The following is a 60,650-nucleotide window of genomic DNA, read 5'->3' as shown; positions in this document are numbered from 1 at the left end:
ATTATGGACAATTGATTCAAATGTTAAAAATTAAGGTAATATGAGTACACCATTTTGACTAAAAGCCTTCAAACTATTAAAGGCAAATCAAAACAAAACAAATAAAAAAAAAAGTCACAATTTGTTAGGCGTGTGATTTGAGTGTTCTTGATAATTACGTGGCATGTTCTTATTTGTACAAATCGTTTTCATCAAAATGAACGACTCTGCAGGTGGTCATCTCCATGCGATCCCTAATCTGAAGGTACGGAACTCACAAAACAAGGCTCATCAACGTGTCAGCATCTCCGTGGTCCATGATGTGTGCGCAACTCTAAGAACCGTTACTCGGATCCCCTTCCCCTGTAAATAAATAAATCGTTCCGGGAGGGTCCCTAAAGGGAAAAAAAGAGGATAAGTGGGGGCTCTTCTGATTCTATCTCTCTAGGGTTTGTTTCCACTCTCTCTCCCTCTCTTCCCTCTCTTTTTTCTGTTCCTTCTAAGTTTCATAACTGTTCAAATTATTTGATTTTTCTTTCCGTAATTAGTTCATTAACCTTATCTAATCTAATCCTCCGCCGATGTATGAACAGAGATTCAAAATCCCAGTAAAAAAATCATCCTTTGTTCTTGCTCTGTTTCAGCAGCCAACCCAGATTTTTCCTGCTTTTAAATTCTTGAAATTTTCTCCTTTTTTTCAGCTTGATTTTGTGTTTTTCCATCTGGGTTTTTCTGGGTTGTTCAATTTTTCTGAGATTCTTGAACTCCGGCAGATTTTTGGGTTAGTTTTTTGGTGAAGAAGATGAAGTCGAATCAAAGGCAGAGCCTTGAAGAAAGCAACGAGCTTGAACGCGGTGCCGACAGTAACAACACCGCCACCTCAGGGTCCAGCCCATCGGTGGCGAATACTCCGGAGCAAAACCTTCCGGCGACGGCGCTGATGATGAAAGAAGAGCTGGCGGACCCAGTGCAACAGTTAGACCAGCAGGGATCTCTGTCCATGGGGATTGTTCCGGTGCCCGTTTCTACGGCACCGAAACCGGCAAGGAGGTCGTCGAAGGACCGCCACACGAAGGTGGAGGGCCGGGGCCGGAGGATCCGAATGCCCGCCACGTGTGCGGCCAGGATTTTTCAACTGACCCGGGAACTCGGCCACAAGTCCGACGGTGAAACCATTAGGTGGCTGCTGGAGCACGCCGAGCCTGCTATCATTCAAGCCACCGGCTCAGGCACCATCCCCGCTATCGCCGTTTCAGTCGGCGGCACTCTAAAGATACCAACAACTTCGCCAGCGAGACCCAACGGTGAAGTTACTGAAATACCTAAGAAGAGAAAGAAGATGAGAGGGTCCCTGGGTGAGTTCGATGACGTGCACGACCAGTCTAGCGGGTTGGCCCCCATAGCACCAATGATTTACGGCGGTGGTGGCGGTGGCTTGGTGCCTATGTGGCAAATTGGAGGAACCGGCGCGGCTGGGCCTGTCTTCATGTTTCCGAACTCCGGGACGATTCAGAACCAGCCTCAGCTCTGGGCTATTCCGACGGCGGATTCCACGGCGCCGATTTTCAATTTTCAACCCAGAGCCATGTCCAATTTCGTCTCGGCCTTTCCAGCGGGGGTTCAAGTTGGCAGCGTTGGCGGTGGAGATGGGCAGTTGCAGGCCTCTTCGTGTTCGATTTCGAGCGGCGCAGCCACGGGTGGTGGTGGGAGCTGCTCTTCTAGTTTGGGACACAGTTTGGACTCGGCCCCGGGGACTAGTGCTGCTGCATCCGCCGCCACTGCTCCACCGAGCGCCTCCACTCAGATGCTGAAGGATTTTTCGTTGGAGGTTTATGATAAGAGGGAGCTTCAGTTAATGGGGCAGGCTGCAAATTCACAAACGCCATGCTCAGAATCTTGATTTGGAGTTTTTAGTCAACTAATTTCTAGTTGGGGTATTTTTTTTTCAGACTATTAGAGGGTTTAGGCCCTTTTAGCAATGCACCAAAGAAGCCATTCTGTTTTTGTTTAGACCCAACGGTCCTTCTTGGCTTTTGCTTCTACTTTTGGCCTTACGGTTCAAGTTGCATTTCTGATCAAATTAAATGGAGATTGTTCAATAATTTTTATGTAACAAGCAAATTGACGATTACTGTAAAAGAAGAGACTTTTACGAGTGTATCTGAATACGGTTCAGTATACCGAATATTATAAAACAAGTAAAGAGATGGTTTTTTTGTAAAATTATTTTTTACCACTCATATAATAACTACTCCGTTGTGGCTGATGGACCTTATTCACAATGAGTCTGTGATGGAAGTTTAAGTTTATGTTGCATGTGAGGCCTCTTTTTTCTTTGTCGAGTATTTATTGTTTACACGCGTGAACTAGAATAGAAGAGTTTGCCCACCCATAAATAAATACTAGCCTTGTTAGATCGTACATTTTTCTTGGTACATTCAGATAATAAGTAGGAGTATAAACTGAAATATCCTGGTGCTACAAAAATAGTTATTAAATTGTCTAAGTATGATTTGGATATTATTAATGAAGTTCTTATTTATCCTAAAAAAATATCTATTGTAAAAGAAAATAGTTGCATGTGGTTTGAGTTGTATACGTGCAAGTACGATGGGACCACACTAAAAAGTTGAGGTGGGGCGTGGATCAAGCCGAGTGGTTCAGTGTGGGCCATGAAGTGGGGTCATAGGATAGGGCCACGTGTCCATATGAATGCGGATCCTTCTCGTTCTGTTCTGTTCTAACGCCGACTCGTGGTGAAAATTTTTTAATTGTGACGCGAATACAAGTGATACATCATTTGTCCTAATAGAAGTTGTGGGAAAATTTATTTTTTAAGTTATTAATTTTATAGCATATATATCCCACAATTTATATAATAACATGTAATGTACTATTTTGTATACTAATCACACTGAAAAATCTCTCCCTCGTGATGGTCCCTTCCCATCGTTCTAGGAGTCCAGGCTGTCCCGTCCTTTTTCATTTTTTCATTTCAAAAATTTTAAATTTCAATTAAGAAGAAGGAATATAGTAATGTAAATGAGGTAATAAACGAAATTTTTTTAGTATGGCGAGAACATAAATTTTAAACAAATAAAAAAATATATATATGTTACTAAGATGTTAAAAATAAGTATTTAAAATATCAAAAGCTTATTGGGTTTAAAAAAATACATAGTTTTCTCTTTGGAGTGTATTTGGACTATTTATGGGATTAAACAAGCGTGCGTTTGACATCGTTGGAAAACTTAAGTAAATAGACACATATAGTATGTTATTGGGAATATAAGAACGAATACTCAAAAATTCAAAACTTATTGGGTATAAAAAATACACAGTTTTTCCTTTTTGTATTTTATTTGGACTTTTTTCTACATTCATAGTATCAAATAAGTATGTATTTGGTATCCTAAGAATTTTTAACCAATTGAATTATGTCGCTTAATATATCATATTCCGGCTTACTGAAAAATCTCTTCTAACAAACAAGGGCTAAACCCTTGCATATTAGGCTCTTCTGGTTGTAATATTGTTGGGCTCCTCACCCAATTTATTGGACGAGGTAGACGGGTTGGGTCAGTGCACATCTAAAAGGCCGATTTAAATTTTACCAAACGGGCTCATAAACGTATCAAGTCCATAGCATGCATGATGTATGTGCGCCTGGAAAAGCCTAGAACATGTGTACTCAAAAGGCACTGGTTGGATTTGGAGATTCCATTATTCAAAAGGCTTTTTCAAAATTTTATTTTATTTTTAAAGTGATATGAAATGAGACTTCTCACTTGTAATATGAGAGAAATACTAGTTGATCGTAATTTTTATGATTTGTAATCGATTTTTCAAGGGTAGACTCGTTTTAGCACTCCTACCATAATCCCTTTATCATACCAACCACTCATTTTCGAGCACTTATCACGCTCCTTTGAAGGTGAATGATTAATGTCAGAGTTTTATGTGTAGATAATATTAAGATGAGTTTACTTTTTAAAAGGTGATTAAGTGATCAATTATAACGAAATTAACATCACATATGATATTTGATCAAAACAAAACTAATAGGAGAAATACATGAAAAAAATTGAAAGTGAGGAAAATCACCACCTTAAAACAATATAGACGAAACAGTGAGTTTGGAATAATACATTTACAATTTTTCTTCAAAAGGCCCAAAAAGCCAACGGTATGAAATACATATGATTATGATTGAATTGAAGAAATGTAATTTGTCAATTTAATAAATAAGAAGTCGAATTATTTAAAAGTCGGAGTATCGATAACAAATCCCATGAAGTAACCTAAAAAGCCAAGGGGAAAACACCACAGTGAGGCGACGTCTACATGGTTCGAATAAGTAGTCGTTTAGACTCCAACAAACTGGTGCCAAATTTAAAGCAAAACAATGAAAGCGGCACTCTGTCGCAAAGCAGGGTCGGCCGATCCCAACTCCGGCGTTTCAAACTCTCTAAAACTACAATAAAGTTGGATACTTCATAGAGTTTATGTCACTCCGCAAATGCCCAGTTCTCCTTCTTCCTTTTTTCCAGTTCTGAAATCGCGCTCTCAAGTCCCTCCTTCACAAAGTCTTAAGCTTGGATATCGGTTTCTGGTTCCGATGGAGCTTCCCGTACTTATCAAAACAAACTTTGTTTAGCTGATTGGATTAGACTATGAATTCTACGAAATGGGTTCTCTTAGATTTGATCAATAAATGCAGTGGCTTCCGGAGTTTCAAGCAAATCCATGCACAGATTTTAGCTTCTGGGCTAGCTTCCAATGACTTGGTTGCAAGCAGCGTCGTTGGATTTCTTGGAAAATCAGTTACTTCTGTTGATTACGCTTGTGATTTTTTGAAACAAGTTGATTGGCGCGATAGCTCGTTTCCGTTCAACTTGTTGATCTCCGGCTGTGCGAGCGGAGACGCGCCGCCGGCGGCCTATTTGGCATTTAGAAGGATAGTGAGAGATGGGTTTTCACCGGATATGTTTACCGTCTCGGCGGTTATGAAATCTTGTGTGAAGTTTTCGGGGAAGGGAGAGGGCAGGCAGGTTCATGGGGTGGTTGTGAAGATGGGTTTTCAATGTGATGTTTATGTGCAGAACTCACTTGTACATTTCTATAGCGTTTGTGGGGATTGTGGTAGTGCGGGCAAGGTGTTTGATGAGATGCCTGAGAGAGATGTGGTGTCTTGGACTGGCTTGATATCCGGGCATGTGAAGTCGGGATTGTTTGATGAGGCTATGTCTTTGTTTTCGAGGATGGATGTGAAGCCGAATGTGGCAACTTTTGTTAGTGTGCTTGTGGCTTGCGGGCGGATGGGGTATTTGAGTGTGGGGAAGGTGATTCATGGATTGATCCTTAAGCGCTCGTTGGGGACGGATTTGGTGGTAGGCAATGCTGTCTTGAATATGTATGTAAAGTGTGAGAGTTTATGCGATGCAAAGAAATTTTTTGATGAGCTTCCTGAAGGGGATATTGTATCTTGGACGAGCATGATAAGTGGATTGGTGCAGTGTAAACGTGCAAGAGAGTCATTAGAGTTGTTCTGCGATATGCAAAGTTTAGGCATCGAGCCTGATAAAATTATACTTGCTAGTGTGCTTTCGGCTTGTGCCAGTCTTGGGGCTCTTGATTATGGAAGATGGGTGCATGAGTATATTGATCGTAAGGGTATCCAGTGGGATGTCCATATTGGAACATCTCTGATTGACATGTATGCGAAGTGTGGCTGTATACAGATGTCATTGCAAACTTTCGATGAATTGCGTTGTGGGAATGTCTCTACATGGAACGCATTGTTAGGTGGTTTAGCAATGCACGGACATGGGCACGAAGCGCTGAAAAAATTTGAAGAAATGACTCGGTCTGGACCTAGACCGAATGCAGTGACATTTCTTGCCATTTTGACTGCCTGCTGCCATGCTGGTTTGGTTGATGCAGGCCGTCGGTACTTTTATCAGATGATAAGCCAACCTTACAATCTTTCCCCAAAGTTAGAACACTATGGATGCATGGTTGATCTGCTCTGTAGGGCTGGACTCCTGGGTGAAGCTCAGGAGTTGATAAACACGATGCCCATGCAACCAGATGTGCTGATATGGGGAGCTCTCCTGAGTGCTTGCAAGGCCGTAGGTGACGTTGAGCTCTCTCAAGAAATATTAGACCGTCTCCTGAAACTTAAGTCGCAAGATAGTGGGGCTTACGTGCTTCTATCAAACATATATGCCACAAATAGAAGATGGGGGGATGTAACAAGGGTAAGGAAGTTGATGAAGAAGAAAGGAATACAGAAGTCCCCCGGATCAAGTGTTATAGAGGTCGATGGTAAGGCTCATGAATTTGTAGTTGGAGATACCAGCCACCCTCGAAAGGACGATATCCATATACTATTGGATATCCTTGCTAAACAAGTCTATCTTGAAGGGATTTTTCCCATCCATTCCTGATAAGATAGGTATTTACTATCATTTTTCTCTTTCTTTATGTTATAAACTCTGATACTTTAGGAAGTGACCTAGAGCGGGTATTCGATGATATGAAGAATATTCCTGTATAAACTTGAAATTTTGCTAGGATTATATTTAGGAAGCAAAATATGAGACTACATAACAAGCCAAGTATGAAAGGTTCTGAAAATCCTTTGAAATGGAAAGGTTCTGAAACTCTTTCTGTGAAAGAATGAAACATTTGTTTTCCACTGACAATTAAAACTCCATATGTACAGAATCTTGTCTGCAATGATGTTTAATATCCTACACTTCAGAACCAATTAGAATAAACAAATGTATAGATATAGATACAGATATAGATTTTTCTTATACTTCAACTGTTTTCTGATTAAGAGCTGTATATCTCCATCTCTCCTTCTCCACAAAGTCTGCATCCAGGAACTGTGCAACAAAAGTCCAAAGCCTGTATACATCTTCAAAGTTGGCCAAGAATCCGAGTGCAGCTGTAACCACGGTAATTCCTAGATCAGGTTTCGTCTTGGACTTGTTAGCATCCGTTCCCTTCGCTCCGCTTTCTCTTTTCTCCAGGATTCTCCCTTTCTCTTCAGCATACTTATCCGAGAACCAGATGTGGTGTAAGAATCCATAGCTAAGAGAAATATTGTTCCTGTCGGCAAGTTTCTGTACGAGAACAGGCTCGACCTTCTCTCCTTTCCAATCATATACATTGAATGCCAGAGCTGGTCCCCTATCGAATTTGATCTTTGGCCCATAGATTTTTACCAAAGGAATTCCCTCGCTGTTAGGATGCTTAAGCTTTCTCAATGAGCTCACCAGCCAATTGATCAGGTACCTTGCCCTGTTAGTGATCACCATTAGCCCCAGTGAATCCACTTGATCCAGTCCCCTGCATACAACCTCTAGCTTCCCATTACCGCTGCTTCTGGAATTCTCGTCCTTCATTATATTGGCATGTATTTCTGTTCCCTCGAACTCTGAAGATATTTCGATTTCTCCCCAGTTTGCAGCTTCTTCAGCTCTCTCAGACCGTTCTTGCTTCAGTCTTCTTGTCTGTGTTGACTGATTGGATATCAGACCGGAGAAAGAACTTGCCGTGCCTAATGCATCTAGCTGCATGCCAAGTCTGGATATCTGCTCAAGCTCTGTGTCGGTACCGGAAGAATCCCCTGCTATTTGAAGCAATTGCTTTGCCGGGACAAGATTTACAATTCCTGTGCTCGTGGAAACTTCTAGGACCGAAACAGCAGATTTCTTGACAAAGAGGCACGCAAAGCCTGAAGGGTTTTCCCCACAAATCTTGTAGAAGGAAGAAATGAGGAAATCGGGTTGAAAGAGAGAGAGGCCGAAGCTGTCCATATCTTTTGGTCCTAATGCACAAGCATCAACCAAGACGTGCCACCCGTTCTCCTGCGCCATGGTCATCCATATGTAAGGATACCTGGAGCCTGTAATCCTAGAATGTACCGGAAACACAAAAAGCCCCCTTTTCTTCTTCTTCTTCCTCTTGCTTACAACCGTCTTCCTCAACTTGGCCGACTGAATCCTCAGCCGGGGCCATGAAAACTCCGCCGACATGACTTTGGCTCCTCTCTTTTCGGAGCTGTTAATCATCCCTTCCACTGCCTCACTCTCGTAATCATACACCGTCAGCAGCTTCCTACAAGTCTTGAACGGGTAAGATTCCGCCACAAGTTTAAAAGCCGATGTTCTGTTGGCAGTGAAAACCATGCTGTAATCATTTTCTGATATGTTAAGAAAATCCATAATCCTGTTTGTCATTGCAGATTCCAGCTCTGATTCCCGGCCGCCATGAAGCAGCTGCGTCTTCAAACTCCCCGTCTTGTACGACAAACTAAAGAAGGGGAAATCCGAACTTACTTGAGAAGAGGATTCGTGATTGTGCAGCTGAGAAGAGGAGAAGAGGCCGATGCCAATGTAATCAAGGCAGGTATGGTTTGACCGTGAGAGATGGTAGTACTCTTTAGCTCGTATCCGATCAACTTCCGCGGTCTCATGGTATTTGGGATAAACATTGGTGAAGTCAGTGAAGGACTCGTGCAAAGACGGGAGAGACTCGTGGTTGGTGAACACCGTGTTTGGGAATATAGATGATGAAGTCGCGGCTGCAAAGTCGCGGCGACAAGCTGCAGAAGTGCTTCCGGAATTGGACATGGGGCGGTGGTGATGCGCTGACAGCTTCTGCAAAGGGGTGGGGCAGCAGCCACTGAGGCATACTTCTGTGACCTCTTTCCAGCAAAGTGTCTGCATCTCTCTCCCTCTCTCTCTCTCTCAACAATTTTGATAAAGTGTGTTTTGCTCCTGTGGTTTCTGTTTTTTGTTCTGATTTAGTCATCTGCTATTGTTTGTATTTATAAGAAGTGTTTTTTCGTTGGAAAAAAAGTACAGAAGTTTACTTTGTCTTACATGTTTTAGTTTGAACAGGTCATTACACTTTAAAAACTCTGCTTAACCAGGTGGCTTAGTTGACATTTTCTCTAGTTAATTTCATGCTTAACCAGTTAAACCTTCTTATTAGTTTCGCCGTTCTTGATTCTTGAACTAGCATGTACTCCGTCACAACGTTCAATTGATTTAGACAATTCATTTTCTTTTTGATACATTGAAGGGATTAAAACCTGTATTAATTCTAACCCGTTACTCAACTTTTGGTGGTCACCACTTAAACTAACCCTAAGGGATTTGATCTCAACCAGTCACTTTTTTTTCTGTTACATTGGATTGAATTGAATGATGAACCTATCTTAATTCTAATATGTTACCCAACTTTTACTCACCACTTTGACTAACCCTAACGACTTTATCTGCACCCATCATTTTGTCAACAAGGCGTGCATAAGATCATTATGACCCAAGGGATTTGGTCTCAACTGGTCACTTTTTTTTTGTTACACTTGACTGAATCGAATACTTAACCTATCTTAATTCTAATTTGTTACTCAACTTTCACTCATCACTTCAACTAACCCTAACGACTTCATATGAACCCGTCATTTAGTCAACAAGGCGTGCATCGGTATGATCATGATGAACAGTAGTAATCATTTATCAGTGCATTATAACGAGCCCTCTAAACGTGCATTATGGTGAGCCTTCTAGAAGTGTAATGTATGTCTTTTTGTGAAAGGCGGACTCGGGCAGAGAAGCAAGAGGCAAAAGTGGAAGACAAAAGGGCTGTTTTTACCTTTGTGGCCGGCATCATCGGTGTGCCCAACATTGCTTCTGTAATCTCTATGAATTCTTCCAACTTGCTTAAGCCTTAAGTTTGAATAATTCTTTTAACTTTCATGGATTGTGCCGATGCCCAAATTTTGGAGAGAGGATCCTCGCCGGATCGTTTTTGTAAGAAGTTCGAGATTATTTAATTACATTCGTTTATCGTACATTGTATATCGTGTAGTCAGTTTTTGTTAGGTATTGTTTATATTCAATTTTAAATAAAAAATTTACAATAATTTCTGACTACACAATGTATAAGAAACGACATTTCTAACCCTACAGTGTATGAGAAACGAATGTGATTAGAAAATCTTCAGAATCCTTCACAAAGATCCTCCTGGCAAATTTTGCATGCCGCAGACTCGGATGTGATTGCATGCCAATTTATTTATTATTTCTTAAAGGCTCCAACTGTCTCAATTTGCTTCTTTCTGTTGACTGTTGCCAGAAATGCAATAGCCGTCTTAATTTTGAAGGTCCAACTGTTTCTTCCTCTTAAAAATTATAATAATTTTTAACTGTTAGATGAAATTTTAAAGTTCTGGATCTTTTGATCCGATGACCTTAGTAGAAAAGATTCTATCTTAATTTTTGAAAATAATTGGGGATAAACTTTACATTTAAAAGCTGTTCACTTCAATGTCTTCATCAATTGTGAAGGGTATGATTTTTCTAATTAATAATTTTTTTTTTGGACTTTTTAACCAAAATAGTTTATCACATTGACCTAACTCTTCACTTTGATCTTCGAGATTTAAAATTGATATAAGTGGTTCTTGAGATTGTCCACAGTTAATCATTTTAGTTATTTTGTTAAAAAATCTTCATTAAATTGAAAAAACTACTAGTTCAAGGAAAGGGTTTGATTGACAAAAATACCCTCATTTTAAATGAAAATTCTCAAGAAAACAAAAAAATGATTGCTGGTGACAATCTCGAGACCATTTTTTTCGATTTTAAATTTCATAGACCAAAATGAAAAGTTATACTAGTTCGGGGATCATTTTGGATAATTTTTTTTTTTTCTTTTTTATATGTTATCGATAGTTTGAAATATTGTAATCGGGATTTGAGCTCAAATGCAACTGGACGAGCACATTGTCATGATCAACTAATCTGAAATACATGTGCAACTAATAAATAATTTGATATTGTTTGTGAATGTGGATAGAAATGAGGAATGAGGACCCTTCACGGATCCTCTTTGTGAGGATTATAGGTATCTTCAAATTATATTCGTTAATCGTACATTATGTGATTAGAAATTATTGTAAATTTTTTTATTATTTAAAATTAAATATAAACAATACCTGACGAAAACTGATCACACAATGTATGATGAACATATTTGATCGGAGGATCCTCACAAAAAGGATTCGGTGAGGATCGTCTCTGTATCCCTTTCCACCTAGTTTGGAAATCTGATCGTTAAAATTTGATCCAACGGCTACAATTATTATACTTTTAAAGAGTTGTCTGTCTGTAGCTATTGAATCAAATTTTAACAATTCAGATCCTGAACTAGGTGGAAAGGGATCCAGAGAGGATCCCTTTCCCCTCTCTTGGGAATGAGGATAAAAAAAATAGAACTTTAACGAAAAGCTTCCGGTACTGTTTACTTTAACGAAAAACCATAATTTTACATTAAAAAATCAATCATGATACTATTTACTTTAATCTTTATTTTATCATTATCGTTAAAAGTTAAAGTTTTTAAATCATTTTCATTAGTATTTTTATAAAAAAAATGTTTTTATAGGAAAGAGATAATATTGGTGTCAGCAATCAACATCATTGTTTCAAGCCACTCTATCTCTATCTAATATCAGCGGTCTAAAATTGAATGGGTACAATGCCACTAATTTTCCAAAAACATCATTTTCAAGCAAGAAATGATTAGAAAAAACTGACATCTACATAAAGTTGAGAGAGAGAGAGAAGGTTATTTCATTTCATCATAAGCCTCATTCAGAATTCTTTTTATTTTTACATATCGTGCAACAAAAGAGATTGTCTATAATGAAACTCAAACTTAGATCTTAATCTACCGAAAAAAATGATTCTTACTAACTCAACAAACTTTAGTTGGCAATTAAGTTAATTTTCTCAATAATGGTTGGAATATTAGATATAATTTTAATTATGGGCTAAAAACTGGAGCATATGAGCCAAGGTATGTCCTTAATACATACAAAGTGAGGAGAAATCCCTAAGAGTAACTCCAGCGTGGGAGCCCTCCCCTCAGGCTATTCACTATTCAATCCACCTAGTGAACAGTGACTGTCCTTAATGAACAGTAACTGCCTTTTGCATTGCCACCGTTGCACTTGAATAGCCCTGGCAATAGGCAATAAAATAATAGTATTTTTTTATTTAAAAAATAATAGTATTTTTTTCACAAAACTTGTCTTAACCGTTGCATCTCCACCGTTCATTTCATTTGCTGTTGCTGCCTTTGTCTCTGTCAAAGCGGGTCGACGGAACCCTTTTGTCCTCCCCCACCGGCTTCCTCCGCCAAGCATGCATCAAATCTCACCCCAATTCCTCCCACCCTTTGCAGTGCCGAGCTCTGGAGCTCTGCTTCAATGTGGCTCTAGAGCGGTTGCCCACTGCCCAAAACATGAGTCCCGACATGGAGCCCCCCATCTCTAATGCTCTCATGGCCGCCTTGAAGCGAGCTCAGGCTCACCAACACCGCGGCAGCCCCGAACAGTAGCAGCAACCTTTGTGGCCCTCAAAAAGTGTGGAGACGTCGTCCTGACGTCAGCCCACATCATATTGCCTTCGGACGCTCGAGCCGACACGAATCGACGGACCTGGTGCTCGAGCCTGCTCGGGCTCCCTCGCCAACCAATGCTAGACTTCCTCCCTCGGGCAATCCAACCCTGTTCCGGAGCCCGTCTCTCGAGCAGGAGCTCCCTGGAGCTGCTCTAAATTATAAAAAACAGGAAGTCAACAAAGAGAAAATCAGTAGATTGCAGTTGCACTGTCCTTGATTGATGTCTTGGAATGCTGAAAAAGCAAAAGAGAAAAAGATAAAAGTTAAAGATAAAGAAACAACAACCTTTCGATTGATCACATCACACGGTTCACACCCCACACCTGTGTTTGTGTTTGTATTTGTGTGTGTCTCTAGTTTAAGTTAAGCATGCAAGATTTTACTAAATCTCACTTGTTGACTCTGTCAAAAACAAAATCTCATATGTATTTTTTTTTTTTTTTTTGTTCAAAAAAATCTCATATGTAAACAGAAAAAATCATGTGCTTTGAGTAGTTTGTAAGTCTCAAAAGAAACAATATTCACACTCTTTCGACCATAGGAAATATAATTTTATACGAAAATAGTGAATATTGTTGATCTCAATTTCAAGTTTAGATAGTTTATTATCAGGATTTACAAATCAATTAGTTAAGAACATTCATTATTGTATTTGAAATAAATTTTAATTTCTATCTCTTCTTCAGTATTATTTGTGTGTGTGTGTGTATATATATATATATATATATATATATATATATAATCAACGAGTCTAGGTAGCTTGCTAATGCTCAACATTGGGCCACAAGGTATATAAGTATCACTCTAATATTCATTGCTTCTATACATATATAAACATATAAATACGGTTTTAATATATTCGTTGCTTCTAACGTATATAAAAATAAAGTAAGAACATTAATATATTTAGAAAGAAAGCTTTATCCAATTACTATTTGAAATGTTATAAGGATCGTTGGGTAGTTTGCTAATGCATACATACATATGCTAAATGTGATCAAGAATATAATAGCCTTTATTTAATGGGCTTCCTAATAATTAAAGTATATGGTATATGGTTTTCATCCAATTTTAATATCATACGTCTTTCAATTCTTTTAATTTTTCACATTTTGGTTTTCTTTTTTTTTTGAAACTGAAAATAGTTATCAAACATAATTTTAGTTTACAGTTTAAAAAAAAATCATAATTGAAAACTGAAAACGAAATTGCTACAGCCCCTTAATTTTTATTACAAGTTAATGTTCACGCATTTGGATTTATATTAGTCTATACTATCACCCTGAATTAGGGCAGACGGTTGAGATCATGTGGTTTTCTTGACCTTCTAATTTGAGCTTTCATTTTTGATAGCTACACGCCTTAATGTTCATTCATGAAGCTATTGCTTACACTTAACGAATAAGATTTTCTCTAGTCGAACCGAAGCTCGAATTTAGAATCTGTGTTCAATTACTCGTCATCTGCATATAGCTTCTATCAACAAATAAAAAAAATTAAGCTCAAACTCATCCAAGCCCATTTGTTATTGCTTGGAACCTATGATTTATGGACTTTAATTCGAATTTTTGAGGGGCAATATTCTCTCTTTACTTTCCCTTGGCTAAATATCCAAAATGATCCATGAGATTTGCATAATCAATAGAAATGGTCCATGAGATTCAAAATTTAAATGGTCTTTGAGATTGTCTACCATCCATGCCATCTATGATTTTGGTCATTCCGTTAAAAACTCTTTGGATAATTTTTAAAGCTTCGTAATTCAATCGATTCTTAACCAAATTCGACCCATAATATATCAAAATGAAGATAGGAAAGTGTAGAATAAGACTATACATATTTGGAAGCCCAATGGTTGCCGTAGATGGCAAAAAAAAGTCTGAAAAGTGACTGGTTCGCGAGAAAACTGAAAAACTCGCAGGAAACTGAGTATACTTTAAACGTTCATAACTTCTTCAATAGTCAACGAAATTGAGTGATTCAAAAATGAAAATCATAATTCTCGATGAGACGAAGATAATGGTACTTTTCCTGACGGCTAAATCGCTGTGGTTTGGCTGGAAAATGGCTCGAAAGTAGCTAACTAGAACTTTCGAGCCGTTTTCCGGCCAAACCAAGGCGAGTTAGCCGTCGAGAAAGGCACCATTATCTTCGTCTCATTGAGAAGTGTGATTTTTGTTTTTGAATCACTCAATTTCGTTGATTATTGAAGAAGTTATGAACGTTTAAAGTTTACCCAGTTTCCGATGAGTTTTCCCTCGAACTAGTCACCTTTCAGGCTATTTTCCTGCATCTCCGGCAACCATTGGGCTTCCAAATAGGTATAATCTTGTTCTACACTTTCCTATCTTCATTTTGATATATTATAGATCGAATTTGGTTAAGAATCAATTGAATTACGAAGTTTTAATAGTCCAAAAAGTTTTTAACAGAATGATCAAAATAACAAATGGTGGACAATCTCATAAACCATTTCTAGTGATTTTGAATTTCAATGACCATTTCTATTAATTATGCAAATCTCAGGGAACATTTTGGATATTTAGCCTTTTTCCCTTTGGTCTTATGAGGGCCTGACTCATACAAGACAGCTCCATAGGCCGAATATGAACAGTCGGACAGCCTAATCATAAGATTTTAGAGCAAAGGGTCTTAACCTCTCTTTGCCATGTGATATCCCATACAGAAAAGCAGTTTTTTTGTTCTTTTGTTTTAAGGTCAGAAGTGGAAGAAAGCAGCTGCAAAAACGTCTGTCATGTTCTTCACGAGTTCTCTTCTACCAGTTCTTATCTGCAGACTGCAGTGAACATTTATGTATCAATCAATACAGCTTCTACATGATCATTACAGAGAAGTAGGGTTTTGAAAAGATTACAGGACATTAAAAAATTCAGTACATATTTGAAAAATTGTGAAAAGAACGACCGTAAAGTCTTCGAGAACGACATTTTCAGAAAGATGGAATGGAAGTGGAACATAATATCACAGCTGACAGCCCCATATAACGCTTCCAGGAGTGGGGGTATCCGGCTATGACCAAATATCACCCTAAACTATCAGTTAATTTACCTTCTTTCCTTAAACAACCTTACTTTACCAAAAAAAAGAAGCCAAAATTCATTCACTTTGAAAAAGTGTCTTCGTTTGTCTAGTAGTACACCTACCTTGGTGCATGTCAGAGTAGCTGTAGAAATCTTTTCTACAAAACTGTTTCAGTAGGAAATGTTCATTGCTTGTTTGTATGGCTTCCACCCACAATAATCACACTATTTCAGTACGCATGTGCTCTTGCATTGTGCAAAACCCACATGGTAAAAGCAACTTTGCGTGCTTAGTCACAACTCACAAGGTAAAACATTAGGTGCATAAAGAAGGAATGTGATATCCACACACTCATTTTTACTTATCACACATCTTTTTAATTTTCGATTGTCGGATCAGATGAATTGAAGAAGATAAAATGATAGAAATTAACAAGAGGTGTGTGAGAAATAGAAAGAAGTGTGTGGATAGCACATTAGCCTGTAAAACTTAAGTACGCTGAGGGTTTCACTTCAATTGCATACCCATCAATACTGGGATGCATGTATTTATAATAATCCAAAGTTACAGCATGGGTTTGAAAAACCTAGATACAAGGAAGTTTTGAAAGTTTAAAAATACAAACAGAAAGCTATCTGCGCAGCTTAGATTACAACAGGTATTTAAAAAAAACAAATCCTATAAACTAGGAATGGCTGAAAGGATAAGAGTTTGAACTAAATCAACTCCTCAAGGTGCGGTGATAACATTCACGTTGACTTCGTCTAACAAGCACACCCCCATAAATAGATGTATCAACTATATATTTTAAGAGAATTACGATATTCATTAGTATTATGAAAAAAATGTAAAAATGAGGATATGGCTATTATACCTTATAGCATCGTATGTATTTCATCTCCGCAGCATGATCAGGCTGCAAAATTCATTAAGCTAAAGCAATCGCAGGGCAACTCTCCTTTGGCAGGTCAATGAAAGTGATTGTAGTTTCATCATTCACCAGTGCCTGCCAAGAGGGAGGAGCCCTATGACTGATTTGCTTATTTGACAAGTACTTCTTCTATCACAGATGCTTCTGGGTTTTCAACAACGGCACTGCCGGCTCGAGTTATATAAGTTCTTTGATTTGGGGTCAAAGACTCTTAACTCAGAGAGATGGAATAAAAGCAGTGAGAAGAAACAGCATATCCAATGGATTATGCTTTGGGAACATCCATCAGGGCTGCTTTTTCTGGATTTTTATTTGGGTTGGGGGTCACTCCCTGCTGCAAGAATTTCTCTACCTTTTCAGAGCCTTGAAAACGCCATATGTTTTCATGTGAGATTCTTCCACTCTCTGAGTCCATGCAATGAAGTTGAAAGCAGGAAAAAAGTAGATGAAAAGAGATGCCTTTATCCTCCCCAATTTCTTATATATAGCATATCCTCATCTTATTCCTCTACTGTCTTTTTGTTTTAAGCGCTGTTTTTTCATGTTTTATGTGTGATTACATTGGAGGGTTTCGAGCACTGGGCCTAACCGACATTTACATTGGAAGGTTTCGAGCCCTGGACCTAACCGGCATTTGCAATATATATTATTAGCATTTTGTGTCTTGAAGACAAATAACCCTCACCTTTATGTTGAAATTAGATCCAAATTTATTTGACTTTAGTAGTTTGCTACACCTGTGTTCATTTCAGTCTTACTCGTGCCAGTATGTATCTAACTCTTTCTAACCAAGCCATGATTAAGCGCAAGCCAGTCTTTATTTGGTAATAACTTTTCAAATCTTCCTTTTACCAGTCAGTTGTCAAAATGATCACAACTAAAGAAAACAAGCCTAGCTAGCACTAGAAAAAACAACTTTCTTGCAACGGTCCTACATTTATGGTCATGTACTACTCACATGAATCGTGATGTAGCAAATGTGCGATGCCAGTTTCATGCAAAGGATGAAGGAAAAGTTTTCTCGTAGATGACAGACTATATGAAGTATGAGCAGCCCTTTGGATCATCAAGTTCTAGCTGTTGTGTCATCCGCAACTCCTTGTTTCTTCCTATCTAGTCTCTTAAAACAGAATCGGAAATGCTTGCCTTTTGGTCTTAGTGAACTGAATAATCACATGATGTTCCAATCTAATTGGAAATTATATATTTTGGTAGGAAAATAGAATATGACAACAAAAATATAGATTATTAACTCTTAAGGTTCCAATCTATACAATATTCAATCAAATATCTCAGAGACATCTATTCCAATAATCATTAATCGACTTTATCTTTGGGCAACAAAAGTGATCACATCAATTTTTATTTTTCGATCCACGGAGTAATCTGTCATGCAGAATCCTTTGTCCCATGTACCTGCACCAGATACAATGCAAACATAAAAAAAATGCAGGTTTTATTAATTTTATATAACATTTTATTGAATAACAAGACTATCACACATGTATATATACTTACCTTCCAAGCATCATAACAGTAGCTTGAGGATTAGTACCCGGGGTGCGATAAAACGTCGAGCCATCAACAACCCGAAGAGAATCAATACCAAGAACCCTATATCCTTTATCAACAACCCTTCGAACTTGACAACCTCCATGATAGTGCCATATGGTCATCACAGTGTCTATGCAGAATTGTTCCAAAGAAAATGTAGCGTTGGTATGCTTTCGCCTTCCGTTAACTGGTAAAGTCAACATCAGGTTAATGAGAGCTTCAACCGGCATGTTTTTGTAACGGAACTTTGAGTAGGCTTTGGAGTTCACAACATCGATTATGGTCCTCATGCCTTCAATGCACTTCCTTAAGTCTTCTGGTTCTTTGAAGTAGTTAAAGGTGACAAATGGATTGTCATCAGGGTTTGTGTTCCTCAGCGCAAGATGGCCTGTGGAGAGTGGACCCATGATTTTTTCAAGTATGACTCCGGCTCTGAGAGTTTTATTGACAATTCCGTTTACAGTATCAGCTGCCCAAGCCATGATTTTTGGTGAAGCTCTAAAAGGATGGTGCTCAGGCTGCAAATGTGAAACCAAATTTGAAATTGTGAATTGGTTCGTTTTTGTTATATCTCTATCTATTAAATAATCCACGTATCGGGAAATATGTACGCACAGAATCTTTGCAAACATTTTATAAGAAAAATAGAGCTAAAGTATACTAAAGGGATATTAATCTGTAAAAACTATGATTTGAAGCCTGCTTATACGAGAGATTTTTCTGTGTGACTGGAATACGGAGTGGTACACCGTGTATTTCTATACAAATGATGGGATATGTGTGTCAAAAAGTTAATAACTTAAAAAATATAATTTCTAACTACTTATATAAAAATACGTGATGTACCACCAGTGTTCCGGTCACAATGTAAATTTTCTCCTGTTTGTACTATGTTTAGTTATGATCGGTTCTATCTATGTGTCTATAGTTACCAAACTCGTAAGAGCATCTTTAACAGCTCCCACAAATGTAACTTTTCAAATACAAGTTTGTTGCATTATGTGGCAATTTGAAGATTAAACTTTGCTACTTCACAATTTTGTTCTCCAACAGGCTCTATAAATTTTAATATTATAATATCTAATACGAAACAAGGTGGTCTCACGTTGTTTTGTTGTTGTTGAATTAATTAATGGAATATCGTGAGATAGTACACATTATTGTAATAGAAAAAAAATGTTTGAAGATTTGGTTAGAAACTCTCTAAACCTAGAGAGTGTAGTACAAATCCTAAATTTGAAGAATGAGTTAGCAACTCTCTTGGAGCAAGGAAATCCTATATGGCTCTACACATTTAGTTAAAGTGAATTAAGCAACTGTCATGGTGATGCTCTAACCCTACCTATGGTAATTGGGCCTGATGTTGCACAATAATGTAGTTAAAAGCTGAGCCCAAAAATGCATAGGCTGGCAAGACAAGAGAACAGAAGTAAGAAATGGAAACCTGACTCAAGAAGTGCTTAAAGTGATTGGAAAGCCTATGAGCCAAAGGAATGGGAAGGGTCAATCCGCTAGCTCCTTCAATGTAGCTTTCAAACTTTGTGATGCCCACAACTTGAACCAGGGAGACCTCAACTGGTTGAGGTGAGGGAATGAGCAGAAGATTCATTGGATTATCCGCCATTCCCTGGCCGACCATGGGTTGGTCTGCTACCACCTTGATGCCGTGAGCTCGGAGATGGAAGGCGGGCCCCACGCCACTCAGCATCAACAGTTGAGGGCTCCCAATCGCACCGGCTGATAAGATGATTTCATTCTTCTTGGAGTTCATTTTTAGGTATGCATAGTGCCTAATACCGTGTGCATCTCTATAAATCACACCATAAGCTTGCGGTCTTAGTCTTCCTGCATAAAAAAAGTAGTCACACCATGAGCTAACTACTAAATAAAAAAACTATATTTTGCAATTTTCTTGTATAAATATATGATTTTTCTAACATTATTGGTCAATAAACGCTTACCAGGAATGTGTCTAAACAAGATTTTTTGCACACGTGCATTCAAATAAACATTGATCTTTCTAGGGTCTGCATACTGAAGCAAATCTGCAGCTGTGTGTCTATGTCCATCTGCATCAAAAATACTCCCACCAACTTTAGTCCCATACAAATGCTCATAGGTAAACCCATTGTGAGGCAAGACTCCCACTTCAAGCAAACCATCTCTGAAAGCAGTCTCCCACTGCAAAATCTCCGGTTCAAAAGCCACCACTTTCTCAACCCATTCATACGACTGATTGACCATTCTCTGGTTCCAACCTACTTCCTTGATGTAATGTGTGCTGGCACGCGTGTAAAACCCAGCGTTCACTGCTGAGCCGCCACCCAGCACGCGTGCCCGGATGTTATAGACGCCATCCTCGGAGGTGAACTGCTGGGCTGGGGATGTGGGAGAGATGTCCAAAAGAGTGGGGGCAAATTTGTCAATGTTGATTATGTTCGGATTGCCATAAGGCGAGCCGCCTCTTTCCAGGACTAAAACGGTGGCACCGTGAGAGAGAGTGGCCGCTAGCGGACACCCTGCGGTGCCTCCGCCAATGACTATGTAGTCATAGTGAACCACTGCTGGGGCTGATATTGCTTCTCTAACAAATGTATAGTCCGGAGCTGCACACAGATTTATAATGGAAAAGAAAAAATAATTAAAATGCTCATTCATTTATTTAATTTGCAACAACTTATGCGTACAATATTCATACCTTTATCGGAATAACAAATGGGAAGCAACAAGAGAATTCCAGCAAGAAGATAAGCTCCAAAAAATGTAGTACACATTGTGACCTCTAATATAATTAACTTTCCCCAGAGATAATAAAATTAATTTTGCAACATATATATGACGATCTGGGTGTGTTCTTGATTTTAATTACCAAAAACCACACTAGCTACTCACCCTTAAATAAGCCTAAATCCTTAAGGCCCAGTGCCCTAGCAAACGTTCTTTGTGCACAAAAAGAACGACCTAAAGATGTAGATACATTTTTAGTTGAACAACATAAATTTTCACCCACTCATGTAAAGAATCAATGCTCTTCATACGCACCATTTCCATTTTGATCACTAGCTTAAACCCTAATTAGTCGCTTCCTTGTACACGAAGCACAGTCGTCGAAGTTACAAAATCTCAGATTCATGGCCCCATGCATGCAGAACATTAAGTATTACTGAAATTTGAGGAATATATAAAGTCGTCACGTAAAATCGAAATGTTTATTAATGGTACGAATTTTGGATCCTATATATTGTCTAATATATATTCAACTGCGTGCACCGACCGAGTACTTGTTTTTTTATGCCTTGATCGAAAGTTTTTGGTAGCTAGGTCTAATTAAGTGAAATTAACTTTTTTGAAGTAGCTCAACTGCACGGAGAGGTATTGGTTGAATCTAGTTAATTCCAAGATTATCAATGGAGGTCCTTTTGCGTAGTCAATTACCTGAGGACCTGACTTGGTTTCATTTCCAGATGTAAATTCTACTTCTGGATTAAAAAGTGAACAAAGAAGCATTATTTTCCTTTCTCTAGGAGGAAATTTTGTTGGATAGTTCATTCAGTTGTAAATATATGACTAATTGCAATTTTTTTTTCTTTTCGGAAACTGGAAATGTATTAACCATGGCAAGAGATGCCAAAGAGTACAACGAAAGCCAAACAACAGACAAACAACCAAAAAACAGACAGGAAGTACAAGGGGGTAGAAAACCCGACACTCGAAGTCAAGCTCAAAGTGTCCCCCCTCGCACCCCGAGCACAAAATTAAGGCAGGCAAGGTAAACCATCATTATTCAGGACATGCACTTGCGAAGATGAGGATCGATCAACCCAAAACACATCACATATCTCCACACATCTACACGACACCAAATGATCAACAGCCAAATTGGCTGATCTTGGAATCCAAGACCAACGAAAGTGCAATGTTAGAATGAATCAATATTATCCTACTCATAGTCAACAATAACTCCGGCACATTCATTACATGGCCTTAGGACGATGCATATCGAGATTATACAAAAAGTTTATTTTATTTTATTTTTTTTTAAAGTTTATTCCAGAATAAAAAAGGGCTAACAAACCGAACCACACATTAAAACGATTGGACGGAATCTAGCCCCCAATTATCCTATATGCACTAGGAGTACAAACAGCTAAAAAGAATTAACGTAACGTAAAGGATTTGCATATAATCCCTAAATGTTTGGCTTAGAGCTTGTTTTGACGTGATAATATGGGCATGCCACTTTCTATGTTGAGTGTTATCTCACATTAAGAAAAGAAGGGACATTAAATGTGCTTATAAATAATTGTGGTATTTCTTATATTGTCAATTAGTTTTATAGTGAAATTTTAAATTTTTTTTATGGTATCAAAGCAAATTGTCTTGCATATTAAACCCAACGGCTACACGTGCTCCACGTTACCCTGTTTGTGTTGTCCATGTGTTAAGCTTGAAAATTTGTTACACGTGTGGAGGGATGTTGAGAGTGTTAATCCACATAGGGAAAAAAAATTCATTTTGCATGTCCTTATAAGTTTTTTTTTTTTTTTTTTTTAAAAACCTCAACGATACGATGGGATTTTATGGATATCGAAAAAAAGGGTACACCTAGTCAGGGGAGAAATAAACCTAACCCCTCAAAATACAAGAAAAATGATAAAAAAAATACATGAAAAGAAGGGGGGGACATCCTTACCCTTCTAGAAACAAAAACAATAAAGATACAAGAAAAAGAGGAGGGGGGACATAAAACCTAACCCCTCTAAAGCCGAACCTAAAAGTCTAAACCTGCAAAACAAAACAAGCAACATCACAAGGTTAAGAAAAAAAAAAAAGTGAGACAATATAAGTAATTAAATTACTTTACATATTACAATTAGTTTTATAATAAAAACTCAACTTTTTATATGTTAAAAAAAAAAAAAATCACCTGTTCAAAAAAAGAAGAAAAGGTCACCTTATGAAGAAGCTCATAGGAGACGTTCTCCTTGAAAATGACTAGAGATAATAAAATCACCAATCAATAAATCCATGACAGCACTCAAGCTAAAGGTTGAGCTCAAATTGATTGGTTTCAAAGCTACCCCAGATCATATTATAAACCCAGGGCCCAGTGTTGTTCAGAAATGTCCACTTATGTGATCTGTTTTTTTGGGAAAGGGATGCTTTCTAGATCCCTTCCTCCTAATTTACCAAATCAGGAAATTCTTATCATTGAAAGTTATAATAATTTCAACTGTTGGATCAAATTTCAATGACACGAATTCCCTGATTTGGTGGATTAGAAGGAAGAGATCCAGAGATGATCCCTTTCCTGTTTTTTGGGACAATATGTTTGTTTATTTAGAGCTTCCCATCACATTGGGACCTGGATCCTCTTCGAGGCAAACCCTCGGGATCCTGCTAAGCGAGAAACACCGACGGTTGAATTTCGATCCAACGGCTACAAACAGGAGAGTCCCTTTTAAAGTTATAATAATTATAGCCGTTGGATCAAAATCCAACAGCCCATGTTTGTCGCTCAGCAGGATCCCGATAATTTGCCTCGGAGAGGATCCAGTTCCATCGCATCGAACCTTTTTGAAACAGAAGTACTTCTCGGTAAAATAACTTGTTAGGAGCTTTAAAACTACAAATATATTTTGTAATTTATTATTATTGTTTAGTAATATTTATTTTTTTCCCTTTAGAATATAAATGTATCATCAAATAAAACACTCTTAACTACGTAAAAACATTTTGAACTATTCTAAAAACACTTATGCATAAAGCCTATAACTTCAGGGGAAGTTTGGGTTGAGATCATAACAAACTTATTTTCTCATATTTTTTATTTGATTTGCTTGTTTATTAGTGTATACATTTGGTTATGGTGTGTTGTATTTTTGCTTAAGCCAAGTCAACTTTATCCATACTGTACTTGGATGTTTCAAGTGCACAGCACGTCGCTGGTTTTGTTGAGATTAGGTCATCAAACATGTAACATGATGACCTACCAAAACTAGATAAGATGATTACTGCAAAATCATCCACATTCCACACCCCGATCACCCAAATGAAACGAATTATAGGGTATGCAATATACCCACGAAACAATCCACATTTACATACGATAACGTATGCTCAATAGTAAAGAGGGAAGCAATTAGCAAGCAACCGAAGAATATATTTTGCATTATGCATGTAACTGTTATTTCTTTTTCTTCTCTTTTTTTTTTCTAAAAAATTTTGAAGAAAAGAATTAGGTGATATTAACTCGTCAACACTGCGAGACACTAACTCTCTCCTGAAGAAGAAAAGACCGTTGCACCTAAAAAGCCCCCTCACGGACCCCCTTTACTAGATTTTTATTAGAAGTATGAAGAAAAAGAAAAAGTAAACCAAGCGGTCGACTAGCCAATACCCACTAAGAACAACTAACAAAAATGACATGTTCTTGAATTGTTGAACGCTTTGCTAAAGGTATACCTAAGAGATAAACAAGATACGAAAAAGACGTCTAATCGACAGCCAACAAGCGTTTCTCTGCTACGACGCCCAAAGTAAAGTGTGACGAACAAAGCAGTCAAGCGAGGAAGAGTTAACTTAACTGGTATTTTTTTTTTTCCATAATTATTTCTTTGATGTTTATTACTTTATTTGCAGTTGCCTCTTTTGAATAACTGTGCTTGAAAGTCTCTTATCTATTCTGTGGCGAGCGGCTTGATCTAGCTGGTAGTTTCCAAAGGTATAACTGCTTTGTAGTAAAGATGGTCAACTCTACTATCTAAATGTTGAGGTTTCCATCCATATAACCCAACTAATTTAACGCATTCATGAATAGTATCCATCGTTTTAATCTCTAATTACATAATTAAAAGAGATTCTATAGAAAGAAAATGAAGGAAACATTTTTGCAAAGTGAAATAATCCTGCAATCTGTTCGACGAACATGTCAATTCACAGTTAAGGTTGGTCGGATCTATGGCATGCATGTTGAAGCATATCTGACATCTAATGAAGTTAAATATCTTTTTAGACCAGTATCGCTTGTATCTAGACATGGTATACCAAAATAAAAAAATTTGGTTACCAATGTAGAGTTGCATTAACATGTGGCACAATAAGGAGCCGTCCTATATGAGCTAGGGAGTGTGTTGAAGCATGTTTCACATCGAAAACCTTATGAAATAAAATCCTCTTATAGTGAATGGTTCTATTAGTAATTAAGACCTTATTATCCTTCAAAAGAAACATTATTGATTTGGATTAGTAATGAAGGGTGTATCTTAAATTTTGTCCATGCAAACCAAAATACAGTTATGGCTCTATTTCAAAATCCAAAAACATACTGCAATGTAATTATAAACACGTAAAAATATTTTGTTATTTTTAAAAAGGACGCACCTAGTCAGGTAGAGAAAAAAGCTTATGGTTGCTATTGAGAGTGTTAATTCTTCAAGGAAAAAAAAAAAAAAAAAAATTTACATGTACTTATAAGTAAGTTGATATTAGAACTTTGCTCTCATCTTTCCCAACTGCATGCCATATCTTTTTCGGCGTTACCTTACTCACCAAACAATTTTAAAATCTTTTAATTGTTTAAATTATTATTTTCTTATTCATAAAATTTGTTCTTTCTTCACCGCAAGTACTCAAGGACCTGTCGTCCCAATCAGAAATAGCCAAAGACACAGGAACTAACAGGAAGAAAACAAAAGGTCGTCAATTGATGCATATTAATAATTAAAATTAATCCAATATTTTGAACAAAAAAAATTAATCCAATTTTATGACATAAGATTTCTTTATTAATGCAAAGAACAAAAGTACTAAATGTAAACAGTTTCAATTTCCTTGATATTTTTTCTTATACAGGATACATATTACACGGGCTATCTGGGCTCATAGGAAACCTGTGAGAGTAAAAAATCTCAGAGCCTCTAACACTTAGCCGTAAATGAAAAAAAAAAAAGAAAAAAAAAGAAAAAAAAAAGAGTATTGGGTGCTTGTTTATCTGAATTTTAAGAAGAAATTGAAAAATCTGACATAAAATTTAAACTATCCTAAGAAATGATATCTATGATTTTCTATATATGTTACAACTTACAAGCTACTACTATGCTGCCTGATGATCAAATTGAAAGCTTTGATTTAAATTGATGATATATCTATGCAGCTGATCGTTTGGTAGGAGTGATCTTGATGACTAGTCCAGGGAAAACATCATCCGGGTCATGGATATGAGGGTTCCGCTCCACGATATACGGGTCGTCGCACTTGTCACTGATGGTGTGGAGGGTTTCACCTTCTCCGACGACATAAATTTCATCACACGGCCGGTTGATCATGAAGTAATTGAAGTGTTTCCCTCGAACCGAGTTGTTGTTGTCCGGCGTAGAGTTGTTCTCTCTGATGGAAGCAAACAAGATCAAGGCTAATAGGGCTGTGGCGCAGTACCATGAGGCTGCGTCTGCCGCTTCTTCTGGTGCCATATAAATTAGGGTTTAGATAGAAGTGAAAAAGATGAGATATGAGGTGATGTGTTTTTTATGGAGCAGAAAGAGGTCTGAGTATTTGTATTTATAGGTATATGGGGGAGATGTGTGTGTTTATATGCCAGGAAGAAAGACAGGTTTTTGGTTGGTTGTTTGCGTTGGGAGGATGTCGGGTTCAACGTGGACTTGGATACAGTCATCACCTTCCTTGGCTACTACTGATTGAATTAATGAAAACGACATGATTGGTTTCTGAGGTTTTATTCATTTGGATTCTAATTTTTTAACTTTTTTTTTTTAATTTGAGAAAGAACCTTCCATTTGGTTAGGGCAATTAGAATAGATTTTTAGAGGGGCTGCAACTAAGGCGGTGAACAAGAAATATATATATATATATATATATATATGGGGTGAGTCATGAGTGTGGATGCTAGATAACGGATTTGGATCCTCTTCGGTCTCCGGATCCCCTCCCTGGGGATCCCAAGATCAAGATATAAGGACCGTTTACTAAAAATCGTGCGGCTATAATTAAATTTTTTTTTTTACGTAAAATGATATTGTTTTACTTTTAAAATATAAAAAACATTTAATTGTGGCCGCACGATCTTTGATGAACGGTTCTTGTGCCTTGATCCCCGGGATCCCCAGGGAGGGGATCTGGAGAGGATCCAAATCCCTAGATAATGCTGCAAATATAAGGTGCTAAGATTTTAAAGAGAGGGATCAACGGTTCACAATTAAATATATTGATATTTTTTCTTAATTTTATCTTATTTAATTGTCAATTGTCTAATTAGAATCTTATATTATTCAATAGAAGTAGCTGTGAAATAATATTTCTATATACAAAGGGAAAATTTTATACATAAAGCCTAGCTAATTAAAAAAATCGTATTATGGGAGTTTTTGTAATTGAAATTTTTAATTTAATAATTAAAAGAATTTAAAGAAAGGTAGTGGCGGAAAATGTGGGGTGGCAAATAGTGTGGAAGAAAAAGGCAAATGGCGTGAGGAAACGGAGCCCTTTCCCACCCACCACCTAGAAAAAACCCGTAACTATCAAGTCATTAAGCAACTAACCTAAAAAGAAAGCTTCAAATTTAATGCTTTACAATGACTAGGGAGTAGGGAGCCCTTGACATTTTTGCACCAAATGGGTCTTTGAGACTTTTGGACTTAGCCTCCTTGCGTGTTCCAAATTCTTGGCGTATTGGACCAGCTGACAAAGTCGCCTCCTCAAGGAAAAAACTTGCGAAACGATGTCTTGATTATGTCATTTATATGACATTTTTCATAAAAACATAAGATTTTGTATATTTTGTTTCATTCAAGATTAATATCACGTAATCTTCACTTGATTCTAGAGTTGTCCTATTCAGATAGCATTGTTGAACATATTCTCCTCTCTTCCATGGTACAATTAGGAATGAGCAACACAATAGCCAAACTCTAGCATCTTTCTTTTTCTTTCGTTTTATTAGAGGGTGTGAACCGGTGAACCTATTTAAAACCTTCATTCCCGATTTCCCGAACCCCCAACTAAACCAAGAGAGGAAAGGTTTGACATTTTGGAGGGTTAGTTTTAGGGTGGATCATCAATCAATGTGAGGAAAGTCGGGAGTTTTTCATGGGATCATAATATGCATGCATACATGCATTTAATCGATCGGCTGAGAGTCCTTCAGGTCGGTAGAGAATTGAGATGTGTGACCAATGGAGATGGATAGCTATTAGCTACTGGCTGTTAATTTTTGGATCCAAATTCAAAGCCCTAGCTTTGCATCAAAAGTTTACTTTCACAGTTAGAAAATGGGTACGATTAATTATGTAAGTTTGGCGATTAATTATGTAAACCCAGGAAAGCTAGCGGCTGGTAGTGTAAATATTCAGCCACAAAAGTTATGAATGGTTTATTTGTTTGGTAAAGTGGTGATCCCCATTCTATTTGAATTTGAGATTTAAGTACAATATTTACATGTATTGAATACAATCATCATTTCAACTGTAAGATGATAATTATATAAAATACAAATATTCACTTAAATATTTATGACCGGTAGATAGTGATTATACTAAAACATGTAAGTATTGTAGTCAATTCAGCCAAATTGAGTAGCAAATTCAATGGTTGGTAAAATATAAATTTGATTTTTACGTTTTTCCTCTTCTCTCGACTCAATTGACAGGATCAAGATTAATAGTGAAGGCTAGTGAGCTATTGAGGCCCTTAGTCCTACCAAACTTCAGCAACATAGCAGTTCAATACAAAAACAGGGAACTTAAAGAAAAAAAAAATGATTTCCCCGCTCATTTTCTTTCTCATGACTTTTGTGTGCATAAGTAAAAGAAGAGTGAGAAAACCATTGCATATTTTCATTGAATCAATAGACAATTACATCAACGGTACATTCTCAATTTAGGTATGAAATTCAAACAATGAAGAGGAAAACGAGCTAAAAAATGGGCAGTATATATCCAGGACCATTCCAAGCTTTCAATTACTTAAATAGCGACTCTAAACCAACAAAGCTCTCATGTAAGGGAAACGTCTATTGTACGGAACCTTACTCTTGTTTTGCAAAGAGACTGTTTTTATGACTTGAACCTGTAGCCTTACGGTCCCAAATGAAAACATTGTTGCTATTTAATTAGAAGTGAATTCAAGTGTGATTTCTTTAGTAAAATTACAGAGTATCAAGTATCAACAAGTTGCATTTGGACATAGCTGACTTTTGAGGGAATGCAAGTAAGGCAGAAGTCTCCTGTATAGAAAACAGGGTAGCTTATCCTCCCACGCAACATGGATATATAACTTTGTATATTCATGGTGGCCGTCCAACTTGACAATCAACCAACCCATTGGACGATTCTCTAGAAATTGGTACGTCAAAAGGGATCCGGATCCCTTTCCCTTCAAAAATTTCCGCCTCGATCTCAATAAACAAGCTGAATTATATAACCACCAAATATTAGTTTTGTTTTATCCATAAAAAAAGGATATGTTAATTTCTATTGTGCACATAAAAATCATAAGATCATTCAGACAGTATATATCATTAGCCAAAACAGATTAGTACATTTGGAACACAAAATTAAAGTTTTTTAGCACTACGATAACAATTTCATTATAATATTATATTGATATAAATATTAAATAAGATGTTCTGAATAACAGTTATGATGTTCTCAAACTTCAACAAAACATAAAAGGCAAACTTGATCAAATTAATTGTCATCGTAGTAGATTTAGGGCGATGAGAAATGCTAAGGAGGTTTTCTCAAAGTGAGGCTCTTTATGAATTCTCCGCCTCCTCATGTTTTTGACACAATTCATGTGCCAACATTATAAAAATGTAACAAAAAACATAAGGTGGCAGAGAGTCCATGGCGACTCCTACGTTGAGAGTCTTCTTAGCATTTCTCTTAGGACGATACGTACCCTTATTTGGATTTGGTGCCTTTCCCTAAAGAGAAATGTTTTTGGCACAATGTGTCGCTCTATGAATTCTCTGTCACCTCACAGTTTAACGTTAATTCTCGTGCCAACATTATAAAATATCGTGCAAAAAACATGAGGTGCCGAAGAGTCCATAGAGAGTCTGACTTTAAAAAAATCCTTTTAGCATTTCTCTTCCCTAATCTGGTGTCACCATCCACAATTATTCAGTAAATATATCTTAGACATGACATGGTTATCCAATTGCAATCAAGTAAGTGATGGGAAGCAATATAAAGACATTTTTATCAAAACCATATTTTTACACTAAAAAATCAATCATTGTACTATTCACTTTACCTTTTATTTTATCCTTATTATTAAAATTCAAAAATTTCAAATCATTTTCATTAATTTTTCTTTATATCAATTGCTGGCCATAGTCCTAATGTCAATTATCCTCTAAACATATTTCAACCACATTTGAGCACTAAAACAATATTGTGAAGTGACATCTCGGTATTAATCATTTCTGTCTTCCACGACGTATGACAAATTTTCAATTGGTGTTTAATTGCCATCGTTGTGGCTACCTAAATGGGTGACTGCTAGATTATATTTGTCACATCACAAGCCGCAGGGTCATGAACAAACCAGCGGCCTTAAAATTTGAGAATTGATGGGGACATTCTTTCAAAAATAAAACTTTTTATCAACTTATTTATTTGACATAATGTTTTTGTAACGTTGGCACATAAATTGACGTTAAATTGTGAGATGGTAGAAAGTTTATGATAAATTTCATTTTGAGAGAGTTTTCTTAACATTCCTCTAAAAACTTTGGTCCATTATATATAATGTGGTTTATGGAAGATGATAAAAGATGGAAGTAAGAAATTTTGTGTGATGCACGATGTTTATAATTTTGAGGAGATCGTAATTATAAGTTTCTTTAACAAATAATTCATTTTCCAGTTTGACAAAGTTCATAATGGTAGTTCATCGTTCTGAAACCGAGGAAGACATAGAGGCATTTCAGTATCTCTGTGGCCACTATCGTGTGATTCACTAACATTAGAAATCAAACCCATAACGTGCTATATGAAATACGAGTCTGAAATTTGTCAATCACTAGTCACCCCATGGTGGTCCATTTATTTCTTCATTCAACAAAGTGGACTAGTATTGTGTATATGACGCTATGTCTAGTCTAAGTCGCATAGAAAGGGGCACCAACATAGCACTCTTATCAGTATTCAGTAGACATGTATTATGATACTTTCTGTTTCGTTTTTTTTATTGAAACAATATATATTGTTGATAATGTATTGATAACATGTACGTACAGTTTTTACATTATCATGATGTAAAGAGCATATCGACTTTGTGTTTCATAACTCAGATATTTCGGCCCTATCAAGTTGGTGGCAGCAAAGAGGTCCATGGCATGAAACAAGCACTAGCCCATGATTTATAGTAGGGGATCTTGCTGGACCAAGTATGGACCCAAATATGTTAATTAATTGTTAATCGTTCAATATATTAAGCCCAAGCTTAAACAAGATGGAAACAGCACTGGCGGCAAGGTCGAACAACTTCGACTTTTGCATCTAATCCGATTCAAATTTGACCAAAACCAACGCCGATCCTCATGAAACTCGCAGCACCCATTACGCGCCACTTCACCACCTCTACGGCGGTTCAAAAATCAGAGCGAGCGGCCACCAGACCAATCACCTTGTGCTCAATCAAAGAGCTTCACGCACACCTTATCAGAACCCACCTCCACAAAGACCCGTCATCTTCCATCTCCGAGGTTATCAGAATTTACGCGTTATCTCCGCCGTATTTAAACAAAGCCCATTTAGTATTCATCAAATTGAGCGACCCACATTCTTGGTTTGGAATTATATGATCCGTGGATTGTCACAGAGTGAGAAACCAGGTGAAGCAATTAACCTGTATAATCGTATGTACCTTCAAGAATTGGCCGGGAATCATGTGACTTTTATATTCATTTTCAAGGCTTGTGCTCGAGCTTCTGATATTGGAAATGGGAAAAGGGTCCATGGCCATGCGTTCAAACTTGGGTTCGAGTCGTATCTTTTTGTATCCAATGCATTAATTCACGTGTATGCGTATTGTGGTGGTTTGGGTTTTGCGCAGAAACTGTTTGATGGAATGTGTGAGAGAGATTTAGTCTCTTGGAATTCTTTGATATGTGGATATAGTCAGTGCAATAGGTTTGAGGTTTTGGGTCTATTTGAGGCAATGCAGGCAGCGAATGTGAGGGCTGATGCGGTGACGATGGTGAAAGTTATTTTGGCATGTAATTACTTTGGGTGAATGGAAATTTGCTGATTCTGTGGTTAAGTATATTGAAGAAAATCATGTTAGGATTAATGTTTACTTGGGAAACACTATGATAGATGTGTATGGAAGGCGTGATTTGGCGAATTTGGCTTCGGAAGTATTTGATCGGATGGGTGAAAGAAATATAGTTTCTTGGAATGCCATGATCACAGGATATGCGAAAGTGGGAAACTTGGTTGACGCAAGAAAGCTTTTCAATGAGATGCCGAAGAGGAATGTGGTGTCTTGGACTTCCATGATCACTTGTTACTCTCAAGCTAACCAACATTCTGAGGCGGTGAGTCTTTTTCAAGAAATGATGGCAGCTAATGTGAGACCGGATGAAATAGCCGTGGCTAGTGTGCTTTCTGCTTGTGCCCATGTCGGTTCACTTGATGTGGGAGAGGCTGTCCACCACTACATAAAAACGCATGGTGTGAAAGTAGATGTTTATGTCGGAAACGCTTTGATAGATATGTATTGCAAATGTGGGGTGGTTGAGAAGGCAATGGAGCTGTTCCAATGGATGGAAAAGAAAGACTCTGTCTCATGGACTTCGGTAATTTCAGGCCTTGCTGTCAACGGTTTTGCAGATTCTGCACTCGATTGTTTCTCGTGGATGTTGAGAGAAGGTGTTCAACCAACTCATTGTAGGGATTTTGTTAGCTTGTGCTCATGTGGGATTGGTAGAGAAAGGATTGGAATATTTTGAAAGCGTGGAAAAGATTCATGGACTGATGCCAGAATTGAAACACCATGGATGTGTTGTGGATCTTTTGAGTCGCTCTGGCAAACTAGACAAAGCATATGAGTTTGTACAAACTATGCCGATGGTACCAGGTGTTGTAGTATGGAGGATATTGCTGAGTGCATCCAAGATTCACGGGAATGTGGCCCTAGCTGAGATTGTCACAGCCAAGCTTGTAGAACTGGATCCTTCCAACAGCGGGAATTACATTCTCTCATCGAGTACTTACATAGGTTCAGATAGATGGGACGATGCTATGAAAATGAGAGAATTGATGGGTGAGAGAAAAGTGCAGAAGCCATTTGGTCGTAGTTCCATCAATATAGATGGCATATCTTCGAACAACCCTCAAGAGTCGGGACTGATCACTTGAATGCATATGATTATTAGCATTATCAATTATGTGCTCAGCATCGGATTGACACGGTTGGTCTTGGAACAGAAGAGAGGCAAGAAACCATTGTGTACCATTTACACCTTCATCAGATCTCGGCTCCACAGAATAGTAGCAGCTATGCGGAAACGACGGCATGACTGACAGCTTATGTCGTGCGAAGGACATAAGAATAGATGCGTAGTCATATGCGAACACCCTTCACCTGTGGTATTCATTAGTGGGTGTTTGCTTACGTCCATACATTCATATTATAACACCTAGATTGGTAATATTGTGTGGTGATAAAATAAAAAACGTCGCCAGATAAGTTAGCCTTAATTACAACCAATCTAGAGATTTTCAAGGCATACGGCTTGTCGTACGTGCTCATATTGTTCCATATGGTTGTAAATATCAAGGCTCTAAAAAACGCTAGACGCTAGTCGGGCAGCGGACTGACACCTAGCACCTAGGCTGCTAGGTGGTGTCTAGATGGGTGCCTAGGCGGCTTAGGCTGATTTAGGTAAATTTCTTGTATATCTTGTAAATAAGTATATACTAATACTTACCAAAAATTATATTTATATGAAATCCCTAAATAAGATAGTAAAATAATAATAAAATGCATATCTAACAAGTCCAAAAATCCATAGCACTTGATGTTATGAACTGATAGCCTGACAATCAATGTTTTTTTAATGAGAAAGAAATTAATAGCACTTGATGTTATGGATGGACTGACAGCCTTTTTTCTTTAAGAAAAGTCAAGACTAGCTGTCCAAACTTGAATGGACAAAAAAAAAAATAATAACAATAAAAAAAATAAATTAAATAGCTTAGAAGTTATCACGTGGGTTTGGAAGGAAGAGAGAAACTAATTTTCTCTCATCTTCTTCCTCTTCGCGAACACATACCAGAAGCATGAAGTCCAGAAAAACTAGAAACATTCATCCTTTCTCAAGTTCGAACACAGAAAAAATTGAAATTCCCAGACCGCCTAGGCCACCCAAGGGCCACTCAGGCCGCCTCAGTGCTTGCCTAAACCCTGTCCCGATTTTGCATTAATCCCGGCGGTTGGCCACCACCCAATACCCATGCCGATTTTTAGAAAACTGGTAAATATTATAAACAGAAATTAATTTGTCAATTTAAAAGCTTGCTATGTTAGATGACAGGCCTTTAACACTATTATAAAAATCCTCTCCTAGGGCCGCCTAGGCTCCTACTAGGCGCTAGAGGGTTGACCATCGTCTCGATTAATTTATAGGCTTTTGAAAATTAAGAAATGACGCATAGACTGGCCTAAGCGTCCGCCTAGGTTGAGACTCTCACTTAAATTCCATTTTGTATTTTATTTTTTCAATAAATTGTAAGACATTTGTTATACATGGATGAACACTCATTATATGCTTGTTCCCATGTTTTCAATATTTTTTTTTATTAACTCCCATATTTTCAATATGTTCTATAATCTATATGTCACATCCCGGCCCGGGGCGGATCACTTCCCGGGCCCGCTCCACCACCGTAGCACGATATTGTCTGCTTTGGGCTTACCATTCCCTCACGGTTTTGTTTTTGGGAACTCACGAGCAACTTCCCAGTGGGTCACCCATCATGGGATTGCTCTAGCCCCCTTCTCGCTTAACTTCGGAGTTCCAACGGAACCCGAAGCCAGTGAGCTCCCAAAAGGCCTCGTGCTAGGTAGGGATTGAAATATACATATAAGGATCACTCCCCTGGGCGATGTGAGATGTCACATATATGTCATTCCACATTGCAATTTAAGTATCCTAGTACAATTATGTACTTTTTTTAAGTATAAGAAGATATTTATTTTCATGTTATATAATAAACTAATTATAATTATAAAAAATCACCTATGTCCCACCTAGATGCCTAGGCGCTAAATCATTTCCTGCCGCCTGACTAGCGTCTTTGAGAACCTTAGCCTTTATCGATGAAGTTGCATGTGAATCTTTCTTCACCCTTATACCTTTTGTTCTTTTCTTTTTATAAGTCAATGTCCATTTCATATCACAAAACTACAAGAACCATAATTTATTAATGATCCAGAAACTTTGCGTACTTCCTATCGTATCATAAATTGTCGTATACCTTTTCTTAGACAACTATGATAAACCAACAAGAACAATAAGCTATCAAAAATTGAGCCAAACAATGTATATCAAGGTAACATAAATTCTACAAGACATACACAACATAACAATGAACAAACCTCGCATAAGGTGTTGAAAATAAGCCAACTATATATGTCACGCCGATGCACTACGTCTACCAACTAATTATTAAACTATATAGTACGAATCATTAAAAACATTTGACTAATTAAGAAAAGGCAATAAAACGGGCATTATCTCATAAGCATGCATTCTTGTTTCCACTCACAGTAGGGCATTTGAAATATTATTATTTAGGGTTTGGCATCATGAGAAACAGTTGGTGCCGACTCGTATCTGACTAGACACTGGCGTGGCATACATTTTCCCTCATTATTGTTATTTCTGGAATCCAATTATTGACCGTACTATGACAGTTTTGCAGATTTAAATCTCCCAATCTTCGGGGACCATCGTGTGGGTGGGATTCGACGGTCTCAGAATATCATCCCACATATTATTCACGTGAATATTAGTCAGTGCGAGGTGTGCCACGAAACCTAGGCTGGCAATAGAAGGACTTATGTGGTGATTGTGAAGAATGATTTGTATGAAACGAGAATGTAAAACTAGTTGTATCTTAAATCATGCATGCAACGCCATATAGATGACATGCAACGCCATGTAGGATACTCAAATCACAAAGCGTATTATTTTTTTGGGATGTTATGTGAAAAATTTAAAATAAATGATTTATAGGATGCTACGATGACATTTCTAAAGAGAAGGAATTATAGAAAACAGAAATATAGAGGTCATTCTCGTGTTGAGTTTGTTGAACAAACGATATTATCTACACTAAGAGAGAGGGGATGGGCTTAGCCTCACAATGGGCTAATAATAATGTAGTTTAAATTTGCTTTTGTCGAGAATCGAACCACTAAGAGAGAGGGGATGGGCTTAGCCTCACAATGGGCTAATAATAATGTAGTTTAAATTTGCTTTTGTCGAGAATCGAACCTAAGACCTCTCATTTACAAGTGAAGAGGAATACCATCAGACCGTAGTACTAAGTGGCTCTCGTGTTGAGTTTGTGACACTATTGAATCTTTCGCATTTCAGACATTCTAGCTGGCTAGGGTTTCAACCGTACCTAAGCAACTCCCCCTTATAAACCTGGCAGCAGAGAGAAAACATCGATCGATGTATTGGATATAATGAAAAAGTTCATTTTCTTGTTTGTAATTAAAGAGTTGATATTGGATAATTTGGTGATACTATCACTAGTTAATGAAAAATCAGGATTATTAGGATAATTAGGTCAAATTAGGTGAAATATTCAAATTTGGGGTCATACAAAAATGAGGTATTTGATTTGTATCCTTTTTTAATTAGAAGAACGATAACGGTATTATTCATAACGTTAAGAAAGCATGCAATCTTTAAGAAAGACATCATAGTGTAATTCTGGGATTAATTGGTGAATCGGCATGTTTTTTCTCATTGGATAGTTTTTGGATAACCATTATATTTAATCAATAAAATTCTCCTTTTTTGTTCCAAAAATTAATAGGAGGACTATATTCCGATTGTCCTAAATGATCTCACGTAACAAATCATCCCATATTTGAGGTAATTACTTCAAATATGTTTCTTGTTTTGGTTGCATCATCCAAATCATCTTTCAAAGCTATTAGATTAATAATCAAATTAAGTTCGATGGGGGAACAACATGCAGGACAATACGGACGGGAGCTTACGTGAATCTGACTCTGCATTTCGTGGAATACACTCACCAGAGTTCTGAATATCCGTTGAGGAAAATCATGCATGCATATTGTGCTTGCCTTAATTCAGTTACTTCCAAAAAGGCACAATTTTATCGTCGTATTTGTGTAATCTGGAAAAATTAGTTAAGCTTATTTTTAGCTACACCATTTGGCACATGATTTAATATCATTTTGTTCTATGTAACTCAAAAGTCATCACTTTACTATCTAAAGCTCAAAATTCGCTTCACTTTGCCCTCTGAAACTTGATTTTGATGTCAGTTTGCCCCCTGAAACTTGAAATCGTCTCTATGAAACTCAAAATTCACTCCACATTGCCTTAGATCTGTTAGTTTCTTATGTGGGTTGGATTTGGGTGAGCTTGGCTAATCAATTATTTTATTTTATTTTCCTCATCTCTTCAATTTCTTTTAAATTTAATATTCTCTGATTGTTGAATGGTGGTACGTAATGGAGATTTATAATCAAATTTATTGCACATGTGACATAATCTTATTGGGTGTTGGATCTCATGTATGTTTTAGGAGGCAACCCATAAGTTTTAGGGAGAAGAGAGAGTCTACAAATCAAATTGAAACGAATTTTGAGTTTCAATGAGTAAAGTAGTAACTTTTAAGTTACACGGGGCAAAGTGAGATTAAAATGGAATTCCAGGGGGCAAAGCTAAAAATAAGCCAATTAGTTACTACTTCGTGGTATTTGTGGGAAATTTTTCTGTGTAACTGTGACATAATTTTGTGCAGCAATAGTTACATTGGTATTGTGTATGAATAATACCATGTGACTGTAATACACGAAATTTCTTGTATTTGAGGCATAGGAAAGGAAACTATGATCCCAAATTTCGTTGCCCATAAATGAGGAATATATGAAAACTGTGATGTAATAGTCTAACAATGGTGATCACATTTTGCCAAACTATAATATCCGTGGGGTTCTAGCTTTTAATTTACGGGATTGTTAGCAACTTTTGTACTAACCTTTGTAATTGGATTATTTCACTGTACCTGTCATTTTCTTATGGAAAAACAAAATGTTAATGTGTTTGAGTCTTTGACAAGGAATTAATGATGAAAAATAAAAAATATAATCTCAAATACATTCTTTCTTTTTGTGTAAAAAAAAAAATACACATGTTATGTGAAAAATGAAAAGATTCAAATACAAAAGTTGCTAGCATCTCTTCAATTTACATCTTATATTGAGACAACTTTCAAAGTCACAAATGTAACGGTATCTCAAGTTTATATAGTGTTATTATGTCGTTTGCAGTATCCACGTAAGGGTTCAAAATTCATGTCCGGGAGAAACTAAGGTCCAAAATCCCAATACGGATGAAAATTCCCCAAGAAATAGACGGATATAACCAAAAAGTGTGATTGTAACGGATTTGCTTTTATTTATGGCAAATTTGTACATTCGATGAGGACGAATCACCTACGTATAAATCCAAAGTAGATAATACTTTGATTTTGGATTATTCTCGATAGTGGATATAAATATATGCATAATTAGAATATACCGTAAATGTATTTATTAGGTGCTCTATAATTTCTATATTGCAACTTGACACGAAATCTTATTTTGTAATTCCATAGGCTCGCTTGCTTTCAACCCTAGTATAAATATTACACCAAGAACCGCTCTGTTCCCACGCAAAAAAGAAACCTACACCGTGTCTGCCTTCTTTTATTTTGGGTGCAATCTTACTCTGTATATTTCAATCACACAAAAAAGCAAGCAAAAAATGGGTAAGGGAGGCAAAGCTGCTGAGCCAGAAAACATGGGTGCTTGGCTTCTTGGTGTTAACAACATCAAGATCCAACCTTTCAAGCTTCCCAGTGTTGGTATGCACCTTCCCTAAATCTTTTAGTTTCATCGTAGTTTTCTTTCAGTTTTTAGTTCAGTCGAGATATTTATGATCACAACGACTTACATCTCGCACCATTTTCTTGGGATTTCTTAATTTAGGGGCCCATGATGTTCGAGTTCGGATCAAGGCTGTCGGCATTTGTGGAAGTGATGTTCACTACCTCAAGGTTCATCTCCCTTCCATGTCCTTTCCCCTGTTTTTAATATCTAGGGATTTTTAAAATTTTATTTTTGTTGGTTTTAGATGGCATTGTTCATTCCTGAAATAAGAATGAAACCAAAGTTGGAACGTTGATAATTTTCTCTGTTATATCCAACAGATCGGTACCTAATCACTGTGTTTTTTTTTTTTTTTTTTTTTTGGTTTTTTTTTCAGACCATGAAGTGTGCAGATTTTGAAGTTAAAGAGCCAATGGTAATTGGCCATGAGTGTGCTGGGATAATTGAGGAAATCGGGACCGAGGTGATGCATCTCGCTCTGGGCGATCGTGTGGCAGTAGAACCTGGAATCAGCTGCGCACGGTGCCAGCAGTGCAAAGGTGGAAGGTACAATCTTTGCCCGGACATGAAGTTTTTCGCCACCCCTCCGGTTCATGGTTCCTTGGCAAATCAGGTAAAAATATACACAATAATAAAATTTTATAGGCTTTGCGCCAGATTGATATTGTATTATCACATGCATTAATTAGGCTTGTGTAATAACCGTTTCGTTTAACAGATTGTGCATCCTGCGGATCTGTGCTTTAAGCTCCCGGAGAATGTGAATTTGGAGGAAGGGGCAATGTGTGAGCCCTTGAGTGTTGGGGTTCATGCTTGCCGGAGAGCCAATGTGGGACCGGAATCAACTGTCCTGATCATCGGAGCCGGCCCCATCGGTCTGGTTTCGGTGCTGGCTGCCCGTGCATTTGGGTCACCAAGAATTGTCATTGTGGATATGGATGACCAGCGTCTAGCCATGGCGAAGTCTCTCGGTGCTAATGACGCTGTCAAAGTTTCGACAAAAATGGAGGATTTGGATGATGAAATTGCCCAGATTAAGACAGCCATGAAATCCAACGTGGATGTGAGCTTCGATTGTGTCGGTTTTAACAAAACCATGTCAACAGCTCTTGGTGCTACCCGTCCCGGCGGCAAAGTTTGCCTTGTCGGAATGGGACACGGCACGATGACAGTCCCACTTACTCCAGCTGCTGCCAGGTACAAAGCGATTTCATTTCCTGTCCTTTTTTTCTAGCTTTCTCGATAAAATCGAATCGACCCCTCTCTTGTCCTACATCAATAACTTAAGTTTTTAGGCATTGTGGATCAAAAGTGTAACTGCAAGTATGAGCTTAGTAGATAATTAGGGGTTTCTCGCCTTATCTGATATTAGAGTTTTGTCTTTTGAACACAGGGAGGTTGATGTTGTTGGAATTTTCCGGTACAAGAACACATGGCCGCTTTGCCTCGAGTTTTTGAGAAGTGGGAAGATCGACGTGAAGCCGCTCATTACGCACCGGTTCGGGTTTAACCAAAAGGAGGTGGAAGAAGCATTTGAAACCAGTGCCCGTGGGGGAAATGCCATTAAAGTCATGTTTATTTTGTGAAAGATGAGTCACGAGTTGGTGAATTTCGGACCCCTGAGAGGACAAGTTGTGATGGCTTGGAATATCGGAAGTTCATAAATCTCTGATGAGAAATGGAGATGCAAAACTTGTTGATGTACAGAGACCATATACCTTCATTAAACCTCAGCTCCATTAGTGTTTTCTTATTATTATTTTTTTTTTTTGTGATTTTACTTTTTACACGAGTCCTTCAATACCTATGAACTATATATGTAAGATGATGCCTAAAGGTTCTTAACTACGAGGCTTTTTTTTTTTTTTTGACACAAATGGTTTTATTTAACACAAGGCTCATGGTTGTGGTGTAGGGCTTCTCCCATTTCTTTGAACCCTTTATGTTCTACAAAAATAGCCACATACTCATGGCCACATTGTTGTTAACATATAAATATCATTTAACTCGTCAAGGAATATGAGGAATTCAAAACTTTGGACTTACTTTCAGCATTAGGAAGAAGAGAACCATCAAGCTAAGAGTTTGTCGGTGCCTCGCATTTTAGTTGATGATAAACCTCATTCGTAAATGGAGGATTATGGGGTAACCAAATGTGACTTATGTACGAGTTAGGTTAACCAAAATGCAATCTATATTAGCATTCAAATACACTTGGCCGCATTGATTTTAATTGATAAACATAAACGAACTTGTCCATTTAAAATTGTAGTATTTTTATCAACAAAAAAGGACGAGTTCAAGTTCTAGACCTCTTCTAATATTACGAATAAAAGTATCACTAGATTGAGAGTTAGATGGTACTTCGTGTTTTATTTTTTTGGTCAAGTGGCTTTCATACATAGATGCATCGTGAGGAGGATTACGAGAGATACTTATAACGCGAGGAGGATTATGAGAGGTACCAATAACGTGACCTATGTACAAGTTAGGTAAAGAAAAGGTAATATATGATGTAGAAAGAAAAAAAATTGAAAGGGACCCTTAAATAATATCTCCCAGCTAGGATGTGTTGCAGATCCAGGAGGATCCTCGCCGGATCTTGTGAGGATCCTCTAATCACATCCGTTCATTGTATATCATCCGGTAAGAAATCATTGTAAATTTTTTTATTTAAATTTGAATATAAACAGTACCTGACAAAAACTGACTGCATGATGTACAATAAACGGATGTGATTGGAAGATTTCTGAAATTCTCACAAAGAGAATCCGGCGAGAATGCTCTCTCGTTGCAGACATGCTCAAACTTCTAACTTCCAACTTCCAAGCAAGAAAAGTGACAAACCATGTAAATATTATAATGCGGGACTTTCCCTAGTTGTTGTAGATCATAAAATTGACTACTCACCATCCTCCATCTTCAAAACATGGTGTGGACATGACATCTAAGTCTTTCCCAAGCCTGAGGTAGGGACCCAAATATTTTTAGCAAATGTGGTCACATGTCTTTTCAAGCATTGTAAGTGTTTTTTTTAATTTTTCGGTTAGTAAAAATATACTCGGTCTCTTGCATTGGTAGAACTGTATAGATATCATCAATGCATTTCTTGGTCAGATGACACTCGATATTCATCAAGCTGCAAAACAGAACCATTTCATCTGTAAGCTTCCAAATGACATGGATTAGCTGTGTACTTTGAACCAACGCCACTTTGGGAAAAATTGAAGAAAATTTCATCATCACAACTCCGTTTCTTAATTCAAACACATCCATTCACATGTATATTTTGTTTGAGCAGGTCATTGCAAGGGACTCCAAGCATTTTATCAGTCATCCCAGCTATCCCATGTAATCTCAGAAATTCAAGAGATCATGTGCAATGCAACCCTCAACCCTGCGTAATTAATGGCTACTACCCAACGCAGAGTGACACGTACACACCATGTCATATATGTGTGTGACCGAACACGATAGGAAAACAGCATCAATAGTCATTGACACAAGATGAGGTGAATAAAGCATTTAGCCACCGATACTTGTGTTCGTGCATGGTGCATGTTACTTAGATAATGCTTCAAAATCTCCGAGTGTTGAAGAGAACCTCGATACTAGCTCTTTACGAGTTCATGATGCTTCTCTTCAATGGTTTGTGCAAACTCAAGATTTATCTACTCCAAATGCCGGAGCAATGAAGGGGCAGCTAGCCTGTAAGGCGATTCCCGGCATAATGTATATTGATCTCTCAATCCAAAAGCAGCCAGAGGGAAGGGTAGGAGATAGATAGTTCCAATGACCCATGGGATATCCAGCAAGAGAGAGATAAAGGTCTCCAATGAAATAGGAGGATTCTCTCCCTTCCAATCTCTCCTCTTCCCTTCCCTCCTTTTCTATTTAAACGGTTACAATTAAACCATGTTATCATCTTGTATTGATTTTTTAGAGAGAAAGAAAGATAAAAAAAAAACTGTGAGAGAAGGAGTGAGAAGAAGATAAGAATAGAAGATGGGAGAATCCTACTCTCTCTTAATTTGAATCAGTCTTGCCCTCACTATATTTTCATAACCTTAGGAAAATGTAATTTCTCTGCTCCAAGTCAGCTGCTTCCACTTGTTTTTGTCTTCCACTTTGATCAAAGAGTATGAGTTTTATAAGTTGCAACTTGCAAGTGACTTTGTCCCTTTCGTTTATATATATATATATATATTTGCTCTACATCATCAATACATTGACATCATAAAACTACAATATGCCTAGTCATTTTCTTATCAAATAAATAATTTCATAAAACAAACTCCAACGTTACATTAAAGTCGTCTGCAAGACCAAAACACACACTAAGAGTTCAACAACACAAAACTATTGGGAAAGACAACCACATCAACTAAACAACACTAGCGCATAACCAAAACTAATTTTAATCACTAACCAAGCCCAAGAAACCCAAAACCTTAAAACAACCCATAAATATCTAAAGCAAATTGCCGCCAACAAACCAAGGACAATTAGTTGAGCCTGGTGCAATGGTGCAAAAAAGTCTGCCCAACAACCCTAGTCATTGGCCATCCAGAAATTAAACCTAAACGTTACCTTATCTTAAACTGTCATTATGTTTTTCACATTACCAAACGTCAATGAGAAGAGAGGGTCTTTTATACGGCACCCGGAATCTGGTGTTTGTAAGAGAGGGTGAACCAAAAATGGGCCAAAATTAGCATGAAAAATTAGGAAGGATGGAGTAGGTGAGTGTTGTTTGTGTATGGAGCGACACATATATACACGTGGTCCTGTTACTGAACCTCATAATTTCTCTAATGAAAAAGCCATTTGAATCACCAATTAAAGTTCTTTAAAAAGAAAAGGCTAACAAGAGTAGCATATTCCACCTTGTATAAATTGCACCATTCAAGTTATTGCTTAAGACTTTTGACTTCAATTTCTCATAATGATGCAGTAAGTCTCATCCGTATAGGAACCATTAAATATATTTAGGGGGTGTAGTCAAACTCGGATTTGAGAGGATTTTAAAAGACTTTAAGATCCTAGTGTAATCAATTAAAAGATTTTAAAGGATTTTAGAATCCATTAAAATCTAGGTGTTGTCAATTAAAAGATTTTAGAATCCATTCAAATCTAGGTGTAGTCAATTAAAATATTTTAAAATCCATTAAAATCTAAGTGTATTAAAAAAAAACTCAAGATTTTGTAGGATTTCAATAAGTTGTGAATTTTGTGGGATTTGAGAGCTATAACCAAGACTAAAAAGAATCCAACCTCACCCCCTAGGATTTCAAATCCTTCCACCACAATCCATTCAAATTCTTTAAAATTCATATGAATTTTGTAGGAGTCTTTAATCCTCTTAAATCCTATAAAATCTATCATTTTTAAAATCCTTTAAAATCTTAGTTTGACTACACCCTATATAAATTAAATATTCCACCTTATATAAATTGCACCATTCAAGTTATTGCTTGAGACTTTTGACTTCAATTTCTCATAATGATGCAGTAAGTCTCATGCGTATAGGAACCATCAAATATATTTAATTGAGTTTAAGAACATTTTAAATATTTTTGGGGTAGATCAAAAGTCCAATTCAGACTAGAGTTTTATTGTGTTATATTCCTTACAAATATATGTACTTAACCTTTGAGAAAGGAGACTTGAATGAATTAAAATATCATTTGCTTAGTGCAATCGAAGTGAGTTGTTTCTTCTTCTAAAATCAAGTGTGAGACTTGATCGTGTCGAGTGAATCCATAATTAGCAACGTGAGTGAATTTCGTTGCCCTTAGTTGGGTGATTCCCAAGTATCCATCCCCTGTTCTTTCTATTTTCCTCGGTCCTTTGGTTCTTTCCTGCGCCACATAAGTACTTTTTTCTATACAAATGGATCACTTTCGCTACATCTTGAGAAACTTATCTCACACTGTTTTAATTAGGGAAAATAGGATCAAAGGCTAATGGAAGATGGTGAGCGCACTCCTTCGGCAAATCTAACCCCACATAACATATGCCTTGAAATAAAATAAAAAATAATTAATTGATAACAAAATCACAATAACCCGTAGTAATTCTTTTATCAAAATAAATAAAGATAAACTTCAACATGACATCAAAGTTATTTACAAGATGAATACACACCAACCAAAAGGACAACATCACACTCACAACAGGCAACAACCTCATCGACCACTAAATATCAAACATAACCAAGCTCAAAGAACCCAAAACCCTAAAACAACTGATAAAGCTAAAGCAAAACAACTATGGCCACCATTTGAAAAGTGTGCCGGCATCAAACTCGCTGCATCTAACTGAGAAGGTTTTGTGTAACATCGGGAATCATTCAGTCCAATAACCCTAGTCAGATTTAGATCTGGTGATCATTTCGTGTTTATCGTGTTTGTGTTGTTTTCGTGATATACCTGATATCTAAACAGAACGTGTCATGTCAAATAATCTGTTAAAATGAACTGGTAATATCACCCGACCCAAACTCAGCTTGTTAAAATTAACAAGTATTATGACCTGACCAGTTACTTGTTAAAGAAAATATATTTTGCTTCAATAAATAATCAAATGAAAAACGTTATACTAAATTAGTAGTTACATACCACACTGTTACTAAATTATATCTACATACCCTAAATCTTAAAATCCTAAACCCTAAACTCTAAAATCCAAACGAAGATGTAACCATCGTCAAAGTGTAAAGAATGCGATCACGAACGTTGACAAAAAAAAAAAATTCACATTTTTCGCACTTTTAAATTAATTTTTATGAATGTTTTGATGTGCTTTGGTATTTTGTAGGAAAAATCAAATTATATTAAAAAAATTCATCATGAGCGGTCAAAGTTGACCATCCATGACTGTTAATCATCATTGACCGACGCTTGATTGTTGACCACTCATCATCGTTGATTAACGGGATGATCCAATGATGACTCGATTATTTAATGTGTTGATTCTAAATCCGATATTTTCATGTCGAATTAATGGGTCGTGAAACAAATTCTTAGGTCTAGTCAAATTATAGTCATCGGCAATTCCCTAATTAAGCACATTCCAAAAGAAAAAAGAAAAAAAAAACTAATATATGAATATCTACATATTAAGGTATATTCCACCTTAATTATAAAATTGCTCTATTCCAGGTTACTATTTAGACTCAGAGTTGCCCTTAAACACCTTCGACTAAACAAAGAGTAATGTTAGAAATATTCGATTTGGAGATTAAATTTTAGAAATTAAAAGACATGGAAGTTGATTATTGATTTATTATTTAAGCGTTGATAGACGTGCTCATTTCTGTTAGACACATTATTTAGTTTGCAATTTTAGTCTCCAAATTTAATCTCCTTAACATTACTCATAAACAAATAGATTACTCTGGCTACTTCACTAGAAATTTCATCCAAAACTAATTTAATATAGGGAGGATCCCCTCCTGAGCTTAGGAGGCTGAGCCTCCTGAGCAAATCATACGAGCTGTTGAATTTTGATCCAACGGCTACAATTATTATAACTTTTAGAAGAACTTCCTGTTAGTAACCGTTGAATCAAAATTCAACAGTCTATATGATTTGCTCAGGAGACTCAGCCACTTAAGCTCGGCTACAATTATTATAACTTTTAGAAGGACTTCCTGTTTGTAACCGTTGAATCAAAATTCAACCGTCTATATGACTTGCTTAGGAGGCTCAGCCTCTTAAGCTCAAGAGGGGATCCACTCCCTTTAATATATTTCCACTCTGTTAAAATAAGATCAAACCCCAATGGAAGATGGTGAGCACACTCCTAGGGCAAACCTAACCCACATCTATCATTAGCCACGGAAATAAAGAAAAAAACTTGCATAAACGAGGATCGTTCGTTTCATGCATGTTGGATAATGCATGATTACAAACAGTTGTTTCCTACGCGTAGCTGACTGTATATCGGCGTGGAGTCATCATCCCTGTCCTATTGCTGTTACTGTTCGCTGGAGGAGTTCGGGATTCGGGAGGTATCCAATTATTGACCGTTCTCCTACAACTACTACTGCTACTTTTGACTTGACATGCTGCATATGTTAAAAATCTTTGGGGACCAGTTGCAAATTCAGCGGTTGCAAAAATATATCACACATATTTTTGACGTGGAAACTAGTCACTTGATGTATGATGCTTGCCAGAAAACATATAGGCTGGCAACCACAGAGACAGACAGAGTGACCATCTAATTTAACCTAGCAAACTTTGAGAGTCCATCTTTTTTTTTTTTTTTTTTAATTAAATTCTATTTTTGTCGGTAATTTATGTGAAATAATTAACATTAGATAATTAGGATTAGGATGTAATTTTCTTTGCCGGTAATCAGACATTTACAAACCCAAGAACAAGAAGATAAATCTAAGCAATAGTTGATTTGGGACAGTACCTCATTCACTTAGGGATTTTCAAGTATCAACCAGAACATAGTATGTGGCGAGATTCTTAGTTGTTGAATCCTTAACTGTTAAATATTTGGATGCACATTCAATCGTTTATTTTCATCGTCTACGATATGTGGGGGTCTATTATAAAATTTTCGCACCCAATGCATCCACCTCATAGGTAAATCTATTTGACCTCCTAGATGTGATTGGGGTATGCTCACACTAAAAATTTTGTTTCTTAATCATCATCTAAACCTCATTTGAATTTAAAGTCTTAGATTGAAGACCAAGATAAATTGTTTTTTTTTTTTTTAAACATTTTATATAACTGTATCTAAATCAAAACGCCCCTTTTAATTTTCTTATGCGGCAAGTAATCCGAAGTTCTCGTAATTTTTGAAGGTTTCCTATTCATATGAAATTCAAATGTAAAGATTATTAGGGCAAGTATTTGATAATCAACTATTGAATAAGGATTTGCTTTTTGGGTAAAAAAGTAAATGAGATTTTATCCGATATGTACCGAGGCAGGTAATTACATCAAATGTGTTTCTTTTTGAGTTGCAAAGAGCCCCAATCCTAATTTATCCTTTAAACCTACCCAACTACAAATGGAAATTAAATAATTAAGATGTGGGACCACAACGGACGGTTGCTACGTGAATCTGACTCTGCATGTCGTGGAATCGATTCAGCAAATGCATAATATCCATTCATGCCGGCCCACTCCTACACTTTTCGTATCTTGTGACTTCGATTCGGCTGTTTCCGAGAAGCTCGTAAATATCAATCCCCAAATATTTATGCAGTTTGAAAAAGAAATTGTTATTAACAATTTAAAATTTTCATTTTACATTTTAAAATTTTTATATTTGAAAAGAAAATTACATTTATGCAGAATGTAGAATAAGATTTTTAAAATGTCAATAACATTTCTTTTAAAAAAAGAGAAATGCTAATAAAACTCTTTCAAAAGTAAGAATTTTCATGAACTTTTTGTATCTCATATATTTTATAATATTTTATAATGTTTTTGTATCTCATACATTTTGTTATGTATAATATTAGTAGATCAGTTTTATAATATTTGTAAAGTATGTGATATGCCATAAATAATAAAAAGTATGTTAATTCTCATTTAATATTTCATCATCATCAAATACGTTATATAATTTATAATATATAATATAAATAATGTCATCATATGCAAAATACTCATTTTCTTGTAAATAAAAAGTTCTGCAATTATACAAATAACAATTGGATTTTTCTTTTTACATTTTAGAGGACTTATTTCTTCCGTGTCAAAATATAATTTACAAAAATAATTAACGGCTCAGATCCTTGTTAAATGGTAATGGATACTTCTCCTTTTCCGTAAAGTAATTGGATAATACAGTTTGGTTTTGGATTATCCTAATTAGACATGGCTGTACAAGGGCAACTTGACCAAATCACACTCCTCCAAACTCATATAAATACCATCCCGCATCCACTCTATTTTCCATCAACAAATCAAACAAGTCCGTGTATTCCGTGTATTCTGTGTCATCTGTGTCCATTTTATTTGGAGAAGAAGAAGTTTGTGTCCTTTAAACACAGATAAACACCCTAGAAAAAACCAGAGAAGAGTAAAAAATGGGCAAGGGAGGCCAGTCCTGCAATGGCATGATTAGAGATGTCAAACCTGTTGAGCAGGAAAACATGGCTGCTTGGCTCGTTGATGTTAACACCATCAAGATCCTACCTTTCAAGCTCCCCACTATTGGTAATAATCTCTCTCCCTTTTAATTTCGTTGTTGTTCTGTTCGGTTTTCAGTTTTCAGTTCTATATTTTTTCGGTTTTCTTGGATGTATAGCTAACTTGTTTTTCCCCTATTTTGTTGGGATTTATTTATTTTAGGACCGAATGATGTTCAAATTCGAATTAAGGCTGTCGGCATTTGCGGAAGTGATGTCCACTACCTCAAGACCATGAAATGTGCGGATTTTGAGGTTAAAGAGCCGATGGTGATCGGACATGAGTGTGCTGGGATCATAGACAAAGTTGGGAGCGAGGTGAAGCATCTGGTGCCCGGTGACCGAGTGGCGGTTGAGCCCGGCATCAGCTGCGCACATTGCCAGCAGTGCAAAGGAGGCCGCTACAATCTCTGTCCCGACATGAAGTTTTTCGCCACCCCACCGGTTCACGGTGCCTTGGCTAATCAGATTGTGCACCCTGCAGATCTGTGCTTTAAATTGCCGGAAAATGTGAGCTTGGAGGAAGGGGCAATGTGTGAGCCCTTGAGTGTTGGGGTTCACGCTTGTCGGCGAGCCAATGTTGGTCCTGAAACAACTGTTCTGATCATCGGCGCAGGGCCTATTGGTCTGGTCTCAGTTTTGGCCGCTCGTGCTTTCGGGGCACCAAGAATTGTTATAGTGGATATGGATGACAAGCGTCTAGCGATGGCGAAGTCTCTCGGGGCTGATGACACCGTCAAAGTTTCAACAAAAATGGAGGATTTAGATGATGAAGTTGCCGAAATTAAAAAAGCCATGATCTCCGAAGTGGATGTGACCTTCGATTGTGTGGGTTTCAACAAAACCATGTCGACCGGCCTCAATGCTACTCGTCCCGGCGGAAAAGTCTGCGTTGTCGGAATGGGACACGGGCTGATGACAGTGCCTCTCACCCCTGCTGCTGCTAGGGAGGTTGACGTTGTTGGAGTTTTCAGATACAAGAACACATGGCCGCTTTGCCTCGAGTTTTTGAGGAGTGGGAAGATCGACGTGAAACCGCTTATCACGCACCGTTTTGGATTCACAGAGAAGGAGGTGGAAGAAGCGTTTGCAACCAGTGCTCGTGGGGGTAATGCCATCAAAGTAATGTTCAAATTGTAAAGTCAATGACAAGTTTTGTTTATCAAATTCTTCGTAGAATGTAGAGGGCGGGTGAGGGTGGGCGGCGGTGGGGCTCGGGATGGGGATTTTGGGGGTGGGGGGTGGTTTGTGGCCGGTTGGGGTGGGGAGATATTATTATTTAGGTCATCACAATAAGCACGTTCCATTCCAATGTATGGTTTTTTAAGTAATGACAGTATTACTTTTCGTGGGCTTCTCGTTCTGTTTGTTTTGTATATGAGGACTCCTTACCTATTTACTAATAATTCATTTGAATGTTCCTTTAAAATGATTAAAAGCGTTTTTAAAGAAAATATTTTTGGATGCCAAAAGCACTATATAAGTGCTTTCGGCAAGAAGCATTAGTTATGAGCTTCTTTCAGGAAGTACTTTAAATGTTTTTTCAGGATTTACTTGCATTTTTATTAAGGATTGATTTCAAAAATATTTTCACCAAAAATATTTTTAGTTGTTTTAAAAATACATCTAAATGAGCTCTAACTCAACCTTTGAAATAGAGTGCTTTAGATCCATTTTAGTGTCCTATTTTTTCATCCACGATATAATCCGACCGACCATAAATAGTGGAAAAAATTAAAATGTTATTTTGCCACCCATTATTACCAAAAGCGAGATATGCCATGGTTGGTCCCCAATAATTGTGGGTATTGAACGAAAATGCCACAGTTGTTAAGCCAACGCCTCAATATTCGTCGCTATAGCTTAACTTTTAAATAGTTTTGTGGAACGGTAGGAAAAGAAAAATACCCCCATTCTTAAAGCATTCTTACCTAACAGGCTAACTCCTTTGCTAAACCTAATACTCTTGAGCAGTTTTTTCTACCTTGCGCATTACCCACATGCGCATACGTTGCTCATCAACTTCTAAAACTCGATCACGACCACTTGTTTTCATTTAAAAAAAAATGAAGGGCCAAGATTTAATTAAGTGACCTAATGCTCAATTTCTGCGCATGTAGGTGATGCGCAGGAGAGAAATTGTACTCATTAAAGCATATTTTTGTTAGGCTTTTAGGGTTGCCAAAGGAAGAGATCTAAGACTCTAAGTTGCAGTTCATGTTCGACAAAAAAAATCTATGGATGGAATTATGCAACAATAAGAATATAAGATGGTGTTAGGAATGTGCAACTGGACAAAATGAAATATCTTAAAGCAAAAAGGCTTGACATGGACTCAAAATTTAAGTGCAAAAGAGCTATTTTATTAGTGGAGGGGATTTTTAATATGTGACATGGCACAACTAGAACAAAAATAAAACCTCGTCAAGAGAAGAATGATGGCGGGATTTAGACCGGAATTACTCGTAAAGCGGCATAGACCACTTAAAAGTGAAGATTTAGGACAATTTTGAACAAAGTTTTTGGGAGGACTAAAGTATAGGCTAATTTTGTTGTAAACATAATCAAACTCAAGTGTAAGCTAGTGAATCTACTTGATTGTGACCACACACATAGTGAAATTTTCAATATCCTCTCTAGACCTGAAATGAGTGGATAACCGTAGCTTACCACCATTTATCTTATTTTTTTAACAAAAAAAAATAATACAATATAGAGTAAGCTTATTGACCTGTTCAAGTGACTTTACTCACATCTACTATAAACCCTTCATTCAACACATATGACCAGTTGTTGCTGAGGCGGGTTTGAGTGTGTATTGCCGTGGCATTCGTTATCCGACTGTTATTATAACTAGGGTTCGAATTGTTGACCGTCCAACGGCCCTCTGACGTTCATACTCCACTTCGAAGAAACTTCGTCACTGATCTTTGATGCGCCTGAAAACTAGCTAGGGTTGGCAACACAAAGCCCCAAAGGACGGTTAATCTGACGGTTATTATTTAATGAGTTTTCTTTGGTCCTTGGGATGTTCACTTTGCAACATTTATGAGTAATTTAGTCGTCTGACAATTTAGTTTGCCGACCAAAAAAATTGATAAATAGATCATCCATTTTTATTTGATAAACTTCATATTTATACCATTTGCTAAAATAAATAAGACTAACTTGCATTTTTAAATGGTGGTCAGGATAAGGCTGAAATGTTTCTGTGAGTCTTTTCAGCCTCCAGAATAATGGGTTGCTATGACGAAACCACCAACTAATCCATTTAAAAAAAAAATATATATTTTTTAAAATAGTAAATTATGTTGATTGATTTTAATCAATGCGTCCTAAATTCAAACACTACCATCTTCTCAAAGTCTAAATGAATTTAGTGGCCAAAATAAATAAAAGAGTTATTTGATGGATCCCACATATCAAATGAGTTTTTTTTTTCTTCTCAACATCAAATGAGGTAATTACTCCAATTATGTTTGTTTCTTGCGACCCTAATCTTAGTTTATGATCAGAATTGCCAAACTATCTACCCAAAAATTGATTCGACGTGTCCCCACTATATGGGTAAAGAGTATGTTTGCTACATCAATCTGACTCTGCATGTCGTGGAATCCATTCAACAGTCCCTAATATCCGTTGATTATTTGTTTAGGTGCGCCCCTACACCGATGGTTAAGTTTCAACTTAGTCTCTCAAATATTACGAGTTTGAGACTTCATTATGACCAATAATTGTGTGACAATTTATATTTATTAGTATTATCATATAAAAAAATATAACGCAAGAGAGACTTTGTTTTATAGATTATATTTAAATGAGTAATGCAAGATAAATTAAATTTGTAGATTAAATGATATGTCGCTAATAAAAAAATGAAACTTTCATAAAAATGGCTTGGCCTAAATTTATTTTAACAAAAAAAACCATGTTATAGCTTTTTTAATGAAAAAGACTTAAATTTTAATGAAAAACCCTTAAACTTTAATATAAAAGATAAAAAAATAACTTAGATTTTAATAAAAAAGACATAATTTTAATATTAAAAAATATTTAAAATAAAAACTGACGCACGGGACCTGCGCATCTCACACATACTGTTTATGAAACTTACTATAATGTTTATCAAACTTAACGATACTACATTATTTCTGAAACTTACTACATTGTTTATGAAATTTACTACACTATTTATGAAATTTACTATATTGTTTATGAAACTTAACGGTACCACACTATTTATGATATTTAACAGTACTACACTGTTTATGAAATTTACTACACTACTTGTGAAACTTAACGATACGACACTGTTTATGAAACTTAACGCGCACTAGGCACACATGTTTTTATTTTATGTTTTTTTTTTCTTTTTGTCCTTATCATTAAATAATGTTATTAGATGGTTTTTGGTTAAAATGCAAAGTTTTGAAGCCATTTGCATTAATTTTCCTAAAAAATAAGCATGTTAATCAACACTTAAATAATAATCCAATCATCAACTTCCAAGTCATTTAGTTTACACAATTTAATCTACAAATTTAGTCTCCTATCATTACCCCATTTAAATTATCTCTTTAATAATCGTAAGGCTCATAATACAAATAAGTTTCTACCTCCAACAAAGAGATGGAGCATTTTCCAAACAAACTCGTAAAATCTAAGTTTAAAATTTTATTTGTGGTTTCAAAATTACAAATTGGTTAGGCTTCTGAGATTGAGAACCGCATCTCAGCCAATTACGTGCGATATTCCAGATGTAGACCAAAGTTTCGTTCTAAAGGAGATACCACTCCCAATTTCAACAAGACACACTTATATCCAAATGTGTGATTGTAACCAATGAGGGTCATGTTTCATAAACAAATTACCTATCCATTCTACAAACGATGTTGTTAAGGGGTTAAATTATTAAATGTTAGGGAGGGAAATCGGGGGGAAACGAAACCACACTAGAATGCATAGGCATTATTGATTTTCACCGCTGCAAAGCATCATATGCGATTATCATATTATTATGTGTTATTAATTTATGTATTATAAATATTAGTAGATTATATTGCTAATATGAGTGTACAGCAGGGATTAACAAGTATACACACATGTCATAACAATAATTTATATATAACAACGTGACAATGAAACTGGACAATTCAAAATATGTATAAATAAATCAAGTTGCCTAGTTTTATACAGCTGTGACAACCACAACCAGGTGACCTTGTACCTTCACAGGCATCCTAGATTAATATAAATACCACCCAGTAGCAGCGCTATTTCCATCAAGAAATCAAAGTAGTCTGTGCATTCCGTTTATTCTGTGGCTTCTGTGTCTTTTTTATTTGGAGAAGAAGTAGTCTGTGTCTTTAAAACACACAAAACACTTCAGAAAAAAACAGATAGTAGTAAAAAAATGGGTAAGGGAGGCCAATCCTGCAATGGCGTGGTTAGAGAAGCCAAACCAGTTAAGCAGGAAAACATGGCTGCTTGGCTTGTTGATGTTAACACCATCAAGATCATGCCCTTCAAGCTCCCCACTATCGGTATTAATCTGTCTCCTTTTTTGAATTTAATCGTTGTTCCGTTCAATTTTCAGTTTTTAATTTTCTGTGTTGTCTGTTGTATTAGCTAACATGTTGCTTCCCTATTTTGTTGGGATTTCTTTATTTTAGGACCGAATGACGTTCGAATTCGGATAAAGGCTGTCGGCATTTGCGGAAGTGATGTCCACTACCTCAAGACCATGAAATGTGCGGATTTTGAGGTTAAAGAGCCAATGGTGATCGGACACGAGTGTGCTGGGATCGTAGACAAAGTTGGGAGCGAGGTGAAGCATCTGGTGCGTGGTGATCGCGTGGCGGTTGAGCCCGGAATCAGCTGTGCACGGTGCCAGCAGTGCAAAGGAGGCCGCTACAATCTATGCCCCGACATGAAGTTTTTCGCCACCCCACCTGTTCATGGTTCATTGGCGAATCAGATTGTGCACCCCGCGGATTTGTGCTTCAAATTGCCGGAAAATGTGAGCTTGGAGGAAGGGGCAATGTGTGAGCCCTTGAGTGTTGGGGTTCATGCTTGTCGGCGAGCCAATGTTGGTCCCGAAACAACTGTTCTGATCATCGGAGCAGGGCCTATTGGTCTGGTTTCAGTTTTGGCTGCTCGTGCTTTCGGGGCACCGAGAATTGTCATTGTCGATATGGACGACAAGCGTTTAGCCATGGCAAAGTCTCTCGGCGCTGATGGCACCGTCAAAGTTTCAACGAAAATGGAGGATTTAGATGGCGAAGTTGCCAATATTAAAGAAGCCATGGAATCCGAGGTGGATGTGACCTTTGATTGTGTGGGTTTCAATAAAACCATGTCCACAGGTCTCAACGCCACTCGTCCCGGCGGCAAAGTTTGCCTTGTCGGAATGGGACACGGCATGATGACAGTGCCTCTCACTCCTGCTGCTGCTAGAGAGGTTGATGTTGTTGGGGTTTTCCGATACAAGAACACATGGCCGCTTTGCCTCGAATTTTTGAGAAGTGGGAAGATCGATGTGAAGCCACTTATTACACACCGGTATGGATTTACAGAGAAGGAGGTGGAAGAAGCCTTTGCAACAAGTGCTCGTGGGGGCAACGCCATCAAAGTCATGTTTAATTTGTAAAGACAGCTACATGTTTTGGTTAACGAATTCTTATTAGAATGTAGAGAAAGGGAGGGGGGGATTATTTACATGTCATAACTCAATAACCAAAGTTCCATGTTTTTTTTTTAATCTGTTACGACGAAGCTTAATAGAAACCGCTTACTCATTTACCAAGAGCGAGAAATTCCAGGGTTATTGCCCAAGAAGGGTGGCTATTGAACCAAAATGCCACGGTTGGTGAGCCACGGTCACAATATTCGTTGCTATAGCCCGAATTATTAATAGAACGGTAGGAAAGAGTAAGAAAAGAAGGGTTTGTTTGGTAGTCTACTTTAATTCAACTTTTTAAATTCAGAAATAATTTTCAAGTTTTAGGCCTTAAAAACTTGTTTAGTAGGACTATTTTAAAAAACTGAACTCAAAACTAACTAAAAAATATAATATACTCTCTAAAAACATAAAAAGTGAGTTTTTAGAGTTTTTAAGCTTAAACTCATTCATTTCTTTTCTCTCCTTCTTCTTCTCTCACTTCAAATCTATCTCTCTCACTCTCTCTCTTTTTTTTTCTTTCTCTCTCCTCTATTTTTTTTTTACCTTTTTCGTCTTTCTTCCAATCCGCTCTCTTCATTGTCTTGGTTCTTTCTCTCACTCTTCTTCCTCTCTATCTCGTCCTATCCTCTCTCCTTTTTCTCTTTCCTTTAATCATCTCTTACTTTCTTTCCTTCTCTCTCCTCTTTCTCCCTCTCATGCGACCTCCTCTTTTTAGATCTCTTTGTTTAGTTTAAGTCATAAGATGAAATGTTTTGAGAAATGATAAAAAATTTCAAATAGGATACCAAACAAGACCGAAAATTCTTCAAGGTTTTGATTGAATAATATGAAAGACAATGCCATATCACCAAGAAAAAAAAAATGTTTTTATAGTTTACCTAAAACCAAGACTTGCTAGGAATCCTATGTGAAACTTGTGAGGAAAATAACAAAACTACATAATATCCTCAAAAATGAAAATCCAAATTTGACATAGCAAACAAAGGAATTTAACCTATGAAACCCATAGATCACAAATTATCAGTGAGTTTGACACATGACACCATTTTCAAAGAGAAAAACATATTACGAGCCCAAATCCGAGTTGAGAGCCCAAACCTATGTTGTGTGGACCTTGATGTTCGATTTAGGCTTGTCAAGTTGATCTTCGATGTTGGAACTAAATTCTCGCACATCTGTGGACGAAGACAGTCTTCAGTCGAAATGACCCATGAACTCTGTTGAAAGGTGAATGGGGTTGGCTATGCGTGTGATTGATTCCATGTCGGATTGCCTACATATCTCTGGGATTGGAGAATCAAATCACTGGTATTGTTGAAGAAATGAGTATCTATGATGTGTACGACATCAAAATACATCATTGACGAAGGTGCCTTGGCTTAGGTGTGTAAGAGATGTTTTTCCATGTCTACGCGTAGACGAAGGTGAGTACTACGCGTAGTCGAAGGTGAGTAAGAGATGTCTTTCCATGTCTACGCTTGAAAGAATATGTGCGGAAAGAATGTGTGTTGTAGCTATTAGATGATCAAAGCGAAGTCCCAAATAAATACACAGGGTAAGATATTTATGAGATATTGAGAGAGCAATCCCTATTTAACAGGAGAATATCTAGGATAAGATATTCAATTTTCCGAATATTATGATTACATTGCCTAATCCTTAAGATAGCCTTATTTGACTTGAATTAGGGTTTCCTTACTTGGGCGACAAGTAATATCTTTAATGGGCTTAGAGCTAATGGAGTCATGAAGGGTTACCTTTGGCTTGTGGTAGTCTGATCCGGAATACCTGTGTAGCTCTAATCTTACTCTGAGGCCTTACACGTCATTCTAACCACCCCTATGTCATGAGCCTAGAAAAATCATGGTCCCACATTCGAGTTATTCTGCCATCTATCGTATCCAATATCATGTCGTTCGAAATCAAACCCTTTTTTTCTCTATCTGTGCTCTTAGCATCAGTTTAGATGCACTGCTATTGCTATATGGGAATCACAAATCATTATTTAGTGCAAGCACTAAGTAAGCAATTTTACATCTCCCTATGATCGAGTAATTAAACTACCTCTCTTACTCTTCCTCAACAGGATCTAGGCTTCGCTTGTCCTGATCCTTAAGTGGGTTACTCTCGATTTTCGTCGTAGTATTTTTAGTTAACATTCATTTTTAGTTGTTACAAATTTTTTGAAAACGCAGAAGATGATTAATTTTAATGAAAACTACAATTGCTTATTTTTAGTTATTAAATTTTGAATTTGAGTTTTAATTTTTTAATGTCTTTTAAAACTCAAAATAATTAACAAACCAAACAACCTCAGATATACAAAAAAATTGATTAGTAAAATCTTCTTCGATTCTCGTGGTATTCCTCTTTACTTGGAAGTGAGAGGTCTTATGTTCGAATCTTGTGAATGGCGAATTTGATACCAAATTAGATTGCTCATTGTATGGTTTAGCCAAACTTCTCATTCCTTTAATGTAAAAATATCGATGTATTAAAAAAAAATCTTCTTCAATTCAATTTTTACCGTAAGTACATTGAATCAGGGATCGATTTGAGGAGAAAGACGGAACGCGAGACAGAAGCGGTGGCTGGTGTGGTGGCTTAGGGTGCCGTATGGTGGGCGGGGGAGCCTCATTAGCGACAGTTGTTGCCCTGGCGTATGTTATTATGATTTCTGGGATACAATTGTTGACCGCCTCTATGACTTTCATGCTGGACTTGAATTGATAAACTTCACATGCTGATGCTGCACTTCAAAGAAACTTCGTCATCTTTCATGCGCCAGAAAATTAGGGCTGTAAACAGAAGAACCCAGCCGACCGTTTATTTTGTTTTCTGGTATATTATCCGACGGTTATTAGTTTAAGAGTTGGTTGGTTGGGTGTTGACATTGCCATTGCAAAAGTTTGGGAGAAATATTTTAGTAATTTGACTATATTGATTTTATTAATCAGTCTTTTGCCGACAAAAAATTAGATAAATAAATTCTACATTTATTTCATTGGCTAAAACAAATATTATTTTGTTTTGGGAATTGTTATTGGTATTCCAAAAATCTCATTCTACACTCCAAACTTTCTTTATTGGGAAAGAAAAATACATTTGTGAGGAGCGTAGAATGAGATTTTTGGAGTGCCAATAACACTTCCCTTTGTTTTTTAATCACAATGGTTAATGAGACTAACATAATTTATGTGTGTTCATTGAGATTGAAAATCGATAGAAGTGGTAATTGAGTTTGTCCACCATCTATTATTTTGGTCATTATGTGAAAAGTCTCTGTGAAATTGAGAGTGTTTTTGTCTAATCAACCCTTTCACTTGTTTTTTCATTTAACATAAATTTTTTACGAAATGACAAAATGATTGGTAGTCTACAAACCGAAGTGCAATTTCTATCGATTTTCAATCTCGATGACCAAAGCGAGGAGTTATGTCAATCTCAATGACCATTTTGATTAAAAAAAAATTAACAGTTTTCTAATTTGATATTATCTGCACTGAGAGTGGGAGATTTAGCTACACCTCACAATGGACTAGTCATATTTTGATATTCTACACAAACAAGTGAGAGAGTGTACTTAACCTCATAATAAGTTAATCTTAATAATTCAGCGAAATTTAACATAACACCTATTTCTTACAAATGAAAACAAATACAAATAAACTGTAGTTCTAAGCAGTGGCTGGTGCAAATATTTGTGATAACCTAATCAACAAATAAGACTTTCCTTCCAAGGAAGAAAAAAGGAATATTCGATCTGATTCCATATCAAGATTCATGGGGGTAATTACGTGAAATATGTTTCCAGATGGGGTTCCAACGCTAATCTTAATTAAGCTCGAAATTACTCAACTACCTACCCCAACTTGAATCGACGTGGGACCCAACTGATGGATAAAGAGGACGAATTCCACGTCAATCTGACTCTGCATGCCGTGGAATCGATTCAGCAGTCCCCTCACATCCGTTGATTTTAATTGTAGGTGGTCCCTACACCAACACCATCGCGCATCTTGCACTCCACTTAATATTCGGCTGTTTAGTAGTTGACATTATGTTTAAACGATGAAAATTGTTATTAGCACTTCAAAAATTTTATTTTACATTTTAAATTTTTTATATTAGAAAAGAAAAATACACTGATAAGGAGTGTATAATGAGATTTTTAGAATGTCAATAACACTTCCCTAAATAATACTCCTCTTCATTCGTGGTCATAATTGTAAAAGTGGAGTTTTAAATTGGACTTGCATAGAAGATTAGGCGAATATAATAATAGATTTATTTTATAAATAAAAAAAATTGACTGCTTTCAAGTTCCTACAAGCTAGGCGAAAATTTATCTCTAATGTTTTTTTTGTGGTTGAAGAAATATAAACTGGTTAGGCTCCCAAAATCGAGAAGAACGTCCATGGCACATAGTAACGGCTATTGTTTAAAATATCGATATATCGATGTCAGTTGTCTTTGATAGAAATTATGGTAATTTGCCATGCGGTGAGTGTATCAACTCATTCATATTTAGTTGAAATTAGAGAAAATTTTCTTAAAAAGTTCAAAAGTTTGAAATCTGTAATGGATTCCGGCAAATTTTCTGTACTGAATCATATATATCGATGATATATAGTGAG

The 60,650-nt window shown here is 36.9% G+C and overlaps 7 protein-coding genes and 1 pseudogene across 7 annotated transcripts; 6 read left to right on the top strand and 2 right to left on the bottom strand.

The window, feature by feature from the left end:
• Window positions 1-392: 392 nt before the first annotated feature.
• On the top strand, window positions 393-2,234 carry LOC137720973 (transcription factor TCP19-like). The gene has a single exon (XM_068460100.1). The coding sequence runs from the start codon at window positions 782-784 to the stop codon at window positions 1,877-1,879; it is 1,098 nt and encodes a 365-aa protein (XP_068316201.1). The 5' UTR covers window positions 393-781; the 3' UTR covers window positions 1,880-2,234.
• Window positions 2,235-4,288: 2,054 nt separating this feature from the next.
• On the top strand, window positions 4,289-6,459 carry LOC137720865 (pentatricopeptide repeat-containing protein At4g38010-like). Its single transcript, XM_068459977.1, has one exon. The coding sequence runs from the start codon at window positions 4,653-4,655 to the stop codon at window positions 6,426-6,428; it is 1,776 nt and encodes a 591-aa protein (XP_068316078.1). The 5' UTR covers window positions 4,289-4,652; the 3' UTR covers window positions 6,429-6,459.
• A 218-nt stretch (window positions 6,460-6,677) lies between these two features.
• Window positions 6,678-8,989, bottom strand: LOC137720864 (uncharacterized). The gene has a single exon (XM_068459976.1). The coding sequence runs from the start codon at window positions 8,718-8,720 to the stop codon at window positions 6,798-6,800; it is 1,923 nt and encodes a 640-aa protein (XP_068316077.1). The 5' UTR covers window positions 8,721-8,989; the 3' UTR covers window positions 6,678-6,797.
• Window positions 8,990-17,668: 8,679 nt separating this feature from the next.
• LOC137719402 (protein HOTHEAD-like) lies at window positions 17,669-20,888 on the bottom strand. Its single transcript, XM_068458442.1, has 5 exons — window positions 20,694-20,888; window positions 19,957-20,601; window positions 19,440-19,840; window positions 17,960-18,513; window positions 17,669-17,857 (listed from the first exon to the last, which is right to left on the bottom strand). The coding sequence occupies exons 1-5, from the start codon at window positions 20,767-20,769 to the stop codon at window positions 17,797-17,799; spliced, it is 1,737 nt and encodes a 578-aa protein (XP_068314543.1). The 5' UTR covers window positions 20,770-20,888; the 3' UTR covers window positions 17,669-17,796.
• Window positions 20,889-31,470: 10,582 nt separating this feature from the next.
• LOC137719394 (pentatricopeptide repeat-containing protein At2g22410, mitochondrial-like) lies at window positions 31,471-33,798 on the top strand (annotated as a pseudogene).
• A 5,167-nt stretch (window positions 33,799-38,965) lies between these two features.
• LOC137721233 (sorbitol dehydrogenase-like) lies at window positions 38,966-41,014 on the top strand. Its single transcript, XM_068460332.1, has 5 exons — window positions 38,966-39,141; window positions 39,266-39,333; window positions 39,543-39,779; window positions 39,885-40,363; window positions 40,560-41,014. Exons 1-5 carry the CDS (start codon window positions 39,042-39,044, stop codon window positions 40,750-40,752), a joined length of 1,077 nt encoding a protein of 358 aa, XP_068316433.1. The 5' UTR covers window positions 38,966-39,041; the 3' UTR covers window positions 40,753-41,014.
• An 8,084-nt stretch (window positions 41,015-49,098) lies between these two features.
• On the top strand, window positions 49,099-50,681 carry LOC137719631 (sorbitol dehydrogenase-like). The gene is made up of 2 exons (XM_068458673.1): window positions 49,099-49,359; window positions 49,495-50,681. The coding sequence occupies exons 1-2, from the start codon at window positions 49,230-49,232 to the stop codon at window positions 50,469-50,471; spliced, it is 1,107 nt and encodes a 368-aa protein (XP_068314774.1). The 5' UTR covers window positions 49,099-49,229; the 3' UTR covers window positions 50,472-50,681.
• A 3,854-nt stretch (window positions 50,682-54,535) lies between these two features.
• LOC137720777 (sorbitol dehydrogenase-like) lies at window positions 54,536-56,239 on the top strand. Its single transcript, XM_068459891.1, has 2 exons — window positions 54,536-54,874; window positions 55,004-56,239. The coding sequence occupies exons 1-2, from the start codon at window positions 54,745-54,747 to the stop codon at window positions 55,978-55,980; spliced, it is 1,107 nt and encodes a 368-aa protein (XP_068315992.1). The 5' UTR covers window positions 54,536-54,744; the 3' UTR covers window positions 55,981-56,239.
• Window positions 56,240-60,650: the final 4,411 nt, after the last annotated feature.

This window comes from Pyrus communis, chromosome 16 (assembly GCF_963583255.1).
Source record: "Pyrus communis chromosome 16, drPyrComm1.1, whole genome shotgun sequence".
NCBI classification, from domain to species: domain Eukaryota; kingdom Viridiplantae; phylum Streptophyta; class Magnoliopsida; order Rosales; family Rosaceae; genus Pyrus; species Pyrus communis.
The sequence above is the reverse complement of the archived record's forward strand: the minus strand, read 5'-3'. Positions and strand labels throughout refer to the sequence as shown.

Coding starts and splice junctions, on each gene's coding strand:
- LOC137720973 (XM_068460100.1), top strand. CDS start 782: ATGAAGTCGAATCAAAGGCAGAGCCTTGAAGAAAGCAACGAGCTTGAA.
- LOC137720865 (XM_068459977.1), top strand. CDS start 4,653: ATGAATTCTACGAAATGGGTTCTCTTAGATTTGATCAATAAATGCAGT.
- LOC137720864 (XM_068459976.1), bottom strand. CDS start 8,720: ATGCAGACACTTTGCTGGAAAGAGGTCACAGAAGTATGCCTCAGTGGC.
- LOC137719402 (XM_068458442.1), bottom strand. CDS start 20,769: ATGTGTACTACATTTTTTGGAGCTTATCTTCTTGCTGGAATTCTCTTG. Junction 19,841..19,956: donor CTTGTTTAGACACATTCCTG/GTAAGCGTTTAT, acceptor TTTTTTATGCAG/GAAGACTAAGACCGCAAGCT. Junction 18,514..19,439: donor TTAAGCACTTCTTGAGTCAG/GTTTCCATTTCT, acceptor TCACATTTGCAG/CCTGAGCACCATCCTTTTAG.
- LOC137721233 (XM_068460332.1), top strand. CDS start 39,042: ATGGGTAAGGGAGGCAAAGCTGCTGAGCCAGAAAACATGGGTGCTTGG. Junction 39,334..39,542: donor GTGATGTTCACTACCTCAAG/GTTCATCTCCCT, acceptor TTTTTTTTTCAG/ACCATGAAGTGTGCAGATTT. Junction 39,780..39,884: donor ATGGTTCCTTGGCAAATCAG/GTAAAAATATAC, acceptor TTCGTTTAACAG/ATTGTGCATCCTGCGGATCT.
- LOC137719631 (XM_068458673.1), top strand. CDS start 49,230: ATGGGCAAGGGAGGCCAGTCCTGCAATGGCATGATTAGAGATGTCAAA. Junction 49,360..49,494: donor TTTCAAGCTCCCCACTATTG/GTAATAATCTCT, acceptor TATTTATTTTAG/GACCGAATGATGTTCAAATT.
- LOC137720777 (XM_068459891.1), top strand. CDS start 54,745: ATGGGTAAGGGAGGCCAATCCTGCAATGGCGTGGTTAGAGAAGCCAAA. Junction 54,875..55,003: donor CTTCAAGCTCCCCACTATCG/GTATTAATCTGT, acceptor TCTTTATTTTAG/GACCGAATGACGTTCGAATT.